The 72089-nt window shown below is 43.8% G+C and overlaps 1 protein-coding gene across 1 annotated transcript; it reads left to right on the forward strand.

Annotated features, from left to right (window-relative positions):
* Positions 1-34116: 34116 nt before the first annotated feature.
* Positions 34117-58715, forward strand: LOC123491598 (B-cell receptor CD22-like). Its single transcript, XM_045222755.1, has 9 exons — positions 34117-34303; positions 52579-52791; positions 52978-53310; positions 56783-57037; positions 57204-57482; positions 57638-57901; positions 58138-58228; positions 58326-58389; positions 58485-58715. The coding sequence occupies exons 1-9, from the start codon at positions 34117-34119 to the stop codon at positions 58713-58715; spliced, it is 1917 nt and encodes a 638-aa protein (XP_045078690.1).
* The last annotated feature ends 13374 nt before the right edge of the window (positions 58716-72089 follow it).

The following is a 72089-nucleotide window of genomic DNA, read 5'->3' on the forward strand; positions in this document are numbered from 1 at the left end:
TGTCAGACCCCGTTTCCCGGCTACCCTTGTGAACAGGAATCAGAGCTTAGCGATTAACGCTTTTATCGATTCAGGTGCCGATGGAAGCTTTCTTGATGCCGAGTTGGTGGAACAGCTGGGGCTTTCCAAGGAGCAATTGCCGGAAGCCATTGAAGCGACCACTCTGAACGGCAGTAGTCTGGCACGTATCACGATGAGGACTGAACCGGTTAAGATGCTGTTGTCGGGGAATCATTCGGAGATGATTTCATTCTTCATTCTGCCGTCTTCCCATGTTCCTCTGGTCCTTGGATACCCCTGGCTGAAGGAACACAATCCCACGTTCGATTGGGTGACGGGCAAGGTAACGAGTTGGAGCCTTGATTGTCATGCTAACTGTCTCAAGACTGCCTGTCCCCATTCGGTTCCCAGTCAGGTGATTGAGGCTAAACCCCCAGATTTGTCCCTGGTTCCCGAGACATATCACGATTTGGGGGAAGTGTTCAGTAAGCAGAAGGCTCTGTCACTCCCTCCCCACCGACCATATGATTGTGCCATCAACCTGTTCCCTGGAGCTGTCTACCCCAAGGGAAGGTTATACAGTATCTCCCGCCCTGAACGTGAGGCTTTGGAGACCTACATCAAGGAGTCCCTAGCTGCTGGTCTCGTTCGTCCCTCGTCATCACCCCTGGGGGCAGGATTCTTCTTTGTGGGTAAGAAGGATGGCTCTCTTCGACCGTGTATTGATTATCGGGGGTTGAATGACATCACGGTCAAGAACAAGTATCCCCTGCCCTTGATGAGTTCTGCCTTCGACTCCCTACAGGGTGCTACGGTGTTCACCAAGCTAGACCTACGCAATGCGTATCACATGGTCCGGATCAGAGAGGGAGACGAGTGGTTGACGGGTTTCAATACACCGATGGGTCACTTCGAGTATCAGGTGATGCCGTTTGGACTGACCAATGCTCCAGCGGTATTCCAGAGTATGGTGAACGACGTCCTGAGAGATATGATCGGTCTCTTTGTGTTTGTTTACCTGGATGACATTCTGATCTTCTCGAAGGAACCTTCCGACCACGTCCAGCATGTCCGGCAGGTTCTGCAGCGATTGTTGGAGAATCGCCTGTTCGTGAAGGCCGAGAAGTGCGAGTTTCACGCCCACACGACATCCTTTCTCGGGTACATCATCTCCAGGGGAGAGATTAGGATGGACCAGGAGAAGGTTAGAGCGGTTCTGGAATGGGCCCAGCCCGGTACGAGATTGCAGCTCCAGAGATTTTTGGGGTTTGCGAATTTCTACCGCAGATTCATCCGGGATTACAGCCGTGTGGCCGCTCCGTTAACTGCCTTGACTTCCAGTATCAGGAGCTTCAAGTGGAATCCGGAGGCGGATCGAGCGTTTCTGGATTTGAAGAGGCGATTCACCAACGCACCGATTCTCTCTCAACCGGACACGGCCCGTCAGTTCGTCGTTGAAGTGGACGGGCGTCTGATGTGGGAGTTGGCGCCATCCTGTCGCAGCGATGCTCCACGGACAGTAAACTCCATCCCTGCGCCTACTACTCTCGTCGCCTTTCGCCTGCGGAGAGGAATTACGATGTGGGTAACCGGGAGCTTCTCGCGGTGAAACTTGCCTTGGAGGAGTGGCGCCACTGGTTGGAGGGGGCGGAGCAACCGTTTATTGTCTGGACTGACCACAAGAATCTTGCTTACGTGCAATCGGCTAGACGTCTCAACTCCCCGTCAGGCCAGGTGGTCGTTGTTTTTCGGACGATTCAATTTTTTCCCTGACGTTCCGACCTGGATCTAAGAACGGCAAGGCGGACGCCTTGTCTCGGATGTTCTCCAAGACGGAGGAGAGTGGGTCCAAGACCGAGACAATTCTCCCCCGGAACTGCGTCGTGGGAGCTGTTAGGTGGAAGATTGAGGAGGAGGTGATGGCGGCTCTTCGGACGCAGCCCGGTCCCCGTAACGGTCCACCCGGTCGGTTGTTTGTGCCTGAGTCGGTTCGTCCCTGCGGTCCTCAAATGGTCCCACGCCAGCAAGATGGCTTGTCACCCTGGCGTGGCTCGGACGATGGCGTTTCTTCGCAGACGTTTTTGGTGGCCTGCCATGGCCGAGGATACTCGGGGTTATGTTGCTGCCTGTCCAGTGTGTGCGCAGAATAAGAGTACCAATCGGCCCAGCTCTGGACTACTTCACCCCCTTCCTATTCCCCGGCGACCATGGTCGCATCTGGCCCTGGACTTTGTCACTGGGTTGCCCGCTTCTGAGGGGAACACGGTCGTTCTGACTATCGTGGACAGATTCAGCAAGTTCGCCCACTTTGTGCCAATTGCCAAGCTTCCCTCGGCCTCGGAGACGTCCGAGATCCTGGTTAGGGAGGTTTTCAGGGTCCACGGGTTGCCCAGTGATATCGTTTCCGACCGTGGCCCTCAGTTTACCTCTGCTGTCTGGAAGTCCTTCTGTTTGGCCATTGGAGCTACAGTCAGTCTCACATCTGGTTTTCACCCCCAATCTAATGGTCAGGCGGAGAGAGCCAACCAGAAGATGGAATCCACGCTACGCTGCCTGGCCTCTTCCAACCCCACCTCCTGGGTCTCTCAGTTGCCTTGGGTTGAGTATGCCCACAATACTCTCCCTACATCTGCCACTGGGATGTCTCCTTCCAGTGCCTGTATGGCTACCAACCTCCCTTGTTCCCTTCTCAGGAGAAGGAGCTCTCAGTGCCTTCTGTTCAGGCCCATATTCGTCGTTGCCACCGGACCTGGCATCGGGCCAGAAAGGCACTCCTTAGAGTTTCGGACCGGTATCAGCTCCAGGCGAATCGTCGCCGGATCCCCGCTCCCACCTACACCATCGGAGATAGGGTCTGGTTGGCCAAACGGGATCTTCCTTTACGGACTGAGTCTAGGAAGTTGTTACCGAAGTTCATTGGTCCGTTTGTGGTGGAGAAGGTGATCAATCCGGTGGCAGTTCGACTCAAACTCCCGAGGACGCTCAGAGTCCATCCCACCTTTCATGTCTCCTGCCTCAAGCCTGTTTTCCTCAGTCCTCTGTTGCCTCCTCCGCCTCCTCCTCCTCCTCCTCGGATGATCGGGAGGTGGTCCTGCCTACACGGTGCGACGCATCATGGATTCCAGACGGCGGGGCCGGGGTTTCCAGTATCTCGTGGACTGGGAGGGTATGGTCCTGAAGAGAGGAGTTGGATTCCGCGGCGACAGATCCTAGATGCTGACCTCATCCGTGACTTCTACCGCCTCCATCCTGGCGCTCCGGGAGTCCGCCCGGTGGCGTTGGCCGGAGGGGGGGTACTGTAACGATCCCGGCAGTCTGAGTCGGGTCCTGTCTGTGGACTAGTTTTTCTGCTCGGGATCTCCAGTTTCCCGAGGGTTCTGGAACGCTCCGGGGAGCTCTCTTGATTTCCGCACCTGCATCCCATCAGCAATCTGCACACCTGGTCCTGATCATCACCCCTTCTTAGGCTCTGGCCTAACATCCATTCCCTGCCGGATCGTTAGCCATGAACAGTAGGTTTACCAGAGTATCAGTCTTAGAGCTTCTAGCGTTAGGTTTGTTGTTTTGCACCTTGTTGGTTTGTTGTTTACTTACCTCCGTTTTGTTCCATCTGCAGTCACTCGTCCGGAACCTTCATCCAACCTCTGCCTGGTGGTCGGCGGCTGCCGAGCCATGATTGGATCAACCACTGCACCCCCAACAACTAATCAACGCCGCCCGCTCTGTTCCCTGGTTTATTCAGCATCACTCTTGAATTTGTAATTAAACACTCACCTTCGTTTCAACTTACCTTGTCCTGGTCTGCTTCTGGGTTCTGGCTTTGCAACTCGTGACAGATAGGCTTCAAGACTATGACATGTCGCCATGTCCCTTTTCACCCTACTTCCAAACCTAGATTCAGATTTATCTGTGTCCGGTGCTACCCCTCTTTTAATGGTAGAAACCTCATATGAAAGCTTCAACGTTGACATGTAACAACATCCTATCCATCCATAGGGTAAGAATATATACGCTTTATCACCACAAACCCTCCAAATATCTCTAAAATTCCCAATAGTCACATTGTCAGGCAAAAGCTAATCTTTCACCATCAAAGTCTTGCTGTTCTTACTACCTGGAACATAAAAATTAACATTATATTTCTCATTACTACCCTTAAGGTCATGCTTACCCAAAGTTATCATCACAATCTGATATTCCCATAAACATACCCCTTACATCATATGTTTCATTAACACAAAAACAACTTTTAGCCCTCACTGGTTTCACCTCCAATGCTTCAGGGTTCGCTGTTACCTGATTTTCCTTCCCATCTAACAAATTCACATAAGTTAATTCACTTAACCCAATAACACTTAAACCTAGGCTTAAACAAATGTTTTGACAACGACATTATTTTATCTGTTCTGGAATTCTCAACAGACATGGACCCTCAAGATTCCTCCCTGATCTTACAGAATGAGCTAGCTGCTGGAACCAAAGATTCCTACCTGCCCATCCATCTTTAATTTCACAACAGAAGAATCAAACCCATATGCATTTAGTTTCTCTCTTCCCTAACGAGCGGTACTGATCAGATACCTCTCCTTGTCTGTCATTAAAATCAAAGACCTCATCCTGTACCTCCATGATAGTATCCTTCACTATTTCAGATGAATCTATATTGTTCTCTACCACTATCTGCTCTCCTATTTTAACCCTATCCTTACTACCATTGACAGCACTCTCTATCCGTACCAGTTGTTGTTTGTGTCTGTGTCATACTTCCTACATTTGTTACTGCCGTCAGTACCATTAATCCCTTTCAAAGTTACCATTAAAGTAGTTGATTTAGTTGATGTATTAACACCCTTAACTACTTCTAGTGGGAAAGCTACCGATATCCTCTGTGTATTATTTACTGTTGGAGTGACTACTGTAATATACTCCTCCTGAACTCCTTCGGTGACTGTGGAAGCTTCAACAGATTTCAACTCTTCCATTATAAGCGTCACTTTACGAATTACATAGCCTTTTAACCAATAATTCTTAACCGGAACAAATTTGAATGCTTGCACTAGATAAGTACACATATATTCTCCCTGATCTTTCTCTGTAACATTACGCAAAATAAATGAACAATCACTCATAACCCTCTTCCACTTCATATCGTTGTACAAACTATACCTCCTTTGACTAGGTGCAACAGCTTCTACTTCTGGTCCTGATAACAATACTTCTTCTCCATAATTATCTCTCCATGTGGGAGGAACGTCCCCATCCTAACCCTAATAAGTCTTTTTCCCCCTAAAATTGGTGCTGGAGCTATTGGTTCCCTTATAATCAAATGCGATATATTTATGACTTTAATAACTATCAATGTTGAAAGAGTTAAATTGCTTCTCACTGTTGTTTTAATATGCTGAAGTGTTAATGTCATTGTTGTTACTTCATCTATTTTCCCTAAGACTTTTAACTCCTTACTTAAAAAATACACCCACAATTACCTTGATCTTCCTGCTGGGAACTGTAAGTATAGATACTCAAACACCCTCAATCTTCTCTTATCATTCAGCAACGCATACTTTCTCAATGCATCTGCTCCTAACAGATCTAAACTCCTACCATATCTATCTTCCCACTAATCTCTAAAATGTCCTTCACCACTGTTCTCTCTCTCTCTTACTACTAACTTTGAAACTTAGCTTACTGTCTTATAGTTCCTTCAACCCTAGTTCTCCTAACTTTTTTAATCTAATCTTTTCTCCTAACCTTTAAAAGCCTTTTTCCACTGATTTATTCACAAAATCCTTTACCACTAATTTTTAGAATATATGATTGGGAAGTCCCCACCTGCTTCTGACTTCTTCACACACAGACTTGGCAAACGACTAAACATCTTTTAGCCCAGCCTGAAATCTCTTGGTGTAGGAATGTAATTCCTGTTACCCAGAATAAATCACCCCTTTTAACTTTATTTTTCAGACAGATTGTCTAATAGGCAGTCTAATAGATTATCATCCTTCCTATGATATTATATTTTTAAGCAAATATGATTCCCAAAAACCCTACTTTTTTTAAAATCTTCTACCAGACAGCCGTTTAGTGTACATCTTATTGTACAGTTCAATTTACACAATGCCTCTCTTCCCAACAATGCAATAGGTATATGTTCTAATATTAGTATGTCTATTTTAATTTCTCTTTGATTTTTATAGAAGAGCTCAATTGGTTCCTTAAGAGTAATTAGCTGTTTTACTACCTCAAATCCCTATCCTAATTAGTTAATTTTACATAGTGAGATGTTTAACCTCTTTAATACACTACACAGGAATGGCTGAGATGGAGATCAAACCACCATCGCCAAAGGGTTGGGAGTTTTACCTGCTACACCAGACTCCAGCACACTTAAAAATGATAAATGCAGAAAATGAAAAACATGCAAATAAAGTTATTATTTAATGTAGATGAATAATTCTTAAATTAGTGGTCGACGACTAGGTAACCAAATCCAAAGCACCTCCTTGTCTATAGATTACTTACAGGGCAAGGAAACCAATATGTAATTTTGTCAACTATCTAAGGGCTTGATTCAATCCGTAGCGCAGAAAATCTGTGTTGTAGCGTGATTGACATTTAAAGGCAACATTCACGGTAAACGCTGCATATGTCGGCTCAATCGAAAATGACCTTTAACTGTCAACAACGCTACAACCGAGATCTTCCACGATACAGATTGAATCAAGCCCTGTTTTATAATCTAAGTCTGAATACTGCCCTAACTGGGAAACTACACTGCAAGCACAAGTGTTCTGTGTTTTCCCCATTCTACACCAGAAGCAGCAACAGGAGGCAGCATTAAAACAAACCACTTTCATCAGTTCAGAATGCTTCAGAAGCGGTAGTGAAAAGCTTGAAATAGAAACAGCATAAAAAGATCCTTCAGCAGTGTGAGAGAGCGTGACCAGTATAATATCTCTCATTGATCACAGTGGTTTCAGCTGCGCTAGCGCTACGCTATGCTAACATGTCTGGTGTAGCTGTCCAGTAAAGGTATGTCCAAGTAGTCATGGTAACACTTAACTTGACACGTTAGGACATTATCATAACCACCTCATAATATGTCATAACAGCTGACATATGTCATAACCTGTCATAATATGGTCATAACACTGTCATTACACATATATTTAGACCTGTTATGACATATATTGTGTTATTTTATGACTGGTTATGACACCTACATAAGAGTGTAAAAACACACAAAACATACTGCGGTAGTTATTTTATGGCTGGTCATGACACCTACATTAGAGTGTCAAAACCCACAAAACCTACCACACAAGGCACAACATTCCATTCCATTTACATTTACATTTACATCATTTAGCAGACGCTCTTTTTGGGGGGTGGGGTGGGGTAAGGGGGGGGTTAGAATGATTACTTTATCCTATCCCAGGTGTTCCTTAAAGAGGTGGGGTTTCAAATGTCTCCGGAAGGTGGTAAGTGACTCCGTTGTCCTGGCGTCGTGAGGGAGCTTGTTCCACCATTGGGGTGCCAGAGCAGCGAACAGTTTTGACTGGGCCGAGCGGGAACTGTGCTTCAGCAGAGGTAGGGAAGCCAGCAGGCCAGAGGTGGATGAACGCAATGCCCTCGTTTGGGTGTAGGGACTGATCAGAGCCTGAAGGTACGGAGGTGCCGTTCCCCTCACAGCTCCGTAGGCAAGCACCATGGTCTTGTAGCAGATGCGAGCTTCAACTGGGAGTCAGTGTAGTGTGCGGAGGAGCGGGGTGACGTGAGAGAACTTGGGAAGGTTGAACACCAGACGGGCTGCGGCATTCTGGATGAGTTGTAGGGGTTTAATGGCACAGGCAGGGAGCCCAGCCAACAGCGAGTTGCAGTAATCCAGACGGGAGATGACAAGTGCCTGGATTAGGACATGTGCCGCTTCCTGTGTAAGGCAGGATCGTACTCTCCGAATGTTGTAGAGTATGAACCTACAGGATCGGGTCACCACCTTGATGTTAGCGGAGAACGACAGGGTGTTGTCCAGGGTCACGCCAAGGCTCTTCGCACTCTGGGAGGAGGACACAACGGAGTTGTCAACCGTGATGGCGAGATCATGGAACGGGCAGTCCTTCCCCGGGAGGAAGAGCAGCTCCGTCTTGCCAAGGTTCAGCTTGAGGTGGTGATCCGTCATCCATACTGATATGTCTGCCAGACATGCAGAGATGCGATTCGCCACCTGGTTATCAGAAGGGGAAAGGAGAAGATTAGTTGTGTGTCGTCTGCGGAGCAATGATAGGAGAGGCCATGTGAGGATATGACAGAGCCAAGTGACTTGGTGTATAGCGAGAATAGGAGAGGGCCTAGAACTGAGCCCTGGGGGACACCAGTGGTGAGAGCACGTGGTGCGGAGACAGCTTCTCGTCACGCCACTTGGTAGGGAGCGACCGGTCAGGTAGGACGCAATCCAAGAGTGAGCCGCGCCGGAGATGCCCAGCTCGGAGAGGGTGGAGAGGAGGATCTGATGGTTCACAGTATCAAAGGCAGCAGACAGGTCTAGAAGGACAAGAGCAGAGGAGAGAGAGTTAGCTTTAGCAGTGCGGGAGAGCCTCCGTGACACAGAGAAGAGCAGTCTCAGTTGAATGACCAGTCTTGAAACCTGACTGGTTTGGATCAAGAAGGTCATTCTGAGAGAGATAGCAAGAGAGTTGGCTAAAGACGGCACGCTCAATAGTTTTGGAGAGAAAAGAAAGATGGGATACTGGTCTGTAGTTGTTGACATCAGCGGGATCAAGTGTTGGTTTTTTGAGAAGGGGTGCAACTCTCGCTCTCTTGAAGACGGAAGGGACATAGCCAGCGGTCAAGGATGAGTTGATCAGCGAGGTGAGGTAAGGGTGAAGGTCACCGGAGATGGGGAGAGGAGGGGTTAGGGTCAAGCGGGCAGGTTGTTGGGCGGCGGCCGTCACAAGTCGCAATAATTTATCTGGAGAGAGAGGGGAGAAAGAAGTCAAAGCATAGGGTAGGGCAGTGTGAGCAGGACCAGTAGTGTCATTTGACTTAACAAACGAGGATCGGATGTCGTCAACCTTCTTTTCAAAATGGTTGACGAAGTCATCCACAGAGAGGGAGGAGGGGGGAGGGGGGAGGAGGATTCAGCAGGGAGGAGAAGGTGGCAAAGAGCTTCCTAGGGTTAGATGCAGATGCTTGGAATTTAGAGTGGTAGAAAGTGGCCTTAGCAGCAGAAACAGATGAAGAAAATGTAGAGAGGAGGGAGTGAAAAGATGCCAGGTCCGCAGGGAGTCTAGTTTTCCTCCATTTCCGCTCGGCTGCACAGAGCCTTGTTCTGTGAGCTCGCAATGAGTCATCAAGCCACGGAGCTGGAGGGGAGGACCGAGCCGGCCGGGAGGATAGGGGACATAGAGAGTCAAAGGATGCAGAAAGGGGAGGAGAGGAGGGTTGAGGAGGCAGAATCAGGAGATTGGAGGGAGAAGGATTGAGCAGAGGGAAGAGATGATAGGAGGGAAGAGGAGAGAGTAACGGGAGAGAGAGAGGGCGAAGGTTGCGACGGGCGCATTAATATAATAATAATATAATATAATATGCCATTTAGCAGACGCTTTTATCCAAAGCGACTTACAGTCATGCGTGCATACATTTTTGTGTATGGGTGGTCCCGGGGATCGAACCCACTACCTTGGCGTTACAAGCGCCGTGCTCTACCAGCTGAGCTACAGAGGACCACCCATACATTACCATCTGAGTAGGGGCAGAGTGAGTAGTGTTGGAGGAGAGCGAGAGAGAAAAGGATACAAAGTAGTGGTCGGAGACATGGAGGGGAGTTGCAGTGAGATTAGTAGAAGAATAGCCTACGTGTCAACAGTATGTTTATGTTATATACAATTTTTTTAATTGACCATATTAAATTATCATCGTAATTGCGCACACATTGGTGTCAGACATGCACCTACCTCAATGCTCTGATGATGACTGGGATGAATGCAGGAGCAGATTTCAGGAGCAGGACAAGACACCCTCGTTTGACTGATGACTGATATAAGGGCCTGTACATGACAGGCCTATCTGGCTTAAATGATTATGGTCATTAAGTGTATTTTCTTAGTCCAAGTAAAGTGACACAGGATGGTCATAATGCTTCATGAAAGTGTCATAAAGTGTATTTTCTACAATGTATTTAAAATATGACTTAAAAAAGATTATTTACAACAACAAAAACAAAAACAACAACAACGGACTTAAGAAACAAACTTGAAAATGAACAGAACATTCTACCATTCAGCCACAAGAGCATTAGTGAGGTCAAGCACTGATGTTGGGCGATTAGGCCTGGCTCGCAGTCGGCGTTCGAATTCATCCAAAAGGTATTCAATGGGGGTTGAGGTCAGGGCTCTGTGCATGCCAGTCAAGTTCTTCCACATCGATCTCGACAAACCATTTCTGTATAGACCTTGTTTTGTGCACGGGGCATTGTCATGCTGAAACAGGAAAGGGCCTTCCTCAAACTGTTACCACAAAGTTGGAAGCACAGAATCCTCTAGAATGCCATTGTATGCTTTAGCTTTAAGATTTCTCTTCACTGGAACTAAGGGGCCTAGCCTGAACCATGAAAAACAGCCCCAGACCATTATTTCTCCACCAAACTTTACAGTTGGCAACAGTGGTGATTTTTAGCATGTAAATCTTGGTGGGGCAAACTCACCCCAATTTGTTTTGATTCATGCCGGTAAAGCCACTACACAACACAACACTAAACAATACATTAATTGCACTCTAACGGTGAAAAATGGTGCCCACAAACTATTAGGGCCTACATAAAGCTGCCCCAACAGCAGGTCTTTCTTTTCACTGTCTTTTTTTTGCAATTTATGAATGTGTTATTCAATGAGTTTATATGGCCTATAGCAGTAAAGGCCAAATTCAATATTTTTTCAAATCATTTTTAAGTATTATTTCTATACCTAAAGGGGTACTCATATTCCAAATGAAATAGCTAAATGATTCTTCACAATCAAGTCCATTTAGAGCAGCTGTGTGATGCACAAAAATGCTTGTGTATGAAAGTCACATCTCTTGATTGTCAGAGCTAACAGAACTAGCTTATTTTTACGTGTGTGCCTGGTTTATTCTATATTTTTTACATTTTACAAGTGTTTTTTTTACCTTCTATTTTGTATATTTCCATCAGACTAGTACGGACAAATGAAGGCTGGAGGCTGCAGTAATGTTGAGATGCAATAAGGGGGAGCTCTAGTCTAGAACACTGGAACCAAAGATGCTCCCCTTTCATCTGTGCTGGAACCTTCAGTACCACTTTGATGCAGCTGATGAAGAGTGATAGGAATGGGTCACATTTTGCCTCCTATAAAACATGTAGGCCCACTCCTCAAATAAAGAAATGCAACTACAGTATGCTGACTTCAGCACATTTTCTATTTAGATACAGTAACATCCCTTGTGTGACATGCTGTTCATGCATGTTAATGCCCTCACTAGGCTACTTTTAAAATGTGTCAACCACAGAACTCAAACTTAGGCTACGCCTGCTTCTACTAACATTTGCAGCAGCCTACTTCTTGTTTCCACGCACTGACAGTAAGTTGACTTACAGTACAAGAGCTCTCAACTTCACTTCACTCAGTAAGTACGATATCTTGACATATTGTTTTTGGTTGTATGTTTTTAGCATTTAATCATATGACTTACTGTATATTTTTACTTTTTGGTTTATTTTGAACTGTGTTTTGGTTTTTACATCAGTATTCATAAAGTGTCTCAGATTATGATCTAAAAGTCAAAACTGATCCCAGATCAGCACTCCTACTCTCACTTTGTGAATGCGGACAGTGGACTGTGGTTTCATGTGTTTAGTTCAGTTCAGTTTATTCATTTGCATGTTTAAAAATGTATCAGTAGAGTAGATTATGACAGTAATACCAAGATGCATTTCTGCAATAAGGTCCCGGATCTCAATTCAATAGGGTCAATGTTCAAGGTCAAACTATAACAGGGTCAAGTATAACTGTGTGTCTGTGTCCTTGTGTTGTGTGTGTGTGTGTGTGTGTGTGCGTGTGTAGTTTTATGTAGTTTTACATATTGATATTGATAAATGTAGTTTTACATATTGATCTGATTGTGAGATATACAGTCACGACCAAAATTATTGGCACCCTTGATCAAGAAATACTGTATAAAATAAATATTACAAATACTGAGCTATATTGTATGCTACAAAAGGGATGTACATTGTACATGTGGTTTCACATAAAGACTTGTGCATTCTATTTTAAGAGCTCTGAGAGCAATAGATTGTTGTGGAAACATTTAGAACATGGACTAAAGTAAGAGTGAGAGTAAGAGTAATAGTGATTAGGTGGATGCTTAGTAAGAGCTTTGGGAGTAATATTAACCCTGAGACAGAGTTGTGGTTAGGAGTAGTATTAACATGAGACACAGTGATGGTGGGTTGTGGTTAGGAGTAGTATTAACATGAGACACAGTGATGGTGGGTTGTGTTTAGGAGTAGTATTAACATGAGACACAGTGATGGTGGGTTGTGTTTAGGAGTAGTATTAACATGAGACACAGTGATGGTGGGTTTTGGTTAGGAGTAGTATTAACATGAGACACAGTAATGGTGGGTTGTGTTTAGGAGTAATATTAACATGAGACACAGTGATGGTGGGTTGTGGTTAGGAGTAGTATTAACATGAGACACAGTGATGGTGGGTTGTGGTTAGGAGTAGTATTAACATGAGACACAGTGATGGTGGGTTGTGGTTAGGATTAGTATTAACATGAGACACAGTGATGGTGGGTTGTGTTTAGGAGTAGTATTAACATGAGACACAGTGATGGTGGGTTGTGGTTAGGAGTAGTATTAACATGAGACACAGTGATGGTGGGTTGTGTTTAGGAGTAGTATTAACATGAGACACAGTGATGGTGGGTTGTGGTTAGGAGTAGTATTAACATGAGACACAGTGATGGTGGGTTGTGGTTAGGATTAGTATTAACATGAGACACAGTGATGGTGGGTTGTGTTTAGGAGTAGTATTAACATGAGACACAGTGATGGTGGGTTGTGTTTAGGAGTAGTATTAACATGAGGCACAGTGACGGTGGGTTGTGGTTAGGAGTAGTAATATCATGAGACACAGTGATGGTGAGTTGTGGTTAGGAGTAGTATTAACATGAGACACAGTGATGGTGGGTTGTGGTTAGGAGTAGTAGTAACATGAGACACAGTGATGGTGGGTTGTGTTTAGGAGTAGTATTAACATGAGACACAGTGATGGTGGGTTGTGGTTAGGAGTAGTATTAACATGAGACACAGTGATGGTGGGTTGTGGTTAGGAGTAGTATTAACATGAGATACCGTGATGGTGGGTTATGTTTAGGAGTAGTATTAACATGAGACACAGTGATGGTGGGTTGTATTTAGGAGTAGTATTAACATGAGACACAGTGATGGTGGGTTTTGGTTAGGAGTAGTATTAACATGAGACACAGTGATGGTGGGTTGTGTTTAGGAGTAATATTAACATGAGACACAGTGATGGTGGGTTGTGGTTAGGAGTAGTATTAACATGAGACACAGTGATGGTGGGTTGTGGTTAGGAGTAGTATTAACATGAGACACAGTGATGGTGGGTTGTGGTTAGGAGTAGTATTAACATGAGACACAGTGATGGTGGGTTGTGTTTAGGAGTAGTATTAACATGAGACACAGTGATGGTGGGTTGTGTTTAGGAGTAGTATTAACATGAGGCACAGTGACGGTGGGTTGTGGTTAGGAGTAGTAATAACATGAGACACAGTGATGGTGAGTTGTGGTTAGGAGTAGTATTAACATGAGACACAGTGATGGTGGGTTGTGGTTAGGAGTAGTAGTAACATGAGACACAGTGATGGTGGGTTGTGTTTAGGAGTAGTATTAACATGAGACACAGTGATGGTGGGTTGTGGTTAGGAGTAGTATTAACATGAGACACAGTGATGGTGGGTTGTGGTTAGGAGTAGTATTAACATGAGATACCGTGATGGTGGGTTCTGTTTAGGAGTAGTATTAACATGAGACACAGTGATGGTGGGTTGTATTTAGGAGTAGTATTAACATGAGACACAGTGATGGTGGGTTGTGTTTAGGAGTAGTATTAACAAATAAAATAAAATTGTATTGGTCACATACACATATTTAGCAGATGTTATTGAGGGTGTAGCGAAATGCTAGTGTTCCTAGCTACAACAGTGCAGTAGTATCTAATAATTCACAACAATACACACAAATCTAAAAGTAAAGGAATATAAATATTAGGATGAGTAATGTCTGAGTGGCATTGACTAAAATACTGTAGAATACAGTATATACAGATGAAATGAGTAAAACAGTATGTAAACATTATTAAAGTGACCAGTGTTTCCAAGTCTATGTACATAGGGCAGCAGCCTCTAAGGTGCAGGGTTGAGTAGCCGGGTGGTAGGCGGCTAGTGATGGCTGTTTAACAGTCTGATGGCCTTGAGATAGAAGCTGTTTTTCAGTCTCTCAGTCCCAGCTTTGATGCACCTGTACTGACTTCGCCTTCTTGATGATAGCGGGGTGAACAGGCCGTGGCTCAGGTGGTTGATGTCCTTGATGATCTTTTTGGCCTTCATGTGACATCGGGTGCTGTAGGTGTCCTGGAGGGCAGGCAGTGTGCCCCTGGTGATGCGTTGGGCAGACCTCACCACCCTCTGGAGAGCCCTGCGGTTGTGGGTGGTGCAGTTGCCGTACCAGGCGGTGAAACAGCCCGACAGGATGCTCTCAATTGTACATCTGTAAAAGTTTGTGAGGGTGTTAGGGGCCAAGCCGAATTTCTTCAGCCTCCTGAGGTTGAAGAGGCGCTGTTGCGCCTTCTTCACCACACTGTCTGTGTGGGTGGACCATTGCAGATTGTCAGTGATGTGTACGCTGAGGAACTTTAAGCTTTTCACCTTCTCAACTGCTGTCCCATCGATGTGAATAGGGCGTGCTCTCTCTGTTGTCTCCTGAAGTCCACGATCAGCTCCTTGGTTTTGTTGACGTTGAGGGAGAGGTTATTTTCCTGGCACCACTCTGCCAGGGCCCTCACCTCCCAAACATCAGTGTTTGTGTGCTTCAATGTGACTTTATCAAGTAGTAGCCAGTGTTGTGTTTCACAATTCTACCTGATGTATTTCCAGTTTGTTATGTTGTTATTAGACCAACAATATAGAGGACATTATTATTAGGAGGCTGCAGTAATGTTGAGATGCCAATAGGGGGAGCTCTAGTCTACAACACTAGAACCGTCAGTAGCACTTTGATGAAGCTAATGAGGAGTGTTAATTGAATGGGTTTGTAGAATAGAATGAATGACATCATGGAACTGACCAAATGTAAATTGAACTTTGACCTGTTCCATATAGAACTCAGTGGGGCAACGCAACACATTATAAGATATTATAAACATTCCATATAGAATAGTCAACATATTGTTAACATGGTTCTGTATTAAAGAAAAGTGGAAATGGGGACATATTTTGTCAATTTTAGAAATGTGGGGCCCACTCTAATACAGTAACCTCCCTTCTCTGACATGCTGTTCTGGTCGTCATGCATGTTAATGTCTGAAAGAGGAAGGAAAGGACAGTTCTGGATCAGCTACTTGTGTTCTGACTACTTTTAATATGTATCAACCACAGAACTTAAACTTACTAGCAGTCTCCACACTACCAGTAAATTGACTCTCTGTACAGGACCTCTCTCCACTTCACTCTGTAAGTATTGACAATATCTTGAAATATAGTTTTGGGTTATTTATTTTTAGTCATTAGTCATATACTTGAGGGTAATGTATCATTTTACTTCTTGTTATGTTTTGATCTGTGTTTTGGTTGTTACATTAGGGACAGTATTCATAAAGTGTGTCAGTGTAGGAGTGTGGATCTACATAGGGATGAGATGATTAACCAGGGTATAAAAGACACGCAAACAAACATTTGAATCTCTGCTCAGTGTGTGTGCGTGTATGGACCCGTTTATTTGTGTGAATGACACAGTGGATTTAGCTGAGGGCCCTTTAGGACCAGACTGATAGGGAGTAGGGTTGACATCTATACTGTGTAGGATGTGTTTTAACTTTTCTACATCCATAACAACCAGCTCTCTAGACTTTTATACAGACTCCATGGTCCTTATGGGCCTTCCCTGTGTGTGTGTGTGTGTGTGTGTGTGTGTGTGTGTGTGTGTGTGTGTGTGTGTGTGTGTGTGTGTGTGTGTGTGTGTGTGTGTGTGTGTGTGTGTGTGTGTGTGTGTGTGTGTGTGTGTGTGTGTGTGTGTGTCTGTGTGTGTCTGTGAGTGCGTATTTGTGTGTGTCAGTCACTTGCTGTTTAGCCTCACAGCTTGGGGATAGGAGCTATCATTGAACCTGGTGGTCAGTCTTTAGGCTGCTGTACAGCTTGATGGACCATAGAGGATTGAACATTTATCCTCCTATATTTGGGGTTCTGCGAATAAAACAGCTTCAGAACAATCAATGTAGATATATGTGTTTACAAAACTACAGATCTGTTCAATGTGATTGTTGTTGTTGTTGTTGTTGTTGTTGTTTATAATGACGATGATGATGTTGATGATGGTGATGATTTTGATGATGATGATGATGATGACTTTATTTTATCCATTAGGAAATTATTTTTTGCATCATACAGCATGTGAACTTAAATAGACAGATGTAGACAGACATGAAATACGTCACACACATTACATACATAGTGCAATAGAATTACAGACAGACAGTATTCACATAGACAACCATATAGCACAATACAACACAACACAATATGAGCCGGGTTCATTTTCAGTAATGAGGCCCTGTACCCCATTTACAGTTTATACCTCAATGTATCAGGTGTAGTTATTCACCAGCTATAGAGTGAGTTGTTGATTATGTTTCTAAGACTGCAGGGTGGGAGATACAACAATGGCCTTGAGAACAGCAGGAAGTGTGTTGGTGGTCTTTCTCTGGTCTGTAGCAGGTATGATCTCATTCTTATCTTTTAGTTGCTCTGTTTAACAATCTACAGACATTTCTAAAAGGATAAGAATCATATAATGTTATTCTGGTGTGTTCTGTTAGGAGTCTCCACTTCACTTAAAGAGTTATATTTTACACCTTACTGAGTGATGGTTATCTGTGGTTTCCATTCACACTCAACTCAGCAACTACGGCAACAAAGTGTGGGCAAACGCTACTGTTAGTGTGAGCCAATAGACCTTGGCTTACTGCTGATACCATTGTGTTGTGTGACTGTGTTATAGTGGTCCTGGGTCAGGATGGCTGGAGTGTGACATACACCCCTCAGAGTATCTGTACCTTGAAGGGGTCAACAGTGGAGCTGTCCTGCTCCTACACATATCCCAGAGGTTATACAGTCACGACAACCAAATGGTATAAATGGAAGAATTTGATCTGGACTGAAATCCAAGATAAATATGAGGATCGTATAGAGTACCGTGGGAACAAGGAGAATGACTGCACCCTGAGAATCACAGACCTGAGAGAGGAGGATTCAACATCATATTACTTCTCATTTACAGCAGGCTCATCGAAATATGGCTCATATGTTACTCTCTCTGTCACAGGTACTGTAATCTGACATAAAGAGTATAGTTACCACTTCAAATGATTTATTACATTTTCAGTGAGAACCTTGGAATGGTGCTGACAGACAGATGTTCTCCATTGTTGTTTCATAACTTCAGATCTAAAGGTGACTGGGGGAATGTGGACAAGAGGGGAGTATTGGAAGACACTGACCTGCAGCACCACCTGTACCCTGATTGGTAACCCCACCTACATCTGGTACAAGAACGGACAACATCTAGATGAGAGCACCTACAAGGTCAAATACTCAGTCTCCAGTAACTATGAAGACAGCTACTCCTGTGCTATAAAAGGCCATGAGGATCTCCGGTCTCCTGCAGTCTGTGAGTGTGGATTAAACCCTGACAAAGCCTGTAAACTGAAAAGTTGGTGATTACTTATTAAATGCTCAGTAACTTCCATTCACATTTACTGTTGAAGTAAACTATAATATTTCCAAAGTGGAACTTGGTATTGATATATTCTTGGCAAGAAACATTTTGAAAAGAAAGAGAAATGAAATAGCAAAAATCTTTATGTTTCAGGCACTCAGAGTCTTTGCATTTATGAAAATAATGTAAAATACAGTTATATTTCAGGTGTCCAGGGTCAGGACTGCAACAGAGTGACTTACACCAAGAGGAGAATATGTGCCTTGAAGGGGTCATCAGTGGACATATCATGTACTTATGGCAGTGGTTATGATACCGTCACATCATCACTCTGGTTTAGTCCTAAACAGAGTGCTAGGTGGAGTGATAAGTTGATCCCTGAGGACATAACCAGAGACCCAGGGTATGTAGATCGTGTGGAGTATGGTGGAGAGAAGGAGAGAGGTCGCTCCACCCTGAGAATCACAGATCTGAGAGAAGAGGACTCAGCTGAGTACAAGTTCATATTCAACACACAGACATCAAGATGGGGATACAGCTTCCCTGGAACAACACTGACTGTCACAGGTTACACTGAACAAATGATCATACTCATAGATTTCTATTCACTGTTGGTTTCTTTTTATTTCATCCATAATACTTGATTGGTTTAATTGTGTTATTGTAATTAACCCTGTATTCAGACCTGCAGGTGAAGGTGACTCCTGCCACAGAGGCAGGGAAGAGGACACTGACCTGTATCACGACGTGTACTCTGACTAAGAACCCCAACCCCACCTACATCTGGTACAAGAATGAACACAAAGTAAAGGAGGACTCTTCCAGCTCGTACTCAGTCTACTTTAGTGATGCAGACAGTTACTCCTGTGCCGTAAAAGGCCATGAGGGTCTCTACTCTCCTGCAGTATGTGAGTGTGGACCTTTTCATAAAAATATAATAAAATGTTGTTTCAGGTTGTGAGACTAATGCCAATTAATCAATAAATATTTATCATTATTCAATAATGAAGGTTTGCACTACTGTAAAGTGTGTAACTAGTTTGTTTTCTACTACTTTATAAAAACCATCAGTGTATACCAGTAGATATTGTAATTAAAGATTTATATAAGGTGTTATATTGTCTTTTTGTATTTCAGGTGAGAACTGTTGGAGTGTGACTTACACCCATCAGAGGATCTGTGCCTTGAAGGGGTCAACAGTGGACATATCCTGCTCTTACACATATCCCAGTTATCATGAGATCAAAAAAGCTTTCTGGTTTACTGAATGGTCTGGTATGGATGCTGAAGATCTGAGCTCAGTGCCAGGGTATGAGGGTCATATTGAGTACCTTGGGGATAAGAAGAGTGACTGTACCCTGAGAATCACAGACCTGAGATTGAGAGACTCTGCTGAGTACAGGTTCAGATTCATAACATCCGGAGGAAAGTTTGCTGGCTCACCTGTCTCCCTGACTGTCACAGGTAATCTGTCACACATCTCACATCTATTACTGTAATGACCTTATTAAGGGCAGTCATACAGACACAGTAGTGGTATGTGATGGAAAAATACCAAATCTAGTATATCATATAAGAGGACATATATAGGAGGAGAATAATGATGTGTTTCCTTTTACTCTAGATGTTGTGTTGGAGATGGATCCTACATCTGTGTCAGAGAGGAAGAATGTCACACTGACATGTAGAACCAAATGTACACTGGACCCCATCACAGCCTACAGTTGGTATAAGAATGGACAGCCTATACCAAACAGCAACACCTCCTCTCCTGTCTATAGCCTATTCTCAGTCAGCAGTGAGGATACAGGCAGATACTCCTGTGATGTAGAAGGCCATGAGGATCTCCGCTCTCCTGAAGAGACTCTCAATGTCAGATGTAAGTACATGGGGTTTAAATCTTTAGTTTGCTATGTTAACATTGTAGTGACAGATATTAGCTCCACTTGCTACTTGAATTGATCATCTTCAATAAGAGGGTGAATCTAAATGTAATTGTGTGGAAAAGTACAATTATGGAAAGTTGATATAATATTTTTTACTGACTAAATCCACCGTCTTTTACATCAGATGGACCAAGGAACACATCAGTGTCAGTCAGTCCCTCTGGTGAAATAGTGGAGGGCAGTTCAGTGACTCTGACCTGCAGCAGTGATGCCAACCCACCTGTGGACAAATACACCTGGTACAAGAAGAACGTAACCTCACCGAAAGCTTCAGGACAGAGTTACAACATCACTAACATCAGTTCTGAGGACAGTGGAGAATACTACTGTGAGGCTGAGAATAAATATGGACGTCTCAACTTTTCTGTGTTTGTGGACGTTCAGTGTAAGTTCACCAAACCATCTCATCTTTTGATCAGAGAATCATGCACATCATCTCTTGGTACCTTACATGTTATGTGAGTTCATAATTTTCTGTCACCTTCAACACCAGATGGCCCAAATAACTTTGCAGTGTTAGCCAGTCCCTCTGGTGAAACAGTGGAGGGCAGTTCAGTGACTCTCACCTGCAGCAGTGATGCCAACCCACCTGTGGACAAATACACCTGGTACAAGAAGAACATAACCTCACCAAAAGCATCAGGACAGAGTTACAATATCACTAACATCAGCTCTGAGGACAGTGGAGAATACTACTGTGAGGCCCGGAACAAAATAGCATCTAAGAACTCTACAGCTCTGATGATCATTGTAGCAGGTAAAGTTTCATCTTTAATACTTCAATATAAAACTACACATTTCAAGTTAATCTGAATCATTATACTTTGGATTATTACACCTTAGTTTATAACCATACATTGGGTTATAATAATAATATGCCATTTAGCAGACGCTTTTATCCAAAGCGACTTACAGTCATGTGTGCATACATTTTATTTAATTTTTTTGTGTATGGGTGGTCCTGGGGATCAAACCCACTACCTTGGCATTACAAGCGCCGTGCTCTACCAGCTGAGCTACAGAGGACCACATAATTATAAGTTATAAGATCCCTTAGTTTCTAACTATACATTGGGTTATAAGATCCCTTAACAGGTTTTGCAATAATGTCCTGTATTTAAGTGTATTTTTAGTTTATTATATCATACCATGTACTCACATCATCCATATTATATTATAGAGAAACAAACATCAGTTATGACGACAGCTGTAGGAATCATAGTTGTTGTTCTGGTTCTCATCCTCTGTCTCTCTGGCTTCATGTGGCTCAGGTGAGTTAAAATGCATATTTTTATGATTATTTTACCTTAGCACTCTGATTTTATATTAACTTAATTAATTCATGAATTAATTCATTCATGTTTAAAACTGTGTTTGTAATATATTAACTTCCACTAGAGGTCAGTAGAGAGCATAACTCACTCTGTCCCTCTTTATCTCTTTTACAGGAGATTCAGAGGAGGAAGTGATGCCACAGGAGACACAGGAGACACACAGGTGATTCCATCAGTTACACCAGAATTTCCCTAAATCTGTCCTGGGGGCACATTTTGGTTTTTGCCTTAGTACTACACAGCTGATTCAAATAACCAACTCATAGTCAAGCTTTGATTATTTGAATCAGCTGTGTAGTGCTAGGGCAAAAAATAAAACGTGCACACAGGGGGCAGCCCACAGTTTGGGAAACCCTGAGTTACACCTCCACCTTCACACCTGCCAGCATTCATTTACTGTGTCACGACAGTCTCTTTCATACTATGTTCACTGGTACCTCTCTCTCTCTCTCTCTCTCTCTCTCTCTCTCTCTCTCTCAGAGTGTCCGTCCTGACTCTAACAGTGACACGTACACAGCTCTGAACATGAGGACCATGTCCCCTGTCTATGACACCCTGGCAGTAAGTCTCTTATAATTAATTTTGATTGTTTGTGAGTGTGTTTGTGTTTTATACAGTACTTGAATGCATTTAGAGAAAATGATGGAAAGACTGGTGTCTCAAAGAACTCATGCATTTCCTCTCTCCCTCCCTCTCCCTCTCTCCCACTCTCTATATCTTTCTCTTTCACGCTCTCTCTCTCTCTCTCTCTCTCTCTCTCTCTCTCTCTCTCTCTCTCTCTCTCTCTCTCTCTCTCTCTCTCTCTCTCTCTCTCTCTCTCTCTCTCTCTCTCTCTCTCTCTCTCTCTCCACAGAGTGTCCATCCTGACCCTAACAGTGACATGTACACAGCTCTGAACATGAAGACCAGGTCACCAGAGTACGACTCCCTGGCAGTAAGTGTGTGTGTTTGTCCATAACAATGTTAGAGGGAATGCTAATTCAGTACGTCTTCTTTCAGAATGTGAGGGGACTCTCCCACTGAAGAGAACCACCACACAATCTGGACTGAAGAGAACCACCACACAACCTGGACTGAAGAGAACCACCACACAACCTGGACTGAAGAGAATCACCACACAACCTGGACTGAAGAGAAGCACCACAGATCCTGGACTGAAGATTTCCAAGCAAAAGCTAGGCCTCACTCCTCTATTCTCTTGCTATCATATCTAGAAGGTTTTCCAGACCATGAACTTTAACTTTTGAGTAAATGCTGGAATATATATATTTTTTCATATAATGATAATTATGTATATTGATGATAAATGGGATGGGTTATGTTTCTGCTTTTTTTCAATGGGATTTTACCATTTCCATATTTTTGATGATATAAATAGCCTACTTTTCTTGTGGACCAATCTATAGTTTAAGATTATATTTCTGATCTTTTTCTATGGGATTTTGCCTTTTTACAGATTTATCAATAGTCCTACTTTCATCAGCAACTAATATGGATAATATTGATAACAGCTTTTTAATATTTTTAGCTCTTGGGGCAAGTTGCTCCTGATGTGGTTAATGTTGATTTGCTTTGTATTGCTGTCAGACATCATTCAGAATTTTGTATGTTATATTACCTAATACTATATTGTTCAGTGTCATGATATTGCTTGTTTTTTATTAAATCATCAGTACATTACATACATTTAACAATTTGCCGTTTTTTTACATTGCGGTTCAGTGTCAATACAGAATATGCATTATGTTGTAAATAAGAGCAACGTTTCTTGTATTTCTGCATATTGGACACTTGATGGCGCCATTATACCACATAACCATGAGTGACTAGGCTAGCGTTTCCTAAACTCGATCCTGGGGACCCCAAAGGATGCACGTTTTGGTTTTTGCCCTAGGAGTTTTCCCAAATGTTCCAAATTGGTCAATTTGTACATTTTCAAGTACATAACTATAGAGAACATACAAAAATGCTATGGTAATAAAAAATATATGTTTTCACACTCCCAGGAATGTCATACATGATGGATCATTAGCTTCCCTACAGAAAATACACTAACCTTCACACATCTAGCCAGAGACAGCAGGGGGTCAAACTGTAGAACCCAGTTCCTACATTTGAATATAAAAATTGGATTTTATCAAACAAAACTATGCTACATTTTATCTCTGGGACCCTCAGGATGACAAATCAGAGCAAGCTTACTGAATGTAAGTACAGGTGAATGAGGTGAATGTATCAAACCAGTTTCCAAGACAAAGTGTTTTGTTGTTGTGCACTATCCTAAAACAATAGCATGGTATTTTTTCACTGTAATAGCTACTGTAAATTGGACACTGCAGTTAGATTAACAATCATTAAAGCTTTCTGCCCACATAAGACATGTCTATGTCCCGGAAAGTTGGAGTTGTTTACAACGCCATTCTAGTCACATATCGCATATTGAGCAGCAATTGTCCTGGTATAGGGACACCGATCCAGTAGAGGTTAGCCCTTTGTGTGTGTGCTCCTCCAGAGAAGGGTATTCAGCTGTATAAGCAGGGCCAGTACTGTGGACATGTTCTCTGAGGTTATCCACTAGGTGAGGTGAGCTTTTGGTTTTATTAATGTATTGCCACCGGGGTCCGCTTGTGTAACTGCTAAACTGCTTGCTGACTGTACACTGTACCGCATGATTGTAGCAGGTTTACTAATGTGTTAGTTCTAGTAGCTATGTTGACTATGAAGCTAGCTAATATGGTGACTGATGTAGGCTGTGTGTAGCGGTTAGCGGTCATGATATGAGGGTTTGGCTTTGAAAGTTTTTTTTGCCTGGTCACAGACAGCTGATGTGTTGTGCACTGAAGACCACAAGTGAAGGGAAAAGGTGAGAGAAATAGTGTGTTGATGCGAGAAGGAATACAATGTGGCTGCTATGTGTTTACACGTGATCAGGGGTGTATTCATTCCGCCGATTCTGTAGAAAAACTTTTCTTAAACGGAAGCAAATGCAATGGAACGGGGATAAACATACCTGAATTTCTGTAATAGAAACTCTCGTTTGCAACTGTTGGACTAATGATTACACTCTAGATCAGCTAGAGGCAGGCAAGAGTGTGCAAGGCGGTATTGAATGTGTCACTGTCTGTCACCTTGATTACTCAAAATGTTCTCTCAACCTGTGCACCTACGTTGTAAACTTTCATATATAGGCTAGATTGTAACAACTTCATGATGGGTACAGGGACATTTCGAGTATCATGACATGTAGTAGCCTCTCCTCCCCTCAGGACTCCAGTGGTGGACCTCTCCTCCCCTCAGACTCCAGTGGTGGACCTCTCCTCCCCCCAGGACTCCAGTGTTGGTCCTCTCCTCCCCTCAGACTTCAGTGGTGGACCTCTCCTCCCCCAGGACTCCAGTGGTGGACCTCTCTCCCCCCAGGACTCCAGTGGTGGACCTCTCCTCCCTCAGACTCCAGTGGTGGACCTCTCCTCCCCCAGGACTCCAGTGGTGGACCTCTCCTCCCCCAGGACTCAGTGGTGGACCTCTCCTCCCCCTCAGACTCCAGTGGTGGACCTCTCCTCCCCCAGGACTCCAGTGGTGGACCTCTCCTCCCCCAGGACTCCAGTGGTGGACCTCTCCTCCAGCTCAGGACTCCAGTGGTGGACCTCTCCTCCCCTCAGGACTCCAGTGTTGGTCCTCTCCTCCCCTCAGGACTCCAGTTGGTGAGTATGTTTAAATGGGTGTCATACCTGGGTTGTTAGTGTGTCCCAAGACCATGCTAGCCCACTGAGCTAAAGTCTAGGCTTTAGCTCCAGGAGCTAACATGAATCTCCAGGTTTCAGACATTGGTTATCTCATCATTACAGATGACCTTAGTTCACTGAAATCACATCCAGTCTGTTGTTTGGTTATTCCACATCTAAATAATACATCATTTAATTGTAGTATACATCCCTACAGTTATAGGTTCTATAGACTGTCCCAAATAGCACCCTATTCCTATATTCTTATACCCTTTGGCCCTGTTCAAAAGTAGTGCACTATGTACAGAATAGGGTACCATTTAGGGAGCATTCATAATGTTGTGTTGTTATAATGTACATTCTAATTCTATGTTCTGTACTGTAGGTGAGGAGAGATAGAGAGTATCAGAGCTCTACATTCTAATTCTATGTTCTGTTCTGTAGGTGAGGGGAGATAGAGAGTATCAGAGTTCTACATTCTAATTCTATGTTCTGTACTGTAGGGGGAGGGAGATAGAGAGTATCAGAGTTCTACATTCTAATTACATTTACATTTTAGTCATTTAGCAGACACTCTTATCCAGAGCAACTTACAGTTAGTGAGTGCATACATTTTTCATACTGGCCCCACGTGGGAATCGAACTCCTAGAAGGAGTCAGACCACAATTGATTTGATTGTGCCGGGCTCAGACTTGCTGTGCTGTGTTAAAGACAGACTGAATAGCACCCGGCTGTCTCCCTCTCCTCCCTGCTGCAGCGACCACCACAGAACATCAAGTGTGTAACACCCTGTCCGTGTTGCTGTAGCTGCAACATAACAGACATCTGACTAAAAAGTTGTGTTCCTGAAATATTCTCTACTCCCTCAACCCTTGCTCTCTGCACATGACACGTATGCATCACGTGCCCAATAGGGCATGACCTATAGCATATCATAATCACATCAACAAATTGGTTATAACAAACTCCGAACACGTGACAGCTAAATAGATGCAGAGGACGTGACAAATAAACTCGAAAACGGGGGAATGTTTACTGGTTGCTCAAGAGGTAAAGGGGAAGTCAGATGTGTGGAATAAATGTGACTAGTTGTGGAAAATACAGGAGATCAAGAAAAAGAAGGTAAGGAGCGCTGTGTGCATATTATGTGTGCCAAACAGGTGCTGTTAGATTACTGACCGTTTGGAACAATGTAAACACTAAATGTAAAAAAAAAAATACCAGCGAGGCTGTCTAACGAGATAAAAAAAAAAGTGTAAAGCCTTTATTACAGCATAGCAAAGAGTAAAAACATCAGAATGTGAAATTGTTTATCCGACATGGTTGTGTGAGGTTGGGTGCGCATGGAATCAGTAGCCTATTAAACAAACGCAAACAACCAGGATGTGTCTTATTTCGATAGAGATTATTTATAAAGCCAAGCATATTTAACAGTTAGGCTATTGATTATAGACCTAATTAAGTTGTGGTTCACTCCTCACTTTTCTTAGACAATTAAAGCAAGGGCTGTTTTCTCATCTCCTAACTCTGCTGCTGGTTCCGCCACATTGTTCTCAACACCAATATGCTGGTTAACTTTGCTATTATGCACATAGCAACATTGTCTAGGAAAAGGCGCCAATTCAACAGCGCAAAGATGTTTCAGAACCGCCGACAGCGACCGCTTAGCGCACAGATGTTTCAGAACCGCCACGTCTATTTCTGTGGGCACAAGCACTGTTCATGACAAATTCACACCCCTTGTTGGTGGAGAGAATTTTGCAGGTTTAAATATTATTTACTGCAATTCTACACATTTTGTCATGGGGTGCAAAGTACATTTAGCAGTTTTAAAGCTAATTTTCTTGCAATTCTATACATTGTGCCATGTGTAATGTGTATTCATGTGATATTTGAGTGACCTTTTTTTTTTTACAATCAAAGGGCTAAAAAACCTAAATGACAAGTTATAAATAGCTCTCTAAGGTACGCAATGACTGACATGACAAGAGGAACTATCACAATCGTTGAGAGACGGGTCAGACCAAGGTGCAGCGTGATATGCGTACATGTTTATTCAACCATTAAACATACAAACCAAAACAAGAAAACAACGTAACGTGAAGTCCTCAGGCTATAAACATACAAGCCTAACACGGAACAAGATCCCACAACAACGGTAGGCAAACAGGCTACTTAAGTATGATCCCCAATCAGAGACAACGAGCGACAGCTGTCTCTGATTGGGAATCACACCCGGCCAAAGATAGAAATACAATACCTAGAACATAAACATAGAATTTCTAGCATAGATTCTCACGCCCTGACCAAACCAACTAAAGACGACCGGCCTCTCAAGGCCAGGGCGTGACAGGAACTGATGATGCGCTACCTTGTGCATTCTATTACAACTTTCAAGAGTACGTTTAAAGCCGACTGAGTTCCTTTAAAAAAAATGTTTTGATAAAAAAGCGTGCCCCTCCCAGTTTGGGAACCACTGTCTTAGAGTGATGACTGTGCCACCCCCACGGCCTCCACAATGGATCAGTCCACTCAGACAGGTCCTGTACATGAATGTTTTTTTTTTTGCTACTGCTCGACCAAAGAAATCTGTCGACCAAACAATCGACCAGTTGACTAAATGGGGTCAGCCCTAGTAGAGCGTGTGTGTGTGTGTGCGCGTGCGTGCGTATGCAGCGAGCCTCATAATTCTATGTTCTGTACACGACCTCCCGAGTGGCGCAGTGCTAGCTGTGCAACTAGAGATCCTGGTTTGAATCCAGGCACTGTCGTAGCCGGCCGCGACCGGGAGACCCATGGGGCGGCGCACAATTCGTCCAGGGTAGGGGAGGGAATGGCCGCCAGGGTTGTGGGTTCGTTTCCCACGGGGGGCCAGTATGTAAAATAAAAAAATTATGTATGCACTCACTAACTGTCAGTCGCTCTGGATAAGAGCGTCTGCTAAATGACTAAAACGTAATGTAAGTGAGGGGAGATAGATAGTATCAGAGTTCTACATTCTAATTCTATGTTCTGTACTGTATGTGAGGAGAGAGTATCAGAGTTCTACATTCGAATTCTATGTTCTGTTCTGTAGGTTAGGAGAGCATCAGAGTCCTACATTCTAATTCTGTCTTCTGTACTCTAGGTGAGGGGAGATAGAGAGGAGGGATTATGTGCCTTTGTCAACTTCAAGAATGCCAACACGGACACTCGTGCCTTGGAGAGGTGGGATGAAGCATCATGCTGTCAAATGCTTTCAACTATGTGAGTTGTGCTTTCAATTATTTAGCTTGAACTTTACGAGTTTGTACTTTTGGGACAATGCTATTTGTTCCGTTGTACTTTTGGGACTATGCTATTGGTTCTATTGTACTTTTGGGACTATTCTATTGGTTCCATTTTACTTTAAGGACAATCTTTATTTAACCTTTATTTAACCAGGCAAGTCAATTAAGAACAAATTCTTATTTACAATGGCGGCCTGGCAAGAGGCAAAAGGCTTCCTGTGGGGACGGGGGCTGGGGTAAAAAAAGAAGTATGACAAAACGAACAACACAGACAGAAGACACTGGCAACAGCATGTGGGTGAAACAGCTACATGTCTCAACAACCTGTTCATATATGTGTCCTTTGAACTCCTCCAGGGATACCAGGTCCTGGAGTTTTAGGTCTGTTTGGAGGACATTCCAAGATCAAGGGGCTGAATAATGAAATTACTTTTTTCCATGCTTGGTTTACATTTTCGGGACTGTTATCATAAAACAAGATTGAGATCTGATCTTGTATGTGTTCTCATTTCGTGCTACAATAGAGGATAGATAAAATGGCAGTTTTCCTTAAATGGTCTGATTAAGAATGTACCAGTGTTTGATCCTGCGTGTTGCTACTGATGTCCACCTGACAGCACTGTAGAGATCACAATGGTGAGTTAGACGTCTCTGCATGATACAAAGAGTCAAGAGCCTTCAGTGTAGAGCTTGAGGCTTGCTCATAAATAGTATCACCATTGTCCAACACAGAGAGAAAAGTACAACAATTCAACTCCTTTCTGGCGGCAAAGGGGAAAACAAGCTTTGTGCCGGTAATGAAACCCAATACAATGTTATTGGTTCCATTGTACTTTTGGGACAATGCTATTAGTTCCATTGTACTTTTGGGACTTTGCTATTGGTTCCATTGTATGAATTTGGACTGTGCCTGTTGTTTGTCCTCCTGTCCAGGGGGTGGAGCTGGAGAGCACTAGGCTGGTGATCAGGTACGCAGACCGCTAGATGCAGAGAATCCCTCCCTCTCCTCAGAGGACCAACCCTATGTACATAAACTATACTTTTTTAACATATATAAACATTTATAATGTGTTAATTATGAGTTATTCTAAAGTGTTACCAATCAACTCATATCAACTTTTGAAATGTACCAAAGTGCAGACAAAAGACAGAAGGTGGGGGCAGGAGCACCAGAGTGTGTTTTCATACTGTTTGTGTGTGTCTCCCCAGGCCCAGGAGGATGGTTCCCATCAATGGCAACGAGGGTTTCTTCTGGAGGACCCCCGGCTGTCTCTATGGTTATTTTACATGGTAAGTTGACTGAGAACACATTCACATTTACAGCAACAGCTAATAGTTATAGGGGGGAGGAGAGGGGATGAATGAGCCAATTGGAAGCTGGAGATGATTAGGTGGTATGAGGGCCAGATTGGGTTTTTTAGCCAGGACACCAGGGTCAACACCCAAAATCTTACTATAAGTGCCATTGGATCTTTAGTGATCACAGAGAGTCAGGACACCTGTTTAACATTTCATCTGAATGACGGAACCCTGCACAGGGCAATGTCCCCAATCACTGCCCTGGGGTAATTGGATGTAGTTTTTTAGGCCAGAGGAAAGAGTGCCTCCTACTGGCCCACCAACACCACTTCCAGCAGCATCTGGTCTCCCATCCAGGACCAACCCTGCTTATCTTCAGAGGCAAGCCAGCAGTGGGATGCAGGGTGGTATGCTGCTGGTAAACACAAGCCTCACCAGAGAGGAAGAGACAGGAAACCATGGCAACTCTGACCACCCTGACAACCCTGGCCACCACGCAGCGACCGGATATGACAGAGGGAGGAAGATGAGGAAGAGAAAAATAATGAATATGTAGATTGAAGAAGAGGAGGAGGGACTGTCTCTCTACTTTAAAAGGGAAGAGGAAGCTTGGATAGAATGGGGGTGTTGGGGGGTGTCACCCCTTTTGTAGTCCTCTGACACAAAGCACAGACAGAACACTGGACATATAGAAGTAGTGTGTGAAGTGTCAACCAAAGTGAAGAGGAGTGCACCTCTGATTTCCATCCCCCTCTCCCTCGGCCTGAGCTGTGAAACATGTCATCATTGATGTCAGATGATGGAGATGATGTCATCATTAGAATCTTGAGGGAATCGTTGCCCAGGAAACCTTTCATGCAGATTAATAAATAAATTGAATGGGTTTGTAGAATAGATTGAATTACATCATAGAACTGACCTAATGTAAATGGAACTTTTACCTGTTCCATGTAGAACTCAGAGGGGCAAGGCAACACATTCTAAGATATTATAAACATTCCAAATAGAATAGTCAACATATTGTTAACATGGTGCTGTATTTAAATAAAAGTGGAAATGGGGGACATTTTGTCCATTTTAGAAATGTAGGGCCCACTCTAATACAGTAACCTTCCTTTTCTGACATGCTGTTCTGGTCCTCATGCATGTTAATGACTTAAAGAGGAAGGAAAGGACAGTTCTGGATCAGCTACTTGTGTTCTGACTACTTTAAATATTCATCAGCCACAGAACTGACACTTACTAGCAGTCTCCACACTACCAGTCAGTTGACTCACTGTACAAGACCTCTCCCCTTCACTTCTAGCTGTAAGTACATTTGACAATATCTAGAAATATATTTTTAGTTATTTGTTTTTAGTCATTAGTCATATACTTGAGGGTAATGTATCATTTTACTTCTTGTTATGTTTTGATCTGTGTTTTGGTTGTTACATCAGGGACAGTATTCATAAAGTGTCTCAGTGTAGGAGTGTGGATCTACATAGGGATGAGATGATTAACCAGGGTAAAAAAGACATGCAAACTGCATGCTCCCTCACAATTTGAGACATCTGTGGCTTTGTGTTGTGTGACAAAACTGTGCATTTTAGAGTGGACTTTTATTTTCCCCAGCACAAGGTGCACCTGTGTAATGATCATGCTGTTTAATCAGCTTCTTGATATACCACACCTGTCAGGTGGATTTATTATTTTGGCAAATGAGAAATGCTCACTAGCAGGGATGTAAACAAATTTGTGGCCAAAATTTGAGCGAAATAAGCTTTTTGTGCGTATAGAACATTTCTGGGATCTTTTATTTCAGCTCATTAAACATGGGACCAACACTTTACATGTTGCGTTTATATTTTTGTTCAGTATAGCTGAGGGCAGACTGATAGGGAGTAGGGTTGACATCTATACTGTACATTGAGGTATAAACTGTAAATGGGGTACAGGGCTTCATTACTGAAAATGAACCAGGCTCACACACACACGCTCACACACACACATGCACACACACACACACACACACACACACACACACACACACACGATCACACACACACACACACACACACACACACACACACACACACACACACACACACACACACACACACAGAGAAAGCCTCTGTAGGGATGTGTGTTTCTCTAGAATTCCCTACAGAGGCTCTCTGTGTGTGTGTGTGTGTGTGTTTGTGTGTGTTCTAGTGTGTGTGTGTTTGTGTGTGTGTTCGTGTGTGTGTGTGTGTGTGTGTGTGTGTGTGTTCATGTGTGTGTGTGTGTGCATGTGTGTGTGAGCCTGGTTCATTTTCAGTAATGAGGCCCTGTACCCCATTTACAGTTTATACTTCAATGTATCAGGTGTAGTTATTCACCAGCTATAGAGTGAGTTGTTGTTTATGTTTCTAAGACTGCAGGGTGGGAGATGCAACAATGGCCTTGAGAACAGCAGGAAGTGTGTTGGTGGTCTTTCTCTGGTCTGTGACAGGTATGGTCTCATTCTTTAACTTTTAGTTGTTTTGTTTAACAATCTACAAACATGTCTAAGAGGTTAAGAATCATAATGTTATTCTAGTGTGTTCTGTTAGGCGTCACCTCATAGAGTGATGCTTTTCTGTTGTTTTCATTCACACTCAACTCAGCAACTACGGCAACAAAGTGTGGACAAATCCTACTGTCATTGTGAGACAATATGCCTTGTCTTAATGTAATACCCTTGACTTCTGTGACTGTTTCAGTGGTACTGGGTGAGAATGACTGGAGTGTGACTTACACCACTCAGAGTATCTGTGCCTTGAAGGGGTCAACAGTGGAGCTGTCCTGCTCTTACACATATCCCAGTGGTACAGTCACAACAACCCTCTGGTTCACTAAAAATGATGCTGCTGGGAATCCTTTGAGTCTGAGTGATGACCCAGACTACAAAGGTTGTGTGATGTACCCTAGAGATAAGAAGAATGGCCACACCCTGACAATCACAGACCTGAGAGAGAGTGACTCAGCTACGTACAAATTCAGATTGATAACAGATCAGAACGGAGGGAAATATAGTGGCTATCCTGGAGTCACTCTGTCTGTCACAGGTACAGTTACATTCAATAAAGCTAAACTATTGAATTCCATTTCGTTCAGGAGAATTGTCTTGCTTTGTATTTATGTCTGTATAACATAGGATCTCTTCCATCTTTGTATTAGCGTGATAAGTCAGTGATAAAGGGATTTACAGTGATATTGTTTTTTCTCCAGGTCTTCAGGTGAAGGTGACTGGTGGACATCAGGATAAGACACTGACCTGTAGCACCACCTGTACTCTGACTGACAACCCCAAACCCATCTACATCTGGTACAAGAACGGACACAAAGTAAAGGAGGACTCTTCCAGCTCGTACTCAGACTACTTTAGTGATGCAGACAGTTACTCCTGTACAGTAAAAGACCATGAGGTTCTCAGCTCTCCTGCAGTATGTGATTACAGTACAATAGTACAGTATTCTACTCAGCAAGTATCATGCACTCAGGCAAAAGTGACAGGTCTTACTTTATCAATCATTACAGAGCAAAAAGCATTTTTTTAAACTAATTGTCTATATTACTTAAATTATTATGATTATAATTATTATGAAATAATTGTGACATTACCACTTTGGGACCTTCATCTTTCTATCAGATAAACCAAAGAACACCTCAATGTCAGTCAGTCTTGCTGGTGAAATAGTGGAGGGCAGTTCAGTGACTCTGACCTGCAGCAGTGATGCCAACCCACCTGTGGACAAATACACCTGGTACTTTCAAAATAAGACTTTTCAAAATGGATTTGGAAAGATCTACAACATAAGTAACTTAAAGTCTAAGGAAAATGGACATTACCACTGTGAGGCCTGGAATGGAAGATGGTCTAGGAACTCTACAGTTCTGATGATAAATTTACCAGGTGAAGTTTCATCTTCAATATTTCAATACAAAATTACATTTCAAGCTAATATTAATAATCATATTCGGCTTATCATACTTTGTTTTTTAATTATATATACGTTGAGATGAGATCACTTAACAAATATTGTATTATTGTCCTGTACTAGGTTTATTTTCAGTTTGTAACTTGCCAGCACTCGTATCATCCATATTTTATTTTAGGAAACAAACATCAGTTCTGACTGCATCTGTAGGAATCATAGTTGTTGTTCTGGTTCTCATCCTCTGTCTCTCTGGCTTCATGTGGTTCAGGTGAGTGATCTTATAAATATTATTTCACTCAAACACTTTTTTACTAACTTAATTCGTTCATTAATGAATTAATTTATTCAAGAATAAATTCATTAATTAATGCGCAAACCAGGAAGAAGGCCTCCAAATCCACCTCTGACAGAAGAGACACATCAAACGAATGACAGGTGAGTCTGTTGGAATCAGAAGATGACTGTGATGACTGTGTATTGCTTTGTGAAACATTTCCACTCCTCATGTTGTCTGTCCTCTTCCCCAATCAGGGAGACTCTAGTCCAGTGTATGACAATGTCTCAAGCATGGTCATGACCCCTACTGCAACACAGACAGCAGCCACCGTAGACCAGGATGACGTTCACTACGCCAGCGTCCACTTCTCTCGCTCAAAAAACCAGGAAGTGCCTCTGTACTCCACCGTCCAGCTGCCCCAACCCCAGAAAGAGGACGAGAATGTCCAGTACGCTGCTGTGAAAATCAAACTCCCCAGTACTGGGAGCATATTCTGCCATTACAACAATGTAGAGTCAATACTATATAGAACATTGTGAACACACAGACAGCATCAAGGTCATTCATATGTTGCTGCTTATTGGAGGAGTAGACAATGATGTCATCAATAAACAAAACAGTTGACCCCTAGTGACCACTCATTGTTCCCTGAGAACTCCCTCCATCAATATCTGAAGGGTTGAATGAGCATTCTTCAGGCCAAATGGCATTTCCTGAAACTACAAACCCTACAATGGACATCGCAAGCCAATTACTATGACATGTCTATAATGAAGGAGTGATGTGATGTGATGAGGGTTTTAAGGAACTGTTCTGTCTACGTTCCAAATGGCGCCCTATTCCCTATTTAGTGGTCAAAATTACCTCACTATAAGGGAGTAGGGTATCATTTGGGACACACATTCAGTTTCATTTCTGTTTTTTTCTCCAGGCCTGTGGTGGCACAAGCAACTGAGGAGGACCCGTCTGTTCTCTACAGCACAGTCAACAAACCCAGAACAAAGAAGACCTGAACACAACAAACCCAGAATCAAGAAGACCTGAACACAACAAACCCAGAACCATGAAGACCTGAACACAACAAACCCAGAACCATGAAGACCTGAACACAACAAACCCAGAACCAAGAAGACCTGAACACAACAAACCCAGAACCAAGAAGACCTGAACACAACAAACCCAGAACCAAGAAGACCTGAACACAACAAACCCAGAAGCAAGAAGACCTGAACACAACAAACCCAGAACCAAGAAGACCCGAACACAACAAACCCAGAAGCAAGAAGACCTGAACACAACAAACCCAGAACCAAGAAGACCTGAACACAACAAACCCAGAAGCAAGAAGACCTGAACACAACAAACCCAGAACCAAGAAGACCCGAACACAACAAACCCAGAAGCAAGAAGACCTGAACACAACAAACCCAGAACCAAGAATACCTGTACACAACAAACCCAGAACCAAGAAGACTTGAACACAACAAACCCAGAACCAAGAAGACCTGAACACAACAAACCCAGAACCAAGAAGACCTGAACACATCAAGTTTGACAAAAATGCTCTATATCTAGACCTGTATATTCAAACTAAGTGATATAATATAATATACACTGAGTGGTCAAAGTATTACCTGCTCTTTCCATGACATAGACTGACCAGGTATGGAGTGACAGTGACAGTGATATCAACTGTGCAATTCAATGTCAACGATTTTTTGTTAGCCGTTGTGCAATTTTCTTTAAACTTTGTGAAAAGGGCAAGAGGGTATCTGATACTTTGAGGTGAGCATGGAAGTGGCAGTACGTGAGGAGTGGTTTGGGTATGTACGTGTGTGAATACACACCTGGTTGAAGACCTCTCATCTTTGCGTTTGAGGAAGTTGATTGATTGAATTTATTTGACCATTTGTAAAATACATAAGGGCACTCTAGCCGGTGACGCCTTCACATACAATTGAAGAAAATCATCAAGAATAACACAATAAAGATTAACAGCTTATTTCCATTGTGGTCCTTTTGAAGGGGGAAGGGGAACGTAACAAGGTTAGGCGGTAATTGTAATGACAACAGACAATGACAGACATAAATGGTTGTTTGTTTCATAACATGAGATAATTAGTACAATTTCCTTTCCTAATAAACAACTATAGACAGGTGCACCTCCCTTGTCTCACATACCCTTAATATATAAACCAATCAATCCCTAATATATACAAGACAATCACAATATAATAAACAACAGGCATGAAAAGGCAGAACATATACTATCCCAGTTATTTCCTTCTCAGCCACGTACTATAATCTTACCACTCACTTTTGAGACATGCTACTACTTAGCAATTTTTTCATTGAGAACTTGAAACTACCTATGGTGGTTATAAGTTTCAAATTCTTCTGAAGACTATTCCACAGAATGGCAGCTGAGTTTAAAAAAGTTTATTTCCCCATACCACTTTTAAATCTAAAAAAGTACAACGTCAGTTTCACTCCTTCTAGTGGAATAGTTATGGTTATCCCTTACTAAGTTAAAGTAGTTACATAGGTACCTGGGGACCTTACTGTGGACATTCTTATCTACAAGACACAATTTAATCTGAGCGACTCTATCCTCCACTTTGAGCCACCTAAGACTTTCAAAGTGGGAATAGTCAAGATGCGTAAGTGCTAGAAGTTTAAGAATAATCCTGACTAATTTGTTCTGAGATGTCTGCAATTTATATATTTATTATCTTGGGGGCACTATTGTACCAGGAAGACCATGCATAGTCAAGAAGAAGAAGCACCCTCTGCTCCCCCCTTCAGCCTCTATGGGGGTCTTGGGGCCCACCTCATCCCCCAGCAGCAGGGAGAACTCAGCCCCCGGGAGGTCGTTAAGGCAGCACCAGCTCTAGGAACACCTCAGGTCTCTCGTGACTCAGCTTCTCCACATAGAAGTCTGGGTTCAAGATGATGAGCAGGCGGCCTCCCACCCCACCATCACCCCCTGCAGGCGGCCCCCCACCCCACCATCACCCCCAGTATCCTGGTTGATCATCATGTTACACACTGTATCCCTGGTGGAACATGCACACAGGGCTGATGAAGACCTAGGCAAATCTCTAAACAACTGCCATATCTTTACAATGACTCTCTATCTCTCTCTCTCTCACACACACACAAAATGGTGTAGTGGTTAGCCAGATAGGAGAACTTGTATGTAGCCTATGTCAGGGTTCATTTTGGGTCCAATGCTCTGAAGATCAGTTAGCTGAAGACTCCTCTTTCACACAAACACACACTTTAGGTTGCAGTTCAGAGAAGCTCGCCTCGGCATAATGACAGCTCAGCTCACTGTTGTCTGTTTTTACTAGCTAGCTAGCTAACATTGTTAGCTTAAAGTGAACTAACTAGCTAGCTAGCCAACTATGGGGTCTTGCTGTAATTCAGCGGAAGCACAACATATTGTTCACAATCCACTCTGTTCAAAGCAGTTGTGTGATGCAAAAAAATGCTTTTAAAGGAAGTCAGATCACTTCATTGTTTATTCTATTTTATGTATTTTCATCAGTATCTTTATCCGCTGCCATATTCCGTTTGAAACCTCCACTGGTATCCTCTGACCCCGCCCACTTCTTCTCAGATTGGCCCGTTATAAAAAATAGGCGGGCTGAGCGGCATAGATTTGCATATTTCGCTCTCTGACTGAATTGTTTGAATACATCAAGGAAAACCAACAACATTGATGAAATACTTCATTGGAAAATGTGACTGCGTCCTGATTCTACACCCTTCCTGAAGTGTGCACTTGCATACTTTTTTCACATGTATTTAGTTAACAAAGATGAAACTCTAGCCAGCCAATGTTCACACCAATCCCATACTTAATTCCATGACAGGAAGTGTGCACTTCCACACTTGGGAAAGGGAGGAGATTGAGGACATCAGGCACCTTATTGCCAGTTTGTTATTGAACAAAGTGGATGAGGACATGATTGGGACATATTAGTCTCCCTAGGCAGACAGGTTGCCTCCCACAATGTTAACTATGTTCTTGCTGTTTCACTAGGTCTGGGATTTCCTACACTAGTAGAGACATATGAAGACTGGAGGCTGCAGTAATGTTGAGATGCCAGTAGGGAGCGGTCTAGTCTAGAACACTGGAACCAAACATATTCACCTTTCATTTGTGCTGGAACCTTCAGTAGCACATTGATGCAGCTCATGAGGAGGGTTGGGAATGGGTCACATTTTGCATCTTAAAAAATGTAGGCCCACTCCTCAAATAAAGAAATGCAACTATGCTGACTTTAGCACATTTTCTATTGAGATACAGTAACATCCCTTATGTGACATGCTGTTCACACACGCTACTTTTAAAATGTGTCACCAACAGAACTCACACTTAGGCTACTCCTACTTCTGCTAACACTTATAGTAGACTACTTCTTGTCTCCACACACTGACAGTCAGTTGACTCACTGTACAATACCTCTCCACTTCACTTCACTCTGTAAGTACACTTGACAATATGTTTAAATATTGTTTTTGGTCAATTGTTTTTAGTCATAATTCACATATTTGAGGGTAATGTATCATTTTACTTTTTGTTATGTTTTGACCTGTGTATTTCCTGTTTATTTATTTTATTTTTATATTATATTTTGTATTTTTTAATTCAGGGTCCATATTCATGAAGTCTCAGAGTAGAAGTGCTGATGTAGGATCAGGTTCACCCTGTCCATATAATTATGATCTAAAAGGCAAAACTGATCCTAGAACAGCACTCCTACTCCGAGACACTTTCTAAATTCAGGCCCTGGACTGTGTTGATGTGTTTAGTTTAGTTCAGTTTATTCATGTTCATGTTCATGTTTTTGTGTGGGTGGGCTGGGTTTAGGAGTAGTGTTAACCTGAGACACAGTGATGGTGGGTTGTGTTTAGGAGTAGTATTAACATGAGACACAGTGATGGTGGGTTGTGTTTAGGAGTAGTATTAACATGAGACACAGTGATGGTGGGTTGTGTTTAGGAGTAGTATTAACATGAGACATAGTGATGGTGGGTTGTGTTTAGGAGTAATATTAACACGAGAAACAGTGAGGAACATGAGTAACATTAGACTATGCAGAATATGGTCGTCTGCAGCTCAGTTGGTAGAGCATGGCACCTGCAACATAATGGGTTTGGTTCCTGGGACCACCCATATGTAAAATACACTACCGTTCAAATTTTGGAGTCACTTAGAAATATCCTTGTTTTCGAAAGAAAAGCAATTTTTTTGTCCATTAAAATAACATCAAATTGAGCAGAAATACAGTGTAGACATTGGTAATGTTGTAAATGGCTATTGTAGCTGGACATTTTTAATGGAATATCTACATAGGCGTACAGAGGCCCATTATCAGCAACCATCAGTCCTGTGTTCCAATGGCACGTTGTGTTTGCTAATCCAAGTTTATCAATTTAAAAATCTAATTGATCCTTTATGTTAGCACATTTGAAAACTGTTGTGCTGATTAAAGAAGCAATAAAACTGGCCTTCTTGAGACTAGTTGAGTATCTAGAGCATCAGCAGTTGTGGGTTCAATTACAGGCTCAAAATGGCCAGAAACAAATAACTTTCTTCTGAAACTCGTCAGTCTATTCTTGTTCTGAGAAGTGAAGGCTATTCCATGCGAGAAATTGCCAAGAAACTGAAGATCTAGTACAACGCTGTGTACTACTCCCTTCACAGAACAGCGCAAACTGGCTCTAACCAGAATAGAAAGAGGATTGGGAGGCTTCGGTGCACAACTGAGCAAGAGGACAAATACATTAGAGTGTCTAGTTTGAGAAACAGATGCCTCACAGGTCCTCAACTGGCAGCTTCATTAAATAGTACCCGCAAAACACCAGTCTCAACGTCAACAGTGAAGAGGCGACTCCGGGATGCTAAGAAAAAGCCATATCTCAGACTGGCCAATAAAAAGAAAAGATTAAGCTGGGCAAAAGAACACAGACACTGGACAGAGGAAGATTGGAAAAAAAGTATTATGGACCGACGAATCAAAGTTTGAGGTGTTCGGATCACAAAGAAGAACATTTGTGAGACGCAGACCAAATGAAAAGATGCTGGAGGAGTGCTTGATGCCATCTGTCAAGCATGGTGGAGTCAATGTGATGGTCTGGGGGTGCTTTGGTGATGGTAAAGGGGGAGATTTGCACAGGGTAAAAGGGAAATTAAAGAAGGAAGGCTTTCACTCCATTTTGCAACGCCATGCCATACCCTGTGGACGGCGTTTGATTGGAGCCCATTTCCTCCTACAACAGGACAATGACCCAAAGCACAGCTCCAAACTATGCAATAACTATTTAAGGAAGAAGCAGTCAGCTGGTATTCTGTCTATAATGGAGTGGCCAGCATAGTCACCGGATCTCAACCCTATTGAGCTGTTGTGGGAGCAGCTTGACCGTATGGTACGTAATAAGTGCCCATCAAGCCAATCCAACTTGTGGGAGGTGCTTCAGGAAGCATGGGGGGAAATCTCTTCAGATTACCTCAACAAATTGACAACTACAATGCCAAAGGTCTGCAAGGCTGTAATTGCTGCAAATGGAGGATTCTTTGACGAAAGCAAAGTTTGATGGACACAATTATGATTTCTATTAAAAATCATTATTTCTAACCTTGTCAATGCTATATTTCCTATTCAAACTCATTTCATGTATGTTTTCATGGAAAACAAGGACATTTCTAAGTGACCCCAAACTTTTGAACGGTAGTGTCTATGTGCAAGACTGTAAATTGCTTTGGATAGTTGAGTCTGCTAAATGGCATTATTTATGGACAGCAGACTACAATAGACTAAACAGTCAATACAGCAGGCTATGGTGATGTTCATTGATGCCTCTGCTAGATAAAGTTACTACCAGTACTGTACAACAGAGGAGGCTGGTGGGCAGATATATAGGAGGATGGACTCATTGTAATGTCTGGAATGAATGGAACAGTATCCATTCATTCTGTTCCTAGTACTGCCCAAATGAATGAAGATATCACATGAGGACTTGAGGCTGCAGTTATGTTGAGATGCCAGTCGGGAGAGCTCTAGTCTAGAACACTGGAACCTTCAGTAGCACTTTGATGCAGCTGATGAGGAGTGATGGGATTGGGTCATATCTTGCCTCTTTTAAAAATGTATGGCTCACTCCTCAAAAGAAGAAATGCAACTACAGGCTACATTAGACTATATATGGATAACAGGCTACATTAGACTATATAAAATCAAATCACATTTTATTTGTCACATGCACCGAATACAACAGGGGCAGACCTTACCGTGAAATGCTTACTTACAAGCCCTTAACCAACAATGCAGTTCAAGAAATAGAGTTTAGAAAATATTTCCAAAATAAACTAAAGCATTTGATTAATTGTTCAAGCAGTCTTATGGCTTGGGGGTAGAAGCCTTTTGGACCTAGACTTGGCTCGCCGGTACCGCTTGCCATGCGGTAGCAGAGAGAACAGTGTATGACTTGGGTGACTGGAGAATTAGAAAAAATTTTGGGCCTTCCTCTGACACCGCCTAGTATATAGGTCCTGGATGGCAGGAAGCTTGGCCCCAGTGATGTACTGGGCCGTACGCACTACCCTCTGTAGCACCTTACGGTCGGATGCCGAGCAGTTGCCAAACCAGGCGGTGATGCAACCAGTCATGATGCTCTCGATGGTGGAGCTGTAGAACATTTTGAGGATCTGGGGACCCATGCCAAATCTTTTCAGTCTCCTGAGGGGGAAAAGGTGTTGTCGAGTCCTCTTCACAAATGTCTTGGTGTGTTTGGACCATGATAGTTTGTTGGTGATGTGGACACCAAGGAACTTGAAATTCTCGACCCTCTCCACTACATCCCCGTCGATGTGAATGGGGGCATGTTCGGCCCTCCTTTTCCTGTAGTCCACGATCATCTCCTTTGTCTTGCTCACGCTGAGGGAGAGGTCTTTGTCTAATGTAGACTGTTATCAAAGACCGCCCTCAATGAGCTGTATAAGGCCATAAGCAAACAAGAAAATGTTCATCGAGAAGCGGTGCTCCTAGTGGCCGGGGACTTTAATACAGGCAAACTTAAATCTGTTTTACCAAATTTCTACCAGCATGTCACATGTGCAACCAGAGGGAAAAACAACTGTAGACCACCTTTACGAGGGAGCGCCTTACAAAGCTCTCCCTCGACCTCCCTTTGGCAAATCTGACCCTAATTATAACCTACTGATTCCTGCTTACAAGCAAAAACTAAAACAGGAAGTACCAGTGACTGGTCAGATGACGCGAATGCTACGCTACAGGACTGTTTTGCTAGCACAGACTGGAATATGTTCTGGGATTCATCCAATGGCATTGAGGAGTATACCACCTCAGTCACCGGCTTCATCAATAAGTGCATCAACGATGTCGTCCACACAGTGACCGTACGTACATATCCCAACCAGAAGCCATGGAATACAGTTAACATCCGCACCGAGCTAAAGGCTAGAGCTGCCGCTTTCAAGGAGCAGGACACTAATCCGGATGCTTATAAGAAATCCCGCTATGCCCTCACGTGCTAGCTAATGCTACTACCAGTACTGTTCAACAGAGGATGCTGGTGAGTGAATATATAGGAGGATGGACTAATTTTAATGGCTGGAGTGAATGGAACAGTATCCATTCATTCTATTCCTATTACTGGCCAAATGAATGAGGACATCATATGAAGACTGGAGGCTGCAGTAATGTTGAGATGCCAGTAGGGAGAGCTCTTGTCTAGAACACTGGAACCTTCAGTAGCACTTTGATACAGCTGATGAGGAGTGATGGGAATGGTTCATATCTTGCCTCTTTAAAATGTAGGCCCACTCTTCAAAATAAGAAATGCAACCCTTTTCTGATATGCTGTTTATGCATGTTAATGTCTTAGCGCCCGTTTTAGGCTACTTTTAAAATGTGTCAACCACAGAACTCACACTTACTGTAGGCTACTTCTTGTTTCTCTGCACTGCCAGTAAATGTTGTTGGTTTAGATGAACTGACTCAGCATCACCTTCCTGTCATCCATAGACCTCTACATCCTGAACCATATCAGAGTCCTATATATAAACATTATACTGTATGTACCTCATTAGCACTTTATATTCACATAATAGTGTATGGATAACAGGCTACATTAGACTATATATGGACAACATGCTACATTAGACTATATATGGATAACAGGCTACATTAGACTATATATGGATAACAGGCTACATTAGACTATATATGGACAACATGCTATATTAGACTATATATGGATAACATTTACATAACATTTACATTATTTAGCAGACACTCTTATCCAGAGCGACTTACAGTTAGTTAGTGCATACATTATTTTTATATACTGGCCCCACGTGGGAATTGAACCCACAACCCTGACGTTGCAAACGCCATGCTCTACCAACTGAGCTGCCGGCCATTCCCTCCCCTACCCTGGACGAATTGTGCGCTGCCCCATGGGTCTCCCAGTCACGGCCGGCTACGACAGAGCCTGGATTCGAACCAGGATCTCTAGTGGCACAGCTAGCACTGCGATGCAGTGCCTTAGACCACTGCGCCACTCGGAAGGTTTAACAGGCTACATTAGACTATATATGGATAACAGGCTACATTAGACTATATATGGACAAAATGCTACATTAGACTATATAGGGATAACAGGCTACATTAGACTATATATGGATAACAGGCTACATTAGACTATATATAGCTAACAGGCTACATTAGACTATATATGGACAACATGCTGCATTTGACTATATATGGATAACAGGCTACATTAGACTATATATGGACAACATGCTACATTAGACTATATATGGATCAGGCTACATTAGACTATATATGGACAACATGCTACATTAAACTATATATTTTCTCCCATGCTTTTCTGCAGATCCTCTCAAGCTCTGTCAGGTTGAATGGGGAGCGCTTCTGCACAGCTATTTTCATGTCTCTCCAGAGATCAAATCAAAATCAAATGAAATTTTATTTGTCACATGCGCTGAATATAATGTAGACCTTACCGTGAAATGCTTACAAGCCCTTAACCAACAATGCAGTTTTAAGACAAATAAGAGTTATGAAAAAATATATACTAAATAAAATAAAAGAGCAACAATAAAATAACAATAAGGAGGCTTATACAGGGGGTACCGGTACCGAGACAATGTGCGGGGGTACAGGTTAGTCGAGGTAATGGAGGTAGTATGTACATGTAGGTAGGGTAAAGAGACTAAATGTTACATCGGGTTCAAGTCCGGTCTCTGGCTGGGCCACTCAAGGACATTCAGCCACTCCTGCGTTGTCTAGGCTGTGTGCTTAGGGTCGTTGTCCTGTTGGAAGGTGAACTTTCACCCCAGTCTGATGTCCTGAGCGCTCTGGAGCAGGTTTTCATCAAGGATCTCTCTGTACTTTGCTCCGTTCATCTTTCCCTTGATCATGACTAGTCTCCCAGTCCTGCCGCTGAAAAACATCCCCACAGCATGATGCTGCCACCAACATGCTTTACCGTAGGGATGGTGCCAGGTTTCCTCCAGACCTGATGCTAGGCATTCAGGCCAAGGATTTCAATCTTGGTTTCATCAGACCAGAGAACCATGGTCTGAGAGTCCTTTAGGTGCCTTTTGGCAAACTCCAAACGGGCTGTCATGTGCCGTTTACTGAGGAGTGGCTTCCATCTGGCTATATAAAGGCCTGATTGATGGAGTTCTGCAGAGAAGGTTGTCCTTCTGGAAGGTTCTCCCATCTCCACAGAGGAGCTCTGGGGCTCTGTCAGAGTGACCATGGGGTTCTTGGTCACCTCCCTGACCAAGGCCCTTCTCTCCTGATTGCTCAGTTTGGCCGGGCGGCCAGCTATAGGAAGAGTCTTGGTGGTTCCAAACTTCTTCCATTTAAGAGTGATGGAGGCCACTGTGTTCTTGGGGACTTTCAATGCTGCAGCCATTTTTTGGTACCCTTCCCCAGATATCAACACAATCCTGTCTCAGATCTCTACGGACAATTCCTTAGACCTCATGGCTTGGATTTTGCTCTGACATGCACTGTTAACTGTGGGAACTTATATAGACAGGTGTGCCTTTCCAAATCATGTCCAATCAATTGAATTTGCCACACGTGGTCTCCAATCAAGTTCTAGAAACATCTCAAGGATGATCAATGGAAACAGGATGCACCTGAGCTCAATTTCGAGTCTCATAGCAAAGGGTCTGAATACTTATGTAAATAAGGTATTTCTGTTTTTTATGTCTAATACATTTGCTATAATGTTGGAAAACCTGTTTTTGCTTTGTCATTATGGGGTATTGTGTGTAGATTGATGAGGAAATCAATTAATTTAATCCCTTTTAGAATAAGGCAGTAACGTAACAAAATGTGGAAATACTTTCCGAATGCACTGTATATTGAAAACAGTTTACATTAGACTATACAGTATATGGACAGCAGCAGTCAATACAGCAGACTATGGTGATGATGATACTGATGCCTCTGTTAGCTAATGCTACTACCAGGACTGTACACAAGGGTCAACAGTGTAACATAATATGATAGTGGCATGTTGTACTACTACAGACATCAGGGTTTGGGTGATTAAATATGACTTTATCAAGTAGCCAGTGTTGTGTTTCACCATTCTACCTGATTCATTTCCAGTTTGTTATGTTGTTATTAGCCCAACATTATAGAGGACATTATTATTAGGAGGCTGCAGTAATGTTGAGATGCCAGTAGGGGGAGCTCTAGTCTACAACACTAGAACCGTCAGTAGCACTTTGATACAGCTGAAAAGGAGTGTAAATGGATTGAGTTTGTAGAATAAATAAATCATGGAACAGGTGGGCACCCAACACATTCTAAGATATTATAAACATTCCAAATAAAATAGTCAACATATTGTTAACATAGTTCTGTATTTAAATAAAAGTGGAAATGGGGGACATTTTGTCCATTTTAGAAATGTAGGGCCCACTCTAATACAGTAACCTCCCTTTCCTGACATGCTGTTCTGGTCCTCATGCATGTTAATGACTTAAAGAGGAAGGAAAGGACAGTTCTGGATCAGCTACTTGTGTTCTGACTACTTTAAGTATTTGTCAACCACGAAACGGACACTTACTGTCTGTCTCCACACTACCAGTAAATTGACTCACTGTACAATACCTCTCCCCTTCACTTCAATCTGTAAGTACTCTTGATGATATCTTGAAATATAGTTTTGGGTTATTGGTTTTTAGTCATTAGTCATATACTTGAGGATAATGTATCATTTTACTTCTTGTTATGTTTTGAGCTGTGTTTTGGTTGTTACATCAGGGCCAGTATTCATAAAGTGTCTCAGTGTAGGAGTGTGGATCTACATAGGGATGAGATGATTAACCAGGGTAAAAAAGACATGCAAACAAACATTTGAATCTCTGCTCAGTGTGTGTGCGTGTATGGACCCGTGTGTTTGTGTGAATGACACAGTGGATTTAGCTGAGGGCCCTTTAGGACCAGACTGATAGGGAGCGCTCCTGTAAGTCGCTCTGGATAAGAGCGTCTGCTAAATGACTAAAATCCTCTTATCTACCAACATAGATAGGGCTCTAACTCCTCTAGCCCCACAGTGAAATAGGGTGCAGGCCAGGCAGCAGGCTGTTAGCCAACCTGCCAGCTTAGTGGAGTCTGCCAATAGCACAGTCAGTGTAGTCAGCTCAGCCATACCCATTGAGACTGTGTCTGTGCCTCGACCTAGGTTGGGCAAAACTAAACATGGCGGTGTTCACCCTAGCAATCTTATTAGGATAAAGACCTCCTCCATTCCTGCCATTATTGAAAGAGATCGTGATACCTCACATCTCAAAATAGGGTTACTTAATGTTAGATCCCTCACTTCAAAGGCAGTCATAGTCAATGAACTAATCACTGATCATAATCTCGATGTGATTGGCCTGACTGAAACATGGCTTAAGCCTGATGAATTTGCTGTGTTAAATGAGGCCTCACCTCCTGGTTACACTAGTGACCATATTCCCCGTGCATCCCGCAAAGGCGGAGGTGTTGCTAACATTTACGATAGCAAATTTCAATTTACAAAAAAAAAATGGCGTTTTCATCTTTTGAGCTTCTAGTCATGAAATCTATGCAGCCTACTCAATCACTTTTTATAGCTACTGTTTACAGGCCTCCTGGGCCATATACAGCGTTCCTCTCTGAGTTTCCTGAATTCCTATCAGACCTTGTAGTCATAGCAGATCATATTCTAATTTTTGGTGATTTTAATATTCACATGGAGAAGTCCACAGACCCACTCCAAAAGTCTTTCGGAGCCATTATCGACTCAGTGGGTTTTGTCCAACATGTCTCTGGACCTACTCACTGCCACAGTCATACTCTGGACCTAGTTTTGTCCCATGGAATAAATGTTGTAGATCTTAATGTTTTTCCACAAAATCCTGGACTATCGGACCACCATTTTATTACATTTGCAATCGCAACAAATAATCTGCTCAGACCCCAACCAAGGAGCATCAAAAGTCGTGCTATAAATTCTCAAACAACACAAAAATTCATTGATGCCCTTCCAGACTCCTTCTGCCTACCCAAGGACGTCAGAGGACAAAAATCAGTTAACCACTTAACTGAGGAACTCAATTTAACCTTGCGCAATACCCTAGATGCAGTTGCACCCCTAAAAACGAAAAACATTTGTCATAAGAAACTAGCTCCCTGGTATACAGAAAATACCCGAGCTTTGAAGCAAGCTTCCAGGAAATTGGAACGGAAATGGCGCCACACCAAACTGGAAGTCTTCCGACTAGCTTGGAAAGACAGTACCGTGCAGTACCGAAGAGCCCTCACTGCTGCTCGATCATCCTACTTTTCCAACTTAATTGAGGAAAATAAGAACAATCCAAAATTTCTTTTTGATACTGTTGCAAAGCTAACTAAAAAGCAGCATTCCCCAAGAGAGGATGGCTTTCACTTCAGCAGTGATAAATTCATGAACTTCTTTGAGGAAAAGATCATGACCATTAGAAAGCAAATTACGGACTCCTCTTTGAATCTGCGTATTCCTCCAGGGCTTAGCTGTCCTGGATCTGCACAGCTCTGCGAGGGCCTGGGATCGGGAGAGACACTTAAGTGTTTTAGTACTATATCTCTTGACACAATGATGAAAATAATCATGGCCTCTAAACCTTCAAGCTGCATACTGGATCCTATTCCTACTAAACTGCTGAAGGAGCTGCTTCCTGTGCTTGGCCCTCCTATGTTGAACATAATAAACAGCTCTCTATCCACCGGATGTGTACCAAACTCACTAAAAGTGGCAGTGATAAAGCCTCTCTTGAAAAAGCCAAACCTTGACCCGGAAAATATAAAAAACTATCGGCCTATATCGAATCTTCCATTCCTCTCAAAAATTTTAGAAAAAGCTGTTGCGCAGCAACTCACTGCCTTTCTGAAGACAAACAATGTATACGAAAATGCTTCAGTCTGGTTTTAGACCCCATCATAGCACTGAGACTGCACTTGTGAAGGTGGTAAATGACCTTTTAATGGCGTCAGACCGAGGCTCTGCATCTGTCCTCGTGCTACTAGACCTTAGTGCTGCCTTTGACACCATCGATCACCACATTCTTTTGGAGAGACTGGAAACCCAAATTGGTCTACACGGACAAGTTCTGGCCTGGTTTAGATCCTACCTGTCGGAAAGATATCAGTTTGTCTCTGTGAATGGTCTGTCCTCCGACAAATCAACTGTACATTTCGGTGTTCCTCAAGGTTCCGTTTTAGGACCACTATTGTTTTCACTATATATTTTACCTCTTGGGGATGTTATTCGAAAACATAATGTTAACTTTCACTGCTATGCGGATGACACACAGCTGTACATTTCAATGAAACATGGTGAAGCCCCAAAATTGCCCTCGCTAGAAGCCTGTGTTTCAGACATAAGGAAGTGGATGGCTGAAAACTTTTTACTTTAAACTCGGACAAAACAGAGATGCTTGTTCTAGGTCCCAAGAAACAAAGAGATCTTCTGTTAAATCTGACAATTCATCTAGATGGTTGTAAAGTCGTCTCAAATAAAACTGTGAAGGACCTCGGTGTTACTCTTGACCCTGATCTCTCTTTTGACGAACATATCAAGACTGTTTCAAGGACAGCTTTTTTCCATCTACGTAACATTGCAAAAATCAGAAATTTTCTGTCCAAAAATGATGCAGAAAAAATTAATCCATGCATTTGTTACTTCTAGGTTAGACTACTGCAATGCTCTATTTTCCGGCTACCGGATAAAGCACTAAATAAACTTCAGTTAGTGCTAAATACGGCTGCTAGAATCCTGACTAGAACCAAGAAATTTGATCATATTACTCCAGTGCTAGCTTCCCTACACTGGCTTCCTGTTAAGGCAAGGGCTGATTTCAAGGTTTTACTGTTAACCTATAAAGCGTTACATGGGCTTGCTCCTACCTATCTTTCCGAGTTGGTCCTGCCGTACATACCAATACGCACGCTACGGTCACAAGACGCAGGCCTCCTAATTGTCCCTAGAATTTCTAAGCAAACAGCGGGAGGCAGGGCTTTCTCCTATAGATCTCCATTTTTATGGAACAGTCTGCCTACCCATGTGAGAGACGCAGACTCGGTCTCAACCTTTAAGTCTTTACTGAAGACTTATCTCTTCAGTAGGTCATATGATTGAGTGTAGTCTGGCCCAGGAGTGTGAAGGTGAACGGAAAGGCTGGAGCAACGAACAGCCCTTGCTGTCTCTGCCGGGCCGGTTCCCCTCTCCACTGGGGTTCTCTGCCTCTAACCCTGTTGCAGGGGCTGAGTCACTGGCTTGCTGGTGCTCTTTCATGCCGTCCCTGGGAGGGGTGCGTCACTTGAGTGGGTTGAGTTACTGACGTGATCTTCCTGTCTGGGTTGGCGCCCCCCTTGGTTTGTGCTGTGGTGGAGACCTCTGTGGGCTATACTCGGCCTTGTCTCAGGATTGTAAGTTGGTGGTTGGGGATATCCCTCTAGTGGTGCGGGGGCTGTGCTTTGGCGGAGTGGGTGGGGTTATATCCTTCCTGTTTGGCCCTGTCCGGGGTTTCTTCGGATGGGGCCACAGTGTCTCCGGACCGCTCCTGTCTCAGCCTCCAGTATTTATGCTGCAGTAGTTTATGTGTCGGGGGGCTGGGGTTAGTTGGTTATACCTGGGAGTACTTCTCCTGTCTTATCCAGTGTCCTGTGTGAATTTAAGTATGCTCTCTCTAATTCTCTCGTTCTCTCTTTCTCTCTGAGAACCTGAGCCCTAGGACCATACGTCAGGACTACCGGGCATGATGACACCTTGCTGTCCCCAGTCCGCCTGGCCTTGCTGCTATTCCAGTTTCAACTGTTCTGCCTGCGGCTACGAAACCCCTACCTGTCCCAGACCTGCTGTTTTCAACTCTTTAATGATCGGCTATGAAAAAGCCAACTGAGAGACCTGAGCCCTAGGACCATACGTCGGGACTACCGGCCGTGGTGACTCCTTGCTGTCCCCAGTCCGCCTGGCCTTGCTGCTATTCCAGTTTCAACTGTTCTGCCTGCGGTTATGGAACCCCTACCTGTCCCAGACCTGCTGTTTTCAACTCTTAATGATCGGCTATGAAAAGCCAACTGAGATTTATTCCTGATTATTATTTGACCATGCTTGTCACTTATGAACATTTTTGAACATCTTGGCATGGTTCTGTTATAATCTCCACCCGGCACAGCCAGAAGAGGACTGGCCACCCCTCATAGCCTGGTTCCTCTCTAGGTTTCTTCCTAGGCTTTCGCCTTTCTAGGGAGTTTTTCCTAGCCACCGTGCTTCTACACCTGCATTACTAGCTGTTTGGGGTTTTAGGCTGGGTTTCTGTACAGCACTTCGAGATATTAGCTGATGTAAGAAGGGCTATATAAAATAAAATTGATTGATTGATTGATTCTGTTAGGCGTCTCCACTTCACATTAAATAGTTATCTTTCACACCGCAGTGAGTGATGGTTAGGTCCATTCACACTTCAGCACATCAGCAGCAGTAGCAGAATTAGAATGTTGTCAACCACCAGCAGGGTTGGAGTAAATTCCATTTCAATTTAGGAAGTAGACTAAAATTCCAATTCCAAATATTTTCAATGTTTTTCAATTAGGAACATTTGGAAGAATTGGAATTGGAATTTGGTTTAGTTTCTGAATTGACTGGAATTTAAACAGGATTGACACCAACACTGCTTTTTACTTCCATGATGTATATTGAAATTAATACTAGACTTACACTATATATACAAAAGTATGTGGACACCTCTTCAAATTAGTGAATTCGGCTATTTCAGCCACACAACTTGCTGACAGGTGTATGAAATCGAGCAAACAGCCATGCAATCTACATAGACAAACATTGGCAGTAAAATGGCCTTACTGATGAAGAGCTCAGTGACTTTCAACATGGCTCCATCATAGGATGCCACCTTTCTAATAAGTCAGTTTGTCAAATTTCTGCCCTGCTAGAGCTGCCCCGGTCGACTGCAACTGCTGTTATTGTGAAGTGGAAACGTCTAGGAGCAATAACGTCTCAGCCTCAAAATGGTAGGCCACACAAGCTCACAGAGAACGGGACCGCTGAGGGTCATCTGTCCTCGGTTGTAACACTCAGTACAGAGTTCCAAAATACCTCTAGAAGCAATGTCAGCACAAGAACTCTACGTCGGGAGCTTCATGAAATGTGTTTCCAAGGCCGAGCAGCCACACACAAGCCTAAGATCACATTGCGCAATGCCAAAGCGAGGTCCATACAGAAATGGTTTGTCGAGATTGATGTGGAAGAACTTGACTGGCCTGCATAGATCCCTGACCTCAACCCCATTGAATACCTTTGGGATTAATTGGAACACTGACTGCGAGCCAGGCCTAATTGCCCAACATCAGCGCCCGACCTAACTAATGCTCTTGTGGCTGAATAGAAGCAAATCCCCGCAGCAATGTTCCAACATCTAGTGGAAAGCCTTCCCAGAAGAGTGGAGGCTGTTATAGAAGCAAATGGGGGACCAACTCCATACTAATGCCCATGATTTTGGAATGAGATGTCAGACAAGCAGGTCTCCACATACTTTTGGCCGTGTAGTGTGTATAAGGGAATGTACATTTGTGTAGATGGGTTCTACAGTATCCTGCACATTTTTACATGCATTTGGATGTAATATTGTCATGTCTGTTTGTTTATGTACTTGACACCACAAATGAAGTTCTCTTATGGTTGAGTCCTGTGACATGGCACTATGTTTCAGGTGTTCTAGGGCAAAATACTATGAGGAGTGTCTGTGCTTTAAAGGGGTCATCAGTGGACCTGCGCTGTCCTGTAACATATCCCAGTTGGACCCAAGTCACAGAGAAAATCTGGTTTAACAAATGGTTGAATGGTAAGCCTTATGATCTGAGATTGGACCCTAAGTATGAAGGTCGTGTGGAGTACCATGGAACTACAGAGAAGGACTACATCCTGAGAATAACAGACCTGAGAGAGAGTGACAAAGCAACATATCACTTCAGATATAAAACAGACAACTCAGGATGGAAAGATGGCTCACATGGATTCACACTCAGTCTCACAGGTATTGCATAAATAGTATAGTACAACAAGTTATTTATGACATGTTCTATGAGAACAGTGAAATGGTGGTAACTGACAGACACTGGTGTTGTTTTCATACCCTCTCCCTTTAGATCTAAAGGTGGATGAGAAATGGACATATTACAAGACGCTGACCTGTAGCACCACCTGTACTCTGACTGGTAACCCCACCTACATCTGGTACAAGAACGGACAATATCTAGCTGAGAGCACCTACAAGGTCAAATATTCAGTCTCCAGTGAGGATGCAGGCAGCTACTCCTGTGCTGTAAAAGGCCATGAGGATCTCCGCTCTCCTGCAGTCTGTGAGTGGAAATACAAAAAAGTGTGGATTCAAACACAGTGTTTAACTCTACCAATACCAACAGCTAAAATGGTTATGATTTATACTGAAACTACTTGAAATTAACACTTTCCTTCTTTACTTTGCACCCAAAGAAACAAGACATGAAACGTTAAAACTATTAACAGATAGCCTCTTTATTTTTCAGGTGTTCGTGATAAGAACTGCTGGAGTGTGACTTACACCAACAGAAGAATCTGTGTCTTAAAGAACTCCACAGTGGACATATCCTGCTCTTACACTCATCCCAGTAGTTATATAGAAGAAGGTTCATTCTGGTTTACACAAAAAGACCCTGTAGATCTCAGTTCATACTCAGAGTATGCAGGTCGTGTGAGGTACAACAGGAACACAGAGAATCACCACACCATGATAATCACAGACCTGACAGAGAATGACTCGGCTGAATACAAATTCAGATTACTAACAACAGATGAGGGGAGATTTTCTGGAATTCCTGGTGTGATCTTGACTGTCACAGGTAATACTCTAAACTGTGTGTTATTGGATGCTAGCATGCTAGTTAGCTATGGCGTCATAGTTAGCTAGCTGAATAAAGTAAGTTGAGTCTATTCCTTGAAACATTGAACCGCTGTAGTTTACAACAATTCTAATTTCTAAAGTGGAAGTTGGGAGAGTTTTATTCGGGTGGTTCAGTGAAACAATTATAGTTTCTGAGGTGGAAGTTGGGAGAGTTATATTTGGGAGTTTTTTGGTGAGGGAGGCCCTGCTCTCTCCTTTCCCAGATGTTTAGTTCATTTAATTCCGATCTCCTCTGCATTATTGTAGCCATATGCTACAGCCTGTCAACTATGCCTCTGCCTATCCCTGTTCTCTCCTCTCCGCACAGGCTACACAAACGCCTCACACCGCATGGCTGCTGCCTCTCTAACCTGGTGGTCCCTGCACACACCACAAACCTGGAGTTCCAGGTCTCAGGCAGCCTCTGGAACTGCCGTTCTGCTGCCAACAAGGCTGACTTCATCCCAGCCTATGCTACCCTCCAGTCCCTCGACTTCCTGGCGCTGACGGAAACATGGATTACCACTGAAAACACTGCTACTCCTACTGCTCTCTCCTCGTCTGACCATGTGTTCTCGCATACCCCGAGAGCATCTGGTCAGAGGGGTGGTGGCACAGGAATCCTCATCTCTCCCAAGTGGTCATTCTCAATTTTTCCCCTAACCCATCTGTCTATCTCCTCATTTGAATTGCACGCTGTCACAGTCACTAGCCCATTTAAGCTTAATATCCTTGTCATCTATCGCCCTCCAGGTTCCCTTGGAGAGTTCATCAATGAGCTTGACGCCTTGATAAGTTCCTTTCCTGAGGATGGCTCACCCCTCACAGTTTTGGGGGATTTCAACCTCCCTACGTCTACATTTGACTCATTTCTCTCTGCCTCCTTCTTTCCACTCCTCTCCTCTTTTGACCTCACCCTCTCACCGTCCCCCCTACTCACAAGGCAGGCAATACGCTTGACTTCATCTTTACTAGATGTTGCTCTTCTACTAATCTCACTGCAACTCCCCTCCATGTCTCCGACCACTACTTTGTATCCTTTTTTCTCTCGCTCTCCTCCAACACTACTCACTCTGCCCCTACACAGATGGTAATGCGCCGCCGCAACCTTCGCTCTCTCTCTCCCACTACTCTCTCCTCTTCCATCCTATCATCTCTTCCCTCTGCTCAATCCTTCTCCCTCCAATCTCCTGATTCTGCCTCCTCAATCCTCTTCTCCTCCCTTTCTGCATCCTTTGACTCCCTGTGTCCCCTATCCTCCCGGCCGGCTCGGTCCTCCCCTCCAGCTCCGTGGCTTGATGACTCATTGCGAGCTCACAGAACAGAGTTCCGGGCAGCTGAGCGGAAATGGAAGAAAACTAAACTCCCTGCCGACCTGGCATCTTTTCACTCCCTCCTCTCTACATTTTCTTCATCTGTTTCTGCTGCTAAGGCCACTTTCTACCACTCTAAATTCCAAGCATCTGCCTCTAACCCTAGGAAGCTCTTTGCCACATTCTCCTCACTGCTGAATCCTCCCCCCCACCCCCCCACCCCCCTCCTCCCTCTCTGTGGATGACTTCGTCAACCACTTTGAAAAAGAAGGTTGACGACATCCGATCCTCGTTTGTTAAGTCTAATGACACTTCTGGTCCTGCTCACACTGCCCTACCCTATGCTTTGACTTCTTTCTCCCCTCTCTCTCCAGATAAAATCTTGCGACTTGTGACTGCAGGCCGCCCAACAACCTGCCCGCTTGACCCCATCCCCTCCTCTCTTCTCCAGACCATCTCCGGTGACCTTCTCCCCTACCTCACCTCGCTGATCAACTCATCCTTGACCGCTGGCTATGTCCCTTCCATCTTCAAGAGAGCGAGAGTTGCACCCCTTCTCAAAAAACCAACACTCGATCCCACTGATGTCAACAACTACAGACCAGTATCCCTTCTTTCTTTTCTTTCCAAAACTATTGAGCGTGCCGTCTTTAGCCAACTCTCTTGCTATCTCTCTCAGAATGACCTTCTTGATCCAAACCAGTCAGGTTTCAGGACTGGTCATTCAACTGAGACTGCTCTTCTCTGTGTCACGGAGGCTCTCCGCACTGCTAAAGCTAACTCTCTCTCCTCTGCTCTTGTCCTTCTAGACCTGTCTGCTGCCTTTGATACTGTGAACCATCAGATCCTCCTCTCCACCCTCTCCGAGCTGGGCATCTCCGGCGCGGCTCACTCCTGGATTGCGTCCTACCTGACCGGTCGCTCCTACCAAGTGGCGTGGCGAGAAGCTGTCTCTGCACCACGTGCTCTCACCACTGGTGTCCCCCAGGGCTCAGTTCTAGGCCCTCTCTTATTCTCCCTATACACCAAGTCACTTGGCTCTGTCATATCCTCACATGGCCTCTCCTATCATTGCTACGCTGACGATACACAACTAATCTTCTCCTTTCCCCCCTTCTGATAACCAGGTGGTGAATCGCATCTCTGCATGTCTGGCAGACATATCAGTATGGATGACGGATCACCACCTCAAACTGAACCCTGGCAAGACGGAGCTGCTCTTCCTCCCGGGGAAGGACTGCCCGTTCCATGATCTCGCCATCACGGTTGACAACTCCGTTGTGTCCTCCTCCCAGAGTGCGAAGAGCCTTGGCGTGACCCTGGACAACACCCTGTCGTTCTCCGCTAACATCAAGGCGGTGACCCGATCCTGCAGGTTCATGCTCTACAACATTCGGAGAGTACGACCCTGCCTTACACAGGAAGCGGCACAGTTCCTAATCCAGACACTTGTCATCTCCCGTCTGGATTACTGCAACTCGCTGTTGGCTGGGCTCCCTGCCTGTGCCATTAAACCCCTACAACTCATCCAGAATGCCGCAGCCCGTCTGGTGTTCAACCTTCCCAAGTTCTCTCACGTCACCCCGCTCCTCCGCACACTCCACTGGCTTCCAGTTGAAGCTCGCATCTGTTACAAGACCATGGTGCTTACCTGTGGAGCTGTGAGGGGAACGGCACCTCCGTACCTTCAGGCTCTGATCAGTCCCTACACCCAAACGAGGGCATTGCGTTCATCCACCTCTGGCCTGCTGGCTCCCCTTCCTCTGCGGAAGCATAGTTCCCGCTCAGTCCAGTCAAAACTGTTCGCTGCTCTGGCACCCCAATGGTGGAACAAGCTCCCTCACGACGCCAGGACAGCGGAGTCACTCACCACCTTCCGGAGACATTTGAAACCCCAACCCCCCCCAAAAATAAATAAATAAATAAATTGTAAAGTGGTTATCCCACTGGCTATAGGGTGAATGCACCAATTTGTAAGTCGCTCTGGATAAGAGCGTCTGCTAAATGACGTAAATGTAAATGTAAATGTAAATGACATACAGTTACTACTGTAATAGGACAAGTCTAATCACATCACACGCCTGTCTGGAGTCAAATATGACTTAAGTTTCCTCTTAGGTATCCTGTTAGAGATGGATCCTACTTCTGTGTCAGAGAGGGAGAGAGTCACACTGAGATGTAGAACCAAATGTCCAGTCGGTCTCAACCCCACCTACATCTGGTACAAGAACGGACAACGGCTGACCAACCCAATCACCAGTTATAACAGCCTGATCCTAGACCCAGTCTGCAGTGAGGATGCAGGGAACTACTCATGTGCTGTAAAAGGCTTTGAGAGAATCCTTTCTCCAGAAGAGACTCTCACTGTCAGATGTGAGTACATGGGGTTTTGATATATCTACAGTGAGTCATTGATAACAGCTCTCTAATACATGATTCTACATGTCAGTGTAATATACTAATCTATAGTAATTTACATCATCTCCATGTGCATTTCATGTTATATGAGTTCCTTTTTATCCATCATCTTCAACACCAGATGGCCCAAAAAGCACCTCAGTGTCAGTCAGTCCCTCTGGTGAAATAGTGGAGGGCAGTTCAGTGACTCTGACCTGCAGCAGTGATTCCAACCCACCTGTGGACAAATACACCTGGTACAAGAAGAATGGAGTCTACTATCCATCAACCACCTATATGACTGCAGGACCACATCTTGTCTTCAATCAAATCAAGTCATCAGTCACGGGACAGTACTACTGTGAGGTCTATAATGGGATTAAGACAGGGAGGTCTGAGTATATCAACGTCAATGTGAAATGTGAGTAAAGTACAGCTCAGCATCAAATGTGTTCCTGTTAATGTTTTGTGTAAGTGGATTCTATTTTTTATAGTCTGGCTTTACAGATTTTGATATATGTCATGTGAGGTTGTAATTGCACCATTATAATCCTCGGACAAATTCTACTTTACCAGACGCTCCGAAGAACACCTCAGTGTTAGTCAGTCCCTCTGGTGGAATAGTGGAGGGCAGTTCAGTGACTCTGACCTGCAGCAGTGATGCCAACCCACCTGTGGACAAATACACCTGGTACAAGAAGAACGTAACCTCACCAAAAGCATCAGGACAGAGTTACAGCATCACTAACATCAGCTCTGAGGACAGTGGAGAATACTACTGTGAGGCCCGGAATAAAATAGCATCTAAGAACTCTACAGCTCAGATGATCATTGTAGCAGGTAAAGTTCCATGTTCAATACTTCAATGCAAAATGACAAGTTTCAAGCTAATCTTAATAATTGTGTTTTGACTGATTACACTTTGGTTTATAATTATGTGTTAGCTTATGAGATCCCTTGACAAGTATTATAAGATCCCCTAGTATTAACATGTATTGTATTGATATTCTGTATTATGTTAGTTTTTAGATTATAAGAACATACCATGTACTCACATCATACATATTATATTATAGGGAAACAAACCTCAGTAATGACTGCAGCTGTAGGAATCATAGTGGTTGTTCTGGTTCTCATCCTCTGTCTCTCTGGACTCATGTGGTTCAGGTGAGTGAAAATGCATATTTTTTTCTATAATTTCACTTTAGTAACTTCATTGATTGATTGATTGATTTCTTCATACATTCATTCATGTGTAAAACAGGAAGAAGGCCTCCAAATCCACCTCTGACACAAGAGACCCAAGTGATATAGCAGACGATGGACAGGTGAGTCTTTTGGAATCAGAAGATGACTGTGATGTCTGTGTATTCTTTGTGGAACATTTCTACTCCTCATGTTGTCTGTCCTCTCACCCCATCAGGGAGACTCTAGTCCAGTGTATGACAACATCTCAAGCATGGCCATGACCCTTACTGCAACACAGACAGCAGCCACCGTAGACCAGGATGATGTTCACTACGACAGCGTTCACTTCTCTCGCTCCAAAAACCAGGAAGTGTCTCTGTACTCAACCGTCCAGAAACAGAAACAAGACGAAGATGTCCAATACTCTGTTGTGAAATTGATTCGCCCCAGTTCTGCCACCAAGTGAGCATATTCTGCCATTACAGCAACATAGAACCAATACTAGAACATTGGAAACACACAGCATTTAAGGAAACGTTTGTTTGTTTACAACCAAATCTGGATGTCCAGGGGGTTGGAAAGTAGATTCTTATTTACTGCATTTCTATACAATTAAAACACTTTAAAATGTTATTTGGAAAACAGCAAAAACAAGCAAAAATGACCCCAGCCGTTATCACCTTGGCTGCTGTAGGTTCATTCACCTCAGTCCATCTACAAACACATAGCCTATTAGCTATACAGTTGTAATGTTATACCCCTGAAAGGGAGGAAATATGGGAGATGATTCACACTGACACGCAGCATCAGCAACAAAACAAAAACGTGTGACATTTTTATAACTGTATTGTTCGCATGTTGATAGCATTTTAATGTATGCCTATAGGGAAGATAGGCCAAGTGGAGATATTCATATTGAAACATATCTTTTTTTATGTTCCTAAATTGTTTGATCAGACCCCAAGTTTGGGAACCACTGTAAAAACCTCTCTCTCTGCTTGCTTCCTCTCTCTCTCTGTCTCCTCTACTTCCACCTGCATGCATTGCAGCCTGCCTCAGCCTCTCCAATGAGCACCACATCACTGTCTGTCTCAGTAGCCTAGCTTAGTAGTGTTTGGTTTTCTCCTGCTGAGGTAGGCTCTGTTTAACATTAGATTCTTACTTCATCCTTCTAGACCTGACTGACTGTAGACAAGGCAGGAGTCGCGGGACAGTTTTAAAAATGGCCTTTGTCCGGCATCTCGCAAACACACTGTCAGCAGAGCAACCTGCGGCCTGGGGTAGTTCGTTTCACATCGCCCTCGGCAAGTGCCACGAGAAGGGGAATTAGCCGTTTGAGAGAGTGGTGAATGTGCTGATAAAATTAGGGAGGCATATCTGGGGGATGCCAGAGATCATAACAAACAAACCACTGTTCATGATTCCACTCATTCACAAAGAGGCAGGCGCGATTAGTCAGATCAAGAAAATAAGCGTTCTGAGCTTTGACCAACGCTGGGAGCAATATGTAGATGTTGATCCGTAATTCATTTTCTTCACTGTGTACAGTATTTGTATTAGGCTATTATTATTATTTTCAAATTAGAAAAACATTTACGACCTCTGTGTCCTCAAACGTAGTAACGGCCATGTGCTCATTGGAGGAGTAGACAATGATGATGTCATGAGTGATGTATATTGTGCATAAAGGTCATTCATGCCTCAACACCAGAAACAGGACGAGGAAGTGCAATAAACTGCTGTGAAATGTAACCGCTCCACTGCTGCCACCTGGTGAGCATATTCTGCCATTAAGGTCACTAATTTGCTGCTGCTTATTGTAGATGTCATCAATAGGCAAAACAGTTGACCCCTAGTGACCACTACTGATGTCATTTCCTTAAACTATGGACCCAACAATGGACATCTCAAGACAATTATTATGACATGTCTATAATGAGGGAGTGATGTGATGATGGTTTTGATGAACAGTTCGGATGAGTTCCAAATGGCACCCTATTTCCTATTTAGTGCACTACTTTTATCCTGAGCCCATAGGCCCTGGTGAAAGATTGTGCTTTATAAAGGGTATAGGGTGCCACCATTTGGAACACAACTTTTGTTTCATTTTTGTTTCTCTCTCTTCAGACCCGCAGCACAAGCAGCTGAGGAGGACCCCTCTGTTCTCTACAGTACAGTCAACAAACCCAGAACCAAGAAGACCTGAACACAACAAACCCAGAACCAAGAAGACCTGAACACAAGAAACCCAGAACCAAGAAGACCTGAACACAACAAACCCAGAACCAAGAAGTCCTGAACACCACAAACCCAGAACCAAGAAGCAAGAAGACCTGAACACAACGAACCCAGAAACAAGAACTCCTGAACACAACAAACACAGAACAAAGAAGACCTGAACACAACATTCCCAGAACCAAGAAGACCTGAACACAACAAACCCAGAACCAAGAAGACCTGAACACAACAAACACAGAACCAAGAAGACCTGAACACAACAAACACAGAACCAAGAAGACCTGAACACAACAAACCCAGAACCAAGTAGACCTGAACACAACAAACCCAGAACCAAGAAGACCTGAACACAACAAACCCAGAACCAAGAAGACCTGAACACAACAAACCCAGAACCAAGAAGACCTGAACACAACAAGTTTCACAAAAACCTTGTAGTGTACAGCGCATTCGGAAAGTATTCAGACCCCTTGACTTTGTCCACATTTTTGTTACAGCCTTATTCTAAAATGTATTAAATAAAAATAATAAATACATCTACACACAATACCCCATAATGACAAAGTGAAAACAGGTTTTCAGTCATTTTTGCAAATGTATTAAAAATAAAAACAGAAATACCTTATTTACATAAGTATTCAGACCCTTTGCTATGAGACTAGAAATGGAGCTCAGGTGCATCCTGTTTCCATTGATCATACTTGAGATGTTTCTACAATGTGATGGAGTCCAAAACTAGGCCTCACACCTCTATTCTCCTGCTATCATATTGCTATCAGATCCAGAATGTTTTCCATAGCTTTAACTTTTGAGTAAATGTGGAGTTGAATTCTCTTTCCTTGTAATGATAATTATGTATATTGATGATAAATGGGATAGATTATGCTTCTGCTATTTTTCTATGGGGTTTTGACATTTCCAAATTTTTTAATTACCTAATGTACTTTTCTCAGTGACTGATATTGATAACATTGATAACAGCTTTTTAATGTGTACAATATTGGACCAAGTTTATCTTGATGTGTTAAAAAGATTTACTTTGTATTGCTGTCAGACATTATTGAGCAATGACATTTATGAGAAGGAATATTAATACCATAATCACGCTTGTTTTATTGTAAAATTATGCATTATTACCTATTTTCGATCAAGTGTGATTCAATGTAATGTATGCATGATGTTGTAAATAAGCTCAAAGTTTAAGACAATACATACTAATGTTTTTTCTTTTAAATATTGCAGGTTATCCTGTCATTCTATTTCGTCTGTTACCTTAAAATAAAACAAAAAAGAAACAGAAGTTAAACATCTTTCCACAGTACTGTAGACAGTTATTATAATATCGTATGACATCATTGGTTGTAAATGTGGCCGCGTTCGACATTGCAGCCGACTTTAAAGGCGAGTCGAGACTGACTGAGCTACAAATAATATGAGGTAGTTATTTGTCATGCAAGGTGATTTGTAGATCAGTCAGTCAGTCACAATTTACCCATGACACGTCACAGTTTCGATGCTCTTGAATACAGCCTCTGTGAATGAGGAAGCAAGCCATCTCTGAATCAGGGTCTTGGTCCCTGACATAGAGTTGGATAGAGGGCACAGCTTGGCATCTTTTCATGCTGGCTTCTGTTACAACATTGGCAGCACATTTGAGGGCTCTCTCCATTTTAAAGTTGTCAATTTCTTCTTGTTCAACCTCCATGAGTTTAATGACAGTCGATAAACATACTGAAAGGATGCATACAATGTCATGTCAATGCTTAACCAGTCTTTGTAGCTAGTGTGTCTTTTATCCAACTCTATGGTCTCTCACTACTTCAAAGTTGTGTCAACCACAGACCTAAAACCTCACAGTCACTGTTTGTTTCCTTAGACTGCCAGAAAGTTCATCACAAGACCTCTCTCCCCTTCACTCTGTAAGTATGCTTGACAATATCTTAAAATATGTATATTTTATTATTATATGTCTGTATCCATGAACCATATTCCTCTGTTATGGGCATGGTGATGCTATTGGAAATTATGTTGTTTTGTTTTTCTGTTATGTACAGAACACTCTGTAGATGTATTGTTGCATATCAATCTGATTGGGAGATATAGATGTTTAGGAGTAATATTAACATGAGACACAGTGATGGTGGGTTGTGGTTAGGAGTAGTATTAACATGAGACACAGTGATGGTGGGTTGTGTTTAGGAGTAATATTAACATGAGACACAGTGATGGTGGGTTGTGTTTAGGAGTAGTATTAACATGAGACACAGTGATGGTGGGTTGTGTTTAGGAGTAATATTAACATGAGACACAGTGACAGTGGGTTGTGTTTGGGAGTAGTATTAACATGAGACACAGTGATGGTGGGTTGTGTTTAGGAGTAGTATTAAAATGAGACACAGTGATGGAGGGTTGTGTTTAGGAGTAATATTAACATGAGACACAGTGATGGTGGGTTGTGTTTAGGAGTAGTATTGGGTTGTGGTTTTGTTGGTTTAGATCACACTCAGCGTCACTTTCCTGTCCTAACTTCTTGTCCTAGATAGACCTATCAGAGTTCTTTAAACAGAGATCCTATAAAATTACTAGATAATAGTTCTAATATGTAATTCTATACTTCTTTATGTTGACAATATATGCAGTTTATATTCACCTTACAGTATCTGGACGGCAGGCTACATAACACTATATATAGATAACATGCTACATTAGACTATATATGGATAACAGATAACATTAGACTATATATGGATATCAGGCTACATTAGACTATATATATAGATAACAGGCTACATTAGACTATATATAGATAACAGGCTACCTTTGACTATATATGGATAACTGGCTACATTAGATTATATATAGATAACAGGCTACATTAGACTATAAATAGATAACAGGCTACATTAGACTATATATGGATAACAGGCTACATTAGACTATATATAGATAACAGGCTACATAAGACTATATATGGATAACAGGCTGCATTAGACTATATATGGATAACAGGCTACATTAGACTATATATGGATAACAGGCTGCATTAGACTATATATGGATAACAGGCTACATTAGACTATATATGGATAACAGGCTACATTAGTCTATATATAGATAACAGGCTACATTAGACTATATATCGATAACAGGTTACATTAGACTATATTGAGAAGAGGTTACTTTAGACCAGGGGTGTCAAACGTCCGGCCCGCGGGCCAAATCAGGCCCGCAAACGGGTTTAATCCGGCCCGCGAGATGATAAAAAAAAAATATATAATTGTAAAGTATAAAAATGCGCTGCAATTTTTCAATAAAATAAACTGCTGTTCCAATTGCGTCCACTGGATGGCACAATAGCAATTGTGTTAAGCAAGCAAACTGTTTATACCGGGGCAGAGCAAGTAGGTCAAGCACGTGCAGCCAATGAGCTACTTTGTTTTGCCCGCGATATTTATTACGGCTTCTACTTTTAACATTATGTGCTTTGGCACCCTCATTGCCCCAATACGTCTCTGTCAAAAAATAGAAAAGTGGACGCAGAATGCAGAGTGTTCGAAGAAAAATGGTCATCCTATTTATTCACGGAATTGAATGGGAAAGCTGTATGTTTGGTGTGTTCAGAGCATGTTGCAGTGCTGAAAGAATATAACCTTCATCGCCACTATGTGAGTCTTCATGCCGACAAATATGACAACTTTCAAGGACAGCGGAGATGAGAGAAGGTGAATGAACTGTTGGCGGGTCTGAAGAAACAGCAGTCTGTGTTACTCACAGCCGAGACATCAGTGACGCTGCAGTGAAAGCTAGCTACCTCATTGCTAATGAAATCGCAGTGGCTTCAAAACCATTTAGTGAGGGTGAATTTGTAAAAACATGCATGATGAAGGCAGCGGAGATTGTGTGCCCTGAAAAGCGGCAGGCTTTTTGCAAATATCAGCCTGACAAGAAACACGGTTGCAGACAGGATTTCCGATCTTTCAGTGGATTTGGACAGCCAGTTGAAGCAAAAAGTAAAGTCATTTATTGCATTTTCGGTTGCAATTGATGAAAGCACGGACATTACAGATGTTGCACAACTGGCCATTTTCATCCGCGGAGTTGATGACACATTGACCGTCACCGAGGAGTTCGTGGAGTTGGTGCCGATGACAGATACAACGACAGCAGCTGATATTTTTACCGCACTCGTCGGGCGCGCTGGACAGGGTAGGAGTGGACTGGTCCCGCGCTGTCAGCCTGGCTACAGATGGTGCGCCCTCAATGATCGGGAAAAAAAGCAGGCGTTGTGACAAAGTTCAGAGAGAAAGTGCAATCTGCAAATGGAGGACGTGATTTTTTGACTTTTCACTGTATTTTGCACCAGGAGGCTTTGTGTTGCAAGTCATTAAAGATGGATAACGTCATGAAGGTGGTCATCCAAACTATTAATTTCATCCGATCCAGAAGCCTGAATCACCGTCAGTTTGACAGCCTTCTCAGAGAGAAAGACCACATCTATGGCCTGCCATTGTCACGGTTCTCTAAGACCGAACCCAGAAGCAGACCAGGACAAGGTGAGTTGAACGAATGAGAGTGTTTATTTACAGGGAAAAGGTGCAGAATAGTCCAGTAGACGGAGCGGGTGGCGGAGATGAGTAGGTGGTGGTGAAGTAGCAGATGAACTGATGGCACGGCAGGGGGTTGGGTGAAGGTTCGGGAGAATGACTGTAGACAGAACAAACGGAGGTAAGTACAAGGCAGGTCAACAAGATGCAAAAAACAACAAAACTAACGCTAGTACTCTGAGGCTTATACGCTGGCAAAACATACTGTTTATGGCTACCGATCCGGCAGGAACTGGATGTTAGGCCAGAGCCTAAGAAGGGTGATGATCAGGACCAGGTGTGCAGATTGCTGATGGGATGCAGGTGCGGAAATCAAGAGAGCTCCCCGGAGCGTTCCCGAACCCTCGGGAAACTGGAGACCACGAACAGAAAAACTAGTCACCAGACAGGACCCGACTCAGACTGCCGGGATCGTTACAGTACCCCCCCTCCGACGAACGCCACCGGGCGGACTCCCGGAGCGCCAGGATGGAGGCGGTAGAAGTCACTGATGAGGTCAGCATCTAGGACCTGTCGCCGCGGAATCCAACTCCTCTCTTCAGGACCATACCCCTCCCAGTCCACGAGATACTGGAAACCCCGGCCCCGCCGTCTGGAATCCATGATGCGACGCACCGTGTAGGCAGGACCACCTCCGATCATCCGAGGAGGAGGAGGAGGAGGCGGAGGAGGCAACAGAGGACTGAGGAAGACAGGCTTGAGGCAGGAGACATGAAAGGTGGGATGGACTCTGAGCGTCCTCGGTAGTTTGAGTCGAACTGCCACTGGATTGATCACCTTCTCCACCACAAACGGACCAATGAACTTCGGTAACAACTTCCTAGACTCAGTCCGTAACGGAAGATCCCGTGTGGCCAACCAAACCCTATCTCCGATGGTATAGGTGGGAGCGGGGATCCGGCGACGATTCGCCTGGAGCTGATACCGGTCCGAAACTCTAAGGAGTGCCTTTCTGGCCCGATGCCAGGTCCGGTGGCAACGACGAATATGGGCCTGAACAGAAGGCACTGAGAGCTCCTTCTCCTGAGAAGGGAACAGGGGAGGTTGGTAGCCATACAGGCACTGGAAGGGAGACATCCCAGTGGCAGATGTAGGGAGAGTATTGTGGGCATACTCAACCCAAGGCAACTGAGAGACCCAGGAGGTGGGGTTGGAAGAGACCAGACAGCGTAGCGTGGATTCCATCTTCTGGTTGGCTCTCTCCGCCTGACCATTGGATTGGGGGTGAAAACCAGATGTGAGACTGACTGTAGCTCCAATGGCCAAACAGAAGGACTTCCAGACAGCAGAGGTAAACTGAGGGCCACGGTCGGAAACGATATCACTGGGCAAACCGTGGACCCTGAAAACCTCCCTAACCAGGATCTCGGACGTCTCCGAGGCAGAGGGAAGCTTGGCAATTGGCACAAAGTGGGCGAACTTGCTGAATCTGTCCACGATAGTCAGAACGACCGTGTTCCCCTCAGAAGCGGGCAACCCAGTGACGAAGTCCAGGGCCAGATGCGACCATGGTCGCCGGGGAATAGGAAGGGGGTGAAGTAGTCCAGAGCTGGGCCGATTGGTACTCTTATTCTGCGCACACACTGGACAGGCAGCAACAAAACCCCGAGTATCCTCGGCCATGGCAGGCCACCAAAAACGTCTGCGAAGAAACGCCATTGTCCGAGCCACGCCAGGGTGACAAGCCATCTTGCTGGCGTGGGACCATTTGAGGACAGCAGGACGAACCGACTCAGGCACAAACAACCGACCGGGTGGACCGTTACCGGGACCGGGCTGAGTCCGAAGGGCCGCCAGCACCTCCTCCTCAATCTTCCACATAACTGCTCCCACGACGCAGTTCCGGGGGAGAATTGTCTCGGTCTTGGACCCACTCTCCTCCGTCTTGGAGAACATCCGGGACAAGGCGTCCGCCTTGCCGTTCTTAGATCCAGGTCGGAACGTCAGGGAAAACTTGAATCGTCCGAAAAACAACGCCCACCTGGCCTGGACGGGAGTTGAGACGTTTAGCCGATTGCACGTAAGCAAGATTCTTGTGGTCAGTCCAGACAATAAACGGCTGCTCCGCCCCCTCCAACCAGTGGCGCCACTCCTCCAAGGCAAGTTTCACCGCGAGAAGCTCCCGGTTACCCACATCGTAATTCCTCTCCGCAGGCGAAAGGCGACGAGTAGTAGGCGCAGGGATGGAGTTTACTGTCCGTGGAGCATCGCTGCGACAGGATGGCGCCAACTCCCACATCGGACGCGTCCACTTCAACGACGAACTGACGGTCCGTGTCCGGTTGAGAGAGAATCGGTGCGTTGGTGAATCGCCTCTTCAAATCCAGAACGCTCGATCCGCCTCCGGATTCCACTTGAAGCTCCTGATACTGGAAGTCAAGGCCGTTAACGGAGCGGCCACACGGCTGTAATCCCGGATGAATCTGCGGTAGAAATTCGCAAACCCCAAAAATCTCTGGAGCTGCAATCTCGTACCGGGCTGGGCCCATTCCAGAACCGCTCTAACCTTCTCCTGGTCCATCCTAATCTCTCCCCTGGAGATGATGTACCCGAGAAAGGATGTCGTGTGGGCGTGGAACTCGCACTTCTCGGCCTTCACGAACAGGCGATTCTCCAACAATCGCTGCAGAACCTGCCGGACATGCTGGACGTGGTCGGAAGGTTCCTTCGAGAAGATCAGAATGTCATCCAGGTAAACAAACACAAAGAGACCGATCATATCTCTCAGGACGTCGTTCACCATACTCTGGAATACCGCTGGAGCATTGGTCAGTCCAAACGGCATCACCTGATACTCGAAGTGACCCATCGGTGTATTGAAACCCGTCAACCACTCGTCTCCCTCTCTGATCCGGACCATGTGATACGCATTGCGTAGGTCTAGCTTGGTGAACACCGTAGCACCCTGTAAGGAGTCGAAGGCAGAACTCATCAAGGGCAGGGGATACTTGTTCTTGACCGTGATGTCATTCAACCCCCGATAATCAATACACGGTCGAAGAGAGCCATCCTTCTTACCCACAAAGAAGAATCCTGCCCCCCAGGGGTGATGACGAGGGACGAACGAGACCAGCAGCTAGGGACTCCTTGATGTAGGTCTCCAAGGCCTCACGTTCAGGGCGGGAGATACTGTATAACCTTCCCTTGGGGTAGACAGCTCCAGGGAACAGGTTGATGGCACAATCATATGGTCGGGTGGGGAGGGGAGTGACAGAGCCTTCTGCTTACTGAACACTTCCCCCAAATCGTGATATGTCTCGGGAACCAGGGACAAATCTGGGGGTTTAGCCTCAATCACCTGACTGGGAACCGAATGGGGACAGGCAGTCTTGAGACAGTTAGCATGACAATCAAGGCTCCAACTCGTTACCTTGCCCGTCACCCAATCGAACGTGGGATTGTGTTCCTTCAGCCAGGGGTATCCAAGGACTAGAGGAACATGGGAAGACGGCAGAATGAAGAATGAAATCATCTCCGAATGATTCCCCGACAACAGCATCTTCACCGGTTCAGTCCTCATCGTGATACGTGCCAGACTACTGCCGTTCAGAGTGGTCGCTTCAATGGCTTCCGGCAATTGCTCCTTGGAAAGCCCCAGCTGTTCCACCAACTCGGCATCAAGAAAGCTTCCATCGGCACCTGAATCGACAAAAGCGTTAATCGCTAAGCTCTGATTCCTGTTCACAAGGGTTGCCGGGAAACGGGGTCTGACAGAGGTACTGAGAGGTTGAAACTGGCTCGCTAAAAGTCCTCCCCAACTTTAGCGAGCCGGGCAGTTTGACGACCGCCGGGAACAAGTGGAGATGTAATGTCCCGAGCTACCACAGTAGAGGCAACAGTTGGTCTTACGTCTATGTTGACGCTCCTCCTTGGTTAACCCGTGCCGCCCCACTTGCATGGGTTCAGAATCGGGAGAGAGAACCTCTCCAATAATCCTTTGTGGTGGAGAATGATCGACGTGTTCTGGTCCACCACCCGACCCGACTGGGAACTGAGAAGCTGATCGATTGGACGGACCCCATTGCTTCTCCCTCCTTCGCTCTCGGACTCGATTATCCACCCGAATAGACAAGGCTACCAAGCTGTCCAGATCACTAGGCTCCGGATAGGAGATCAACTCATCCTTGAGCTGCTCCGACAGACCCTGGTAAAAGGCCGCTTGCAGAGACTCCTCATTCCACCCACTCTCCACAGCCAACGTCTTGAACTCGATCACGAAGTCGGCCACGCTGCGAGTTCCTTGGCGAAGCGAAAACAGGCGCCTAGCTGCGTCCCTCCCTCGGACGGAATGGTCGAAGAGCTTCCTCATCTCGGCCGTGAACCCCTGGTATGACGCCATGCAGGGATCCTGTCGTTCCCAAACGGCTGAAGCCCACTCCAGCGCTCGACCACGCAGCAACTCAATCACAAAGGCTATCCTAGCCTTGTCTGTGGCATAAGAGTAGGGCTGTAGATCGAACACTAATCCACACTGCATAAGGAAGGAACGGCATCTTCCCAGCTCCCCCTCATATTTATCCGCGCCGGAACCTTGGGCTCACGGAAGGACACAGCTCCAGAAGCGGCAGGCGAGATGGGTGAAACCGGTAGTGGATCCTCCACCGGAGACTTGCGTTGGTTCTGGACCTCCGTCAGACCGGTAGAAAGGTTCCGAACTGACAACGCGATCTCCTGTAGTACCGTGCTATGATGGCCCAACATCTTCTCCTGATGGGTAATGGCATGGCGAACAGAGTCCAGGTCCGCTGGGTTCATTAATGGCCGGATCGTTCTGTCACGGTTCTCTAAGACCGAACCCAGAAGCAGACCAGGACAAGGTGAGTTGAACGAATGAGAGTGTTTATTTACAGGGAAAAGGTGCAGAATAGTCCAGTAGACGGAGCGGGTGGCGGAGGTGAGTAGGTGGTGGTGAAGTAGCAGATGAACTGATGGCACGGCAGGGGTTGGGTGAAGGTTCCGGGAGAATGACTGTAGACAGAACAAACGGAGGTAAGTACAAGGCAGGTCAACAAGATGCAAAAAACAACAAAACTAACGCTAGTACTCTGAGGCTTATACGCTGGCAAAACATACTGTTTATGGCTAACGATCCGGCAGGAACTGGATGTTAGGCCAGAGCCTAAGAAGGGTGATGATCAGGACCAGGTGTGCAGATTGCTGATGGGATGCAGGTGCGGAAATCAAGAGAGCTCCCCGGAGCGTTCCCGAACCCTCGGGAAACTGGAGACCACGAACAGAAAAACTAGTCACCAGACAGGACCCGACTCAGACTGCCGGGATCGGTACAGCCATACCACACTGAGGTAAGATGGTTAAGCCGAGGTGCTGTGCTGAGGCGTTTCTTTGATTTACGAGAAGAAATTGAACAGTTCATGGAAGAAAAGGGCAAACCAGTGTTAGAATTTCATTCCGCAGAATGGATGCAGGACCTTGCATTTATGGTGGATGTTACAGAGCACCTGAATAACTTGAACAAACAGCTGCAAGGGCGCAACAAAGTTGTCACGCAGTATTATGACAGCATACGTTCTTTCAAGTTGAAGCTGTCATTGTGGGAGACGCAACTTGCCGGTGGTGATGCAGCTCACTTCCCCTGTCTGAAAAATGTGTGCGCGACCCAACATGTGGCAGACATGAAGCGGTTCAAAGATAAAATAACGGGACTGTTACGGGAGTTTGAGCAACGCTTTCAGATTTATGTTTATATGTTTTTATGTTGATGTGCTATTGTTTTTAATTGATTTTATTTTATTTGTATATTAACCTTTTCTTGACTCTGTGGTTCTTGCACTTGTTTGGGGAACAGGATTTCATTATTTTTATCTAAATTTCTGCCTGAGAAATGACACCCTGATATAGTTCTGTGATCTGTGATATACTTCTGTGAATCACTGAGGCATTGTGTGTTTGTGTGTTCTTTGTCCTCAGAACTTTCAAATAACTTGAGGTGTTTTATGATTAATAGTGATGTTGTGCTTTTGGACACTGTCCTCGGGCTCCAGCTTTACGTTTATATGTTTTTATGTTGATGTGCTATTGTTTTTAATTGATTTTATTTTATTTGTATATTTAACCTATTCTTGACTCTGTGGTTCTTGCACTTGTTTGGGGAACAGGATTTCATTATTTTTATCTACATTTCTGCCTGAGAAATGACACCCTGATATAGTTCTGTGATCTGTGAAACAGTTCTGTTAATCACTGAGGCATTGTGTGTTTGTGTGTTCTTTTTCTTTAGAATTTTCAAATAAACTTGACGTGTTTTATGATTAATAGTGATGTTGTGCTTGTACTATTTTGGACACACTGTCCTCAGGCTCCAGCTTTATGTTGTATGTTGATCGTATTAAAACAAAGAAAACAATCTGAAGTTGTTGTTTTTAAGTTATATATACCATGATTTTTTTCCGGTCCGGCCCACTTGGGAATAGATTTTCCTCCATGTGGCCCCTGAGCTAAAATGAGTTTGACACCCCTGCTTTAGACTATACATAGATTACAGGCAACATTAGACTATATATGGATATCAGGCTACATTAGACTATATATAGATAACAGGCTATATTAGACTATATATGGATAACAGGCTACATTAGACTATATATGGATAAATGCTACATTAGACTATATATAGATAACAGGCTACATTAGACTATATATAGATAACAGGCTACATTAGACAATATATGGATAACAGGCTACATTAGACTATATATGGATAACAGACTACATTAGACTATATATAGATAACAGTCTACATTAGACTATATATAGATAACAGGCTACATTAGACAATATATGGATAACAGGCTACATTAGACTATATACAGTGAGGGGGAAAAAGTATTTGATCCCCTGCTGATTTTTTACGTTTGCCTACTGACAAAGAAATGATCAGTCTATAAGTCTGTAGCTCAATTGGTAGAGCATGGCGCTTGTAATGCCAGGGTAGTGGGTTCGATCCCCGGGACCACCCATACGTAAAAATGTATTCCCAC

This window comes from Coregonus clupeaformis, chromosome 9 (genome assembly GCF_020615455.1).
Source record: "Coregonus clupeaformis isolate EN_2021a chromosome 9, ASM2061545v1, whole genome shotgun sequence".
Taxonomy (NCBI): Eukaryota; Metazoa; Chordata; class Actinopteri; order Salmoniformes; family Salmonidae; genus Coregonus; species Coregonus clupeaformis.

What these genes read in the sequence shown, in the direction of transcription:
- LOC123491598 (XM_045222755.1), top strand. Translation starts at nt 34,117, where the DNA reads ATGGTCATGACCCCTACTGCAACACAGACAGCAGCCACCGTAGACCAG. An exon ending in TGTGAAAATCAAACTCCCCA is followed by an intron (nt 34,304 to 52,578) that starts GTACTGGGAGCA and finishes CTCTCCCTTTAG; the next exon opens with ATCTAAAGGTGGATGAGAAA. An exon ending in TATCAACGTCAATGTGAAAT is followed by an intron (nt 57,483 to 57,637) that starts GTGAGTAAAGTA and finishes CTACTTTACCAG; the next exon opens with ACGCTCCGAAGAACACCTCA.